Genomic DNA, 72,089 nt, shown 5'->3' on the forward strand with positions numbered 1-72,089 from the left:
CATATGTCAATGCAAAGACAGCACTAAAAAACGTTCATGCAACTTTAGTCATACTTTCCCGAAACTGGAAAAGAGTCATGTCCATCAACAGGTGAATGGATATGCAGACCGTGGTATATTCATACAACGGAATACTACTCAGCAACAGGAGAATGTACTACTGATACAAGACAACTTGCATGGGTATCGAACTCATCAGGCTGAGTGAAAGAAGCCAGACAAAAAATAGTGCTTACTGTGTGATCCCATTTATGCACAACTCTAGAAAATGCCAACTGGTCTACAGTGGGGAAGGCCAGATCAGCAGCGGACAGGACAGAAGGAAGACAGGCAGAGGGAAGGGTTACAAACGGTACCGGGGAACTTCTAAGGGTAAGAGCCAGATAAGTGTCAGATGAAGACAGGTTGGCGATCTGTGAGATGGAGCTAGGTGCTAACGGCCAAGTCCAGATGGATACGCGGGATACATCAAAGAGGGAGTGGACGTCACCAGCAGCAAGGAGCACAGTGAGGAAGTGTGATTCAGTACCTCAGTGTGGATATTAAAGTTGCTAATTATTCAGTGGGAGTTAAAGAGAAATCTGAGGCCTGGCCGGTGTGTCTCAGTGGTTGAGGGTTGACCCATGAACCTGGAGGTCACGGTTCAATTCCCAGTCAGGGCACATGCCCGAGTTGCAGGATCGATCCCCAGTAAGGGGTGTGCAGGAGGCAGCCAATCAATGACCTTCCCTCATCATTGATGTTTCTCTCTCTCTCTCCCTCTTCCTTTCTCCCTCTGAAATCGATAAAAACATATTTTAAAAAAGGAATCTGAGGAGAGTAATGTGAGCAGTAGCATGGACACACTATCCAAGCCAAGCAATGACAGGAAATCCTGTCTGAAATGATTGAAATGCACAAGGCGCTGAAATGCAGGGAATGGCCGAACCTTTCTGAGTTCTCAAGAATCCCAAAGAAGGCAACAGTCTGTCTGTCTACCTATCTATCCACATCTATAGATGACATAAGTATAGATATATAGATAGAGATAGAGAGATAGAGATAGATAGATAGAGAGTTGATAGAGATGATAGAGATAGAGACAGATACAGAGAGAGACAGAGACAGAGATAGAGATATATCTACAGTGTCATTTGTGGAAGCCACATTAACACTGAAGAAGCAAAGAAAATCTGAAGATGTAGGAAAGTTTCTAGCAGTGACCTAAAGGCTACATAAGAAACCACGACACAGGTTAGCTAAGGGGCAGGTGTGGGGAGGCGTGAGTGGAGTTAATGGGTAAGATGATCTGAAATGGGTTTTGAGGTGTGGAGGGAGCAGTAAAGAAGACAAACCAGAGACACATGAATGAAGTCAGGGTTTGGAAAGGACAGAAGAGAGGAGGTTTTTTTGTTTTGTTTTTTGGTAGTATTCTGTTCCAAGAGTAGAGTTGGGCAGCGACTCCCATAAAATTTCACGTAAGGTGTTTCTCGACTTTAGTAAGCTCTATCGGGTCACGTACTCCGTACTTTATAGCAAGACCAAGTGTTTCCCCGGCCTGTGTTGTTCTTAAATCTATCTCTAATTAGCAGCAAGGTGTGAGCTTAACAGAAACACGGGCTACATCAAACCCTGGTCCATGAATTTTTTATAGTCAGAGAAAAATTAAAAGATCTGATTAAATTCAGAGCAATACCTGAAGCCCTGCCCAGAATGAATGTGCCTCGTTACTTGAGTGACGGTTTCAGAGTAAACGCTGCTCATTTCACGGTCAAGAGTACTAAACAGGTGGCACGTTCCCAGTTTGCTCAAGCAATCCACTCATATTTTAATATTATCTTTCTTAATTATGACAAAGTATTCTAGGATGGAAATTATGTTTGGGCATTTATGCAAACTTTCATTTTGTGCAAATTAATACAATTCATGACCTGTGTCCCTTAGGGCTTAAATATTTAAATGATGTTTAATATAATCTTTCCCAGTGGGGAAAACCATTTTGGGGGAAAAGCAAGGTTTGGATAGAGCAACATAAGATAATTTTAAAATGTTAATTTAAATAGGTATTTGCTCGATGCTTAGAATAACTTCTTCAATTCATTTTATAATCTTCTATTGTGTTCCTCTGTGCTTTTTTAAAAAATTATTCTTAGGATCTCATTTGAAGTTCTCTGTGTTTTAAAAAGACACATAACAATTTTTACTATCTATGGTAGGTCATTTGCAAAGATGACCTCCATAATCCCACCCAATACTGTGTGCATCACCCTTGCAATATCGCTTTGCCTCTCCTACCATCAAGAGGTGAGGTTTTCTCTCCACCCACCGTTTGATTGTGGGCATGGCCACATGACTTGCTTTGGCCACTGAGATATTAGCAAGTGTGAGATGAGCAAAGACTTAAAAGTACATGCAGCCTGGCTGGCATGTCTCAGTGCTTGAGCATGGACCTACGAACCAAGAGGTCACTGGTTCAATTCCTGGTCAGGGCACATGCCCAGGTTGTGGGCTGAATCCCCAGTGGGGGCGTGCAGGAGGCAGCCGATCAATGACTCCCTCTCATCATTGAAGTTTCTCTCTCTGAAATCAATAAACATATTTTTTTTTAAAGAAAAAAGTACTTGCACATTGAGACTTGCTCTCTTTTGACCCCACCTAGAACCTTCAGGCCAATGTGAATGGGGCCTACTGGATAGAGCAATTGGAATGGAGCAGGACCCCAGCTTGACAGCCTGCAAACCACCTCACTTGTGGCAAAGCCATCTTAGACAATCCAGTCCAGGTAAGCCACCAGAAGATGACAGCCACGTGATTGACCCAGGAAAGACCATCAGAACAACTGCCCAGCTGAGCTCAAGAACTACCCAAATCAATGACTGACAGAATCACAAGCAAATAAAAGTGTTGTTGTTTTAAACCAATACATATTTTTAATAATTTGTTACATGGCATTAGATAACTGATACATAACACACTATTATTCTCTGAAATGAGTAGCATTCATTCATTTAAAGAGGTGTGGGAAAGAACAATGCTTTAATTGGGGAAGCAAAGGAGGTAAAAGTGTGCTGTTATCTTCTTAGTCTCATTAGACTGCAATTTATAGCACCCGGACCCCTGCCTAAAAAATCCTTAGGCTCCTAAATTGGCTCGATGTTCTAAACCTATAGGAACATTTGACTTCCACATGGTTTTCACTTGAGCTCCTCTGCTGTCCTAGAAATCCTTAGAGCAAACTCACATCCCGACGTGTTAACAGTGGGAAGCTGGGGCGCAGCCTTGGTGTTGGGTGAGCCGCGTGCCTGAACTGACCACAGACACCTGCCCCACTGCCCTTCACTTTGTGTCACGCATAGGAAATGTGCTGGGCATCTGGCTGCACCTTGAGTGAGACTGAGGTCAGGTCGAGGTTACCCCGAAGCCCTGTGCCACAGATGAGGAAAACATTACTTACCGGTCAGCATCTGTGCTAATGCATAATAGTCACCAGTGCACTTTTTTAACTACCAAGTTTCACCATCTACTGGAAACTTTATTCAGTCTGAGATGGGTGCCAGCGTCTGCTTTGTTTTAACATCACAGGCGACTGCAGAGCACACAGTTAATAAGAGTAACCAGTAAAGGCAAGGACATTGTGATGTGATTTGAGAGCTGTGGCAATAAGAGCATTCTTCAATAATACAGCCCTCCACTGGCCTGATATAGTTACTAAAATTACACTGTCTCGTCTTTGGCTGGAGGTATAGTCTCCATGACCAGGGCAATTATAGTACAGAGAAAGATCTAGAATAAAAATGAAGATTATCTCCTAATTACATGCCTAACTTTGGTGAAGTCATTTAACCTCTGTTTCTTCCCCTGCAATATAAGGAAAGGAACACCTGCTTGCATAAAAAAGTATTTTGCAAACTCTAAAATGCCATCTAAAATCATGAATTACTACCCTTCAGTAGGAAAAAGCCATTGACATCTCAGAACAAACTTACTTATTTGAATTGCTAGTCTATACCTACTAAAATGATATGGGTTAGATGAGAGCAGGCGCAGTAACTCTGGATGCGGAGGAGGGAGCTTCTGAGGTGGGATGAGGCGAGATTGAGTGTTTCACCCCAATGGGGGCTGCTCCCCAAGCGGCAGGAAGGCAGTACAGAAAAGGGGGGCTAGGCACCAGCCTCATCTACTTCCCAATTTAGCCTCAATCGCTCAGCAAATGGCCCCAAATCAAAGTGGTCAGTGAGTTCATTTTATTCTTAAATGGTGAGACAGGTTAAGGAGAGAAAGAATAAAATAAGATATGCCCTGGAATAATGCACTTGATTTTAGATATATTCAATTTTTGTCGGCAGCTCTTCTCTATCATTTTCCATTTGCAAGTTAGGTTATTTCCATTTTTCATATTTGGGAGCACAGAGCCACAATAGCGGAGTCAGAGCAGGAATTTTGCAGACAGTGAAAATAAAAGTGAGTTGCTCTTCTAATTGCCTTGCAGACCTAACCTATCTGAATAATTATTCACAATCCTTCTTGATTCTGTAGTGTAATAAGGGTTGTTGTTGTTGTTGTTTTGAGTTGGGTTTTTTTTTTTATGGCAATGAAATAGGTTCATTTATTGAGGTTATAATGATAAAATGAAAACTTGAAAATGATGGGCTCATGCACTGGAGGAAAAAGGGTTTAAATATTTAAAATACTCAACAGTGAAAGTAAAGTTTTTCTCACTTCAAGCTTTCAAAAATGTTATGTGAAGGTGAATCCTGTGCTCTTGGTTTATTTTTTTATTTAATAATATATTTTATTTAACCTATACATCCAAAATATTATCATTTCAATATGCAATCAATGAAAAAAAATAGTAATCAGATATTTTGCATTCTTTCCATACTGAGTCTTTGCAGTGCAGTGTATCTCAAGTTGGATCAGCACCCTCCAGGTGCTCAGAATCCCAGTGGCACCAGCAAATCAGAGGACAGCGCAGGTGTGGAAAGGGGAATATTCTTGACTTGGGGTGGTGAGCGCCCAGTGCCACATAGAGATGACGTATTATAGAATTGTCCATCCCAAACCTATATAACTGTGTTAACCAATGTTCCCCCAATAAATGCCATAAAAAAGAAGAATGTTCTTAGCAAGAGGCAACAACCTAGCAAAGAAAATAATTCAACCTACAGGTCTTGTTATTTTAAAATATTTACATTTGCATGGACTTCGTGTGTCGAGAGCACTGTTGTAGACTTGAACTTTAAAGAATAAAGCTTCGAAACATTAACGAATATTTTAAAGGAGTGGGGCTCTTAATTCAAAGGCTATGGGTGGGAGACCCATCCCCAACCCATGCTCTTCTTCATTCCATACAATGTGCCAGTGAACACTTCCTATCTCCCTGACAATTACTACCCCCCCCAATCAGAGGAGGGGAGGCTAATGGGCTGGGGTGGGGATCTGACACTCCCCGGGTCTCTGTCTCTGGGGAAGGGCCTTGAGCTCACCGTGTTCACAGTCCTGGCTGGAGCTTTGTTTCTCTCCCTGCTCCAGGTACAGCACAGGCCCTCCCTGGAGTTCATCCCACCCCTGGCCATCCTTGCTCAAGAAAACAAGTTTAACTATGAATCATATTAACAGGTTTGGTTGCTAAGTTACAAGATAAAAGGCAAATGAAGGTCATTTTTATACCAGGCTAGCAAACAGTTGGTCTTTCATTAAGTAGAACTTTAGTTCTTTAAAATAAAATTTGAAGAGCTTTTGATATTAGACATATAAATAGAGAAAAATTTCATGAGTTTAGACAGTATTCCTAAGCAAAGTCAATCCTGCTGGGGTGCTGGGCTAGGATAGTCCTCAGTTACCTAATCCCAGTCTTCTCTGTAGCTGTGAATGACCAGAGTCGCTTTTACTTGAAGGTGAAGCTAATAGAGATGATGTGTTGCAAAGAGATGCTGTTCTATCAAATGGTGAATGTGTTCCATCTGTTTATCAAGGGAATTGATGCAGTTTTATAAGAATGGCAAATTCAGTGAGGATAGCAATTGACCTGGCCATGCTGGTAAGGCTAATATTTTTTTTAAAAGGCAAACACCTAAGTATTTTATTTGTATTTGTGTATGCTTAAATGCATGCGTATAAAGTTATTTTCACTGGTAAACTAAGAAAGCTTATAAATCATAGTTCTTAAAAAGGTTGACTTTGAATATAATTTTCCTGTGTTTGTTATGCTCTCAAATAATTTTTAAATTTTTTATTTCTATTTTAAATTGTAATAAAATATATATAATTTAAATCATTTTTAATGGAAGTACTTTGTTTTTCAGTACTTGCTATTGTTTATTCTAAATATTTTGCCTTTTCTAAACCAAGTAATAATGTCTGAACTTTAGATATTTTGACTTAAGCTGACATGTTGCTAGAATGACCACTTTCCTCTAACGAATCTTTTCAATATTGTCTTTCCCAAGTATAGACCCCAAACTCAGAAGAATAAAACTCTTCATATCTTTTACACTCAAGTAATTCTTGGTACTCCTTGAGTGGGCCCCTGGGCTTACTGCTTTACTTATAAAGGATAAATGCTGGATATAATTAAAATATGATATTCTTGGTATAGTAGTTATTTTAACCTAAAATAAATGACCCAAAGACCCTCTCTTAGGACCTAGAATCAGAAAAGTCCTTTTCCTTCCTTAAGCAGACATTACAACTCCTGAAGTCAGGTAGCCAGATATACAAAACCCTTCTCGTTGGAGGTCAAAGAAAAAGCTATGCTTTATGGGTCCTCTCTCCCAAATTGGAACCTTGTCATAAGCCCAGGGCTCTCCTTGGCATTTTCCCTGATCCTGTAGCTAAGACTCAGCCATGGTGGTTACATGTGGGAGAGGCAGTGGCTTCTTAACTGAAGTCTCAACAGAGGGTTCTGGCTTCGCCTCTCCCACTAGGACCCCCTAAAAGGGGTGGGGGACATCTGGCCCAAGGAATCATTTGGTCTGGCCCTACCAAGGCAACCACAGGCCGGACTTGAAATTCAATAAATCTAGGAGCTTTTTTCATAGCTAATTTTTAAGTTGATAATTTTGTATGGCCCTGAATGATGTTATAAATATCCAAATGGCCCTCAGCAGAAAAAAGGTTCCCCACCACTGAATCTAATAGAACATGGGCCTCATGACCAAAATAGCTCCCAACACTTCTCAACCAGCCTTATTACCACCTATAAAATCCTATTTTGTCTGATTCCCATAAAATAACCAAATGCTACTGCAGTCTAAAGCCAGATACTTTACTTTCCCTTCCTGGTACAGATGAATTTCCTTACTATTCAACAGTGGTCCAATATTGCATTATATACCTGAAAGTTGTTAAGAGAGTAGATCTTAAATATTCCCACCACAAAAAAGAAATGGTGATTATGTGACATGATAAAGGTGTTAGCTAAAGCTATGGTGGTAATTTTTGAAGTACATAAATGAATCAAAGTTATACACCTTCAGCTTGTACAATGTGATTCATCAACTATATCGCAATAAAGCTGGGAAAAAAGAAATTAAAATTAACACTTGTCCATAACACTCTATCCAGACTTGACTGATGTTCTCCCCAAAAGCTCCATATATTATTTGTTGATGATGCAGATCTTAAGAACAACCAATGCGTATTTTGTACTGGGCATTTTCTTTACAAAAGATACCTCATTTAAAGTTTTAAGAACATCTTTGTTGATGGTAGCTACGCCTTGAAAGTTGTTCATGATGGCAGCTTTGTTGTTTACCCCAGAAGCAGCATCTAAGACGAAGATTTGTTTGTGTGGAGCATTTGTTAGGGTTCAGCCCCCTGAAAGGGAAGAGGGAGGATGCATCATTGGGCAGAGGGTCAGGCTGGGCTGTGACCAGTCCCCACCAGGACCTCGGGCAACCCTGTGGAGAGCTCTGGAGGGGTGCCTTCAGCATTGTTCCCACTGCAGAGAGAACTCGGGCATTTCCACTCTGCGTCTATCAGATTGGATAAGGCTCCCCTCAGAAGAGAGCATAACCTTGGCTGCAACAGCTACGAGAACAGTTTCCAGGAAGAGCCGACACTGAGACACCAGGTTCTTCAGGCCTGAAGGGGGACACAGGCGTCCTTTCCACTACAGGCACGGTATGAAAATTGAGAGGTTTTCTACCTTCCTGGGACATCCCAACATGAAGAAACAAATGGCTTTAGCAGCCACCAACATACAAAAGAAACCTTAGTTATGAATTAAAGCCCACACTTATGAAGTCACAGGGGTTACTCCAGCCATAAACCAAGCCCTTTATTATTTGTTTCTCTAGGTGTTTAAAGAAAGTTTCCCCTCTGATTTCATGAATCCATATTAGAATAACAAGTATTTATTCAACTCTAACAATCTGTCCCTACAGGAGAGAAAATCCCAGCACTGCCTCGTACACAGCATGGATCTGGACATTCCCAAAACACTCACTCAGTGGCACCCAAGCCAGTGTCGAGCATGTCAGCCACATGCTAGGGGAAGGTAGATTGCTCCAAGCTTTTTAAAAAATATTGATGGGGAAATGTCCCCTAAGAAACCTAACAGGAGATCAAATGGTTCCTTCCCTATAATTATCATAACCTAGGTAAAACAATAAAGGTAAGGCATGGCTCACAACCCACCCAAAGGATGGTCTGAGCATTTACAAGTGGCTGTCATTTAGTTGCCCAAATCACAAAGCTTTAAGTAGGTTTTCATATTAATTTTTAAATTGTCTGGTTAAATTTATGCTTTCCTTGCTGAAAGTCTAACATGATCACTTTTGGGGGGAAAAATGTTGTGCACTTTGTCTTATTACTCTCTTCCAAGTGAAATGCTTAAGAAGCTATACAAGATCTTCCTTTAAAACACAACTTCCATTGACCTGTCAGCCCCAAAGCCCTGGAGAAGTAAAATGAATTAATGATGGTTTAAATTTTTATTTCTTTAAATTCAAATTACAGGGAAGTCACAGACCAGTTAAATTAACTCCTTTATACTGTTCACCTACATTCACTAATTAACGTTTTGTGCATTTGCTCTGTATCACTCTTTTTCCCTCTCACTCTTTATGTATGTTAGTTCATATAAACAATAATATAATTATTATTACTGGCACTGAACCATTTGAAAGTTGTTCTTAAATATTTCCATGTTTATCTCCTAAAAACAGGAACATTCTGTTACATAACCACAGTACAGTCCTCAAATTCAGAAAACCAATATTAATATAATGCCATAATATATCCCCTATATGTCCTTTATATAATATTTCCCTTGATTCAGAGTTCAATCCAGGATCACTCACTACAATTAGTTTTCATGTCTCTTTAGTTTATCTGGAGCAGCTTCTCACCTGTCTTTGCCTTGAGGACATTGATATTTCTTAAGAATACCAGCTAGTTGTTTTATGGGCTCTCCATCCATATGGGCTTTTGGATGTTTTGTCACAATTAGTCTTTGAATGATAGAAATACCAAGTTGCTGATGTCTGTCCTCAGTGACCTACATCAAGAGGTTCACAATGATAGTTTATCATATTGCCAGTGATGTTAACTTCGATCAGTTGGCTCAGGTGGCTTCCACAAGATTCCTCCACGTAAAATCATCAATGATCCTTTTGTAATGAATAAGTAACCTGTGGGGAAACACTCTGAGGCAGTTTAATTATCTGTTCCCCATCAAACTTCCACCTAATAGTTTTGGCATTTATTAACAATTCTTGCCTAGGTCAATTACTACTATGGTAGTTGCAGAGTGGTGATTTCTTCCCAGCCTCCTCTCTCCTTCTGCACTTATTAAATAACATCCCTTGTGAAATAAGAGTTTTTCCTTTTCTCCTGTTTAGTTATTTAACGTTACTAGAGACTCATGGATTCTTATGTTATTTCAAGAGTTTTCATCCATTACTGCTGATGTGTGTTGATGGTTAAAGTGTCCCAGATTTGGCCATTGGGGTCCCTTCAATCTGGCTCCTGTGCCCTTTTTACAGTGTCCTTTGTTTTTTAGAACTTCCTTCATTTTTGACACAATGAAGTGCTTCAGACTCATCTTGACTTCTCTCTGTTCCAGCCCTGGAGTCAACCATGTCTCTAAGCTGTTCAAAAACACCTGCATGGTTTTTTTTTAATCTATCCAGAATGTTTGTTCTCTACAATTATATCAATAAATTTATGTCCCTTCCATGTGTAATCTCAGGGAAACTTTCTCCAAGTAATTAGATGGCCCTCCCTTGCTGACCACATACAAACGTGACCTATACTTTGACAAGATCATCCTGCTGCAGGACTTAATGGAAAATGGTATCTCAAAACCAAAATCTGGGTGCAGGCTGTGCTCACTACCAGGGTGTAATTGCTTCTATTCACTGGATAGAACTAAGAAATACACACTTTTATTATCAATATGGTATATTTTAAGTCATGAAATGGAAATGTGCATATATTTTTACACTGTGAATTCTTATAGTTCTAATTCCAATCTCATACATACGTTCTTTTCTACCTTCTCCAATTCATATTTGCAGCTTCCTTCTCCCACAGAGACAAGCCTAGCTCCCAACAATAGGATTATATGTCCTCAGCTTCTCAATCCTGCTGTATGTACAAAAATGGTTCCAGAATTTCCACACCCATACGCTATAAACAAGAAACAACCAAGAAGTGTTCAAGGCTCAAAGTTTTGTTTCCTGGGATTTTTTGTTTTTTGGGGTGTTTTTTTTTTTTGCAGTTTTGTTGTCTTTAAACTGAGGGTATACAATCAAAGCACTGTGTTTAAAAGGTATGTGCTAATGGTATTTAAAATCAGGACAGTTAATATTTACAGAAGAATTCAATCCTTCTTATCCTAAAATTCTTCCCCAGTCTTAATTATGATGTAATCTACATCACAGAATCCCCATAAACTCTCTCTTTTTTGCTAACCAGCATTACCCTTGTCACATTCTGATCTTGACAAGTGCTTTCAAAGCTGAGTATCATATACTGAGTCATGCCCAACAGGTACAAAGTACATTTGTGAAAGGGATACCAGTGAACACTCTCCTCTCCAACACACAATTGGTTACATAAGGACATCAATGAAGGTCAGTCTTAGAACTATATTGAAAAAGACCATTTCAAGTGTTCCTAACAACTAATGCTGCTCTTAAACTCCAGAACGTGGACTTATACATCTCAATGCAAATGTACTAAGCATTTTACAACCTGAATATCTATTCCCATTGGATATCCAGTCCTGGGCTCCCTAAAGGCCTCCAGAAGCAGGAAATCTACAGAAATAAGCAAGCAATTACAACAGAAAATTGCCGCAGCTGCCCACATTGCCGGTTGTGGAGTTTCTTACCTGGCCCAGACCCTTCTAAAAAGATTAACTGACTTACGTGGCTCAATTGAAGTCTAGGCCTCCCACAGTTACTGCTGTTAGTTACGCATCCAAAGCCTCAAGGTCCTCCCTGAGATGTCAAGGATAGAAAGGGACAGGTGACCAAAAAAGAAAGAAAAAGAAAAAAAGGGACAGGTGACTAGTAATAAAAGTTATCATTCAACTATTTTGTCATAAATCAGTTGAGAACCATTGCATGATTTGTTAAATCTACCGAGAATATCTGTTCTTCTCAATTAGAACAATTACAGCCAGGCAGCAATCCGTACCAACCGATTATCTTTATGTCCTGTCAGTGTACACCCAAGGGACTATTTGTCTTATGTAATTAGATGGGCTAATGGCCTGCTAATGACTTCAAAATATGGTCTTACACTTTGACAAGATCATGCCGCTTTCTAAGAACTTAAATCCCTCCGCATCTCAGATTTTTGGTGGGGAGCCTGACATGGTAACTTATCGGAAAAGATCCAAGACACCATATACCACAAGGCTTTCTTCCTCCGACTGAACTGTGTGATCCACAATTTATATCGACCGTAACCCAATGACAAATAAAAGAGTTTAAGCTTTAGAAAGAAGTCCACCCAAACCACAAAAATTTGTTGCCTACAATAGTCCCAGCTAATAAAATTGTCCCTCACTATTTACAGGCCAACCAAGCACTGAGTCAATACAATAACTCATGCTGTGCCAACACTTCAGGAAAGGTGGACTGATTAATTTGGGGACAGTTTATCGTTTTTAAGGTTGGCCAAACTGATCCATGGTAGTTGTACTTGCGTTGGTTCTAGATCAATTAAAAACTAAGGGCAAAGTGAGGTTCTAAATATCTCTTTTAATATTTATGGTTGTCCTCAGACCTCTTGTCTTTTCTACTGCAAGTGCTTAAAAAAATCACTGCACGGCCACTGTGCCAGGCTGACCCCCAGCTGATGTTCCTGCATCAAATAGATGAAGCCATCGGATCACTCAGCTGCCTTTGACCTAAACGAGGGCAAAGTTATTATAACAGAGAAATGGTGCAGTCTCAGCTTACCTAAGGAGGAGAGTTCAGCAATAGCCATACCCAGAAATAAAACACATCACTTGCAGGCGCAGAATTTCTCAGAAAACTCATAAATAACTAAAGTTGCCTTCCCTGATAATGGCCAGTCCCTGATAAATGCCTGTTTGCTTCAAGGAAATTGCTCCCCCAATACAGTTTAACCAATCAGCTTGCCCACGGACAGGAAATAGTATTTTGCTGTCCCTCAGGCTGCTGTGGCCTTTGCTCTTATAAACTCTTCCTTGCCTCGGTTTCCCGACTGATCTCCATCACATGGGAGTAAATGTCAGCTGTGCTTTTAATTAAACCGAGTGTATCTGGATTATTCTTTGAGGCAATGATCCTGAATCCAATCAAGAAAGTTAACTTCTCTGGGCAATTTCTCTTTACAGAAACACAGAAACTAGTGACCACATGGAAGCAAACAGTCACATTGGAATGTAAGAAAGGTCACAGGACAATTGGCCCAGTGTCTGCAGTAATTCAATAGCAGGAATTTATAAAAAAGGAAGGGGGATCTGCTCCAGATCAAAAGAGATTTGAGCAACATAAAACTGAATAGAATGTGTGAACCAGATTTGGGTCCTACTGCCAACAAAGAAACTGTAAAAAGCCAGTTTTGAGACAATCATAAAAATGTGATTATGGGCCAGGTATTAGGTGATACCAATAAACTGTTATTAAAATTAAGTGCAATAATAGAATTGTACTTATGTTGGAAAGCTTCATATTTTTAGAGATACTTAAGTATGTAAGAAAGGATTTAAATGATGTCTGAGATTTCCTCTTAAAGATTTCAGCAAAGATGGAAAAAAGAAAAAAGAAAGGAATAGAAGGAAATCTTGATAATTTTTTAACTCGAGTGATACAAGTTCACTATTTTCCCTCTTTCTTTGTGTCCATCTGAAATAGTTCATCACAAAGATTTTCTTATACAGTATTCTTATATTTTGATGTAAATATTTAATCTATATGTATGCACTAGTGTTTGGGATCCTCTTTCCAAAACAGAATATTTCCTGCCTGTTCTAAATAAACCCTAATAGCAACTCTCTGGGCAATTTCTCCCCCACAGTGGGCAGCACTGGCTCACTAATCTGCATATTGAACTGAATTACTGAGAAGTGAGGTGGAATTACTCAGCCTGGGATCCAGGAAGCAATTTTTTAAAGAAGGAAGAGTCCATCAGGATGAGAGAAAGTAGAATGAGATTCTATTGTCTATGGTTGAACTCAAGGCTAATGTTACTGTCAGACTGAATTTTTGATGAAATGGCTTTCTGGAGAGTATTAGGCTGAGCAAAACAAGCCAGTGAGAGAAAGACAAGTAACACAGGATCTCACTCATAGGTGGAACCTAATGAGCAAAATAAACTGATGAACCAAATAGATCCGAAGGTGTGGAAGTGAGAACCACACTGAGGAACCTCAGAGGGAGGGGATGGGGACGGTGAGAGATTAATCAAAGAATTTATATGCATATGCACAGCCCTGGGGCACCGGCCAGGTGGGGCAGGGGCTGGGTGGAGGGGGGAAAGGGGAAGGAAATGGGGGCATCTGTAATACTGTCAACACTAAAAAAAAAAATACTGCCTCCATGTATTAACTCAATTACATTTGATAATAAAGCAGGATGGGGTGGGGGAAATTCAGAGGGTCAGTGAATGTGTGAATTAATGATTAGGAAAATATCCTGGGAAGGGAGAACAATAAAAATGCTTTGGCTTTTCTCTTCCCTAATTCCCTCTCCTTCCAGCTGTGATTTAAAATAAACAAAGTCCTGGCAGGTTTGGCTCAATGGTTAAAACATTAGCCCGTGGACGGAATGGTCTCAGGTTCGATTCCAGGTCAAGGGTAGGTACCTGGGTTGCAAGTTCGATCCCTGACCCTGGTTGGGGAGCATGGGGGAGGCAATCAGTCAGTGTTTCTCTCTCTCCCCCTCCTCCCTCCCTTCCCCTGTCTCTAAAAATCAATGAAAAAAAATATATCCTGGGGTAAGGATTAAAAATAAAATAATAAAATAAAATAAAAAGTTCTTAGGTAATGAATGGTAACTGCAGTGTGATGGCAGGACTTCTGTGTGAAACATAAAGTGAAGTAGGGACCTTCAGATAGACAGAGTGAGTCATTCTTCCCCTAGGCTCCTCTTCCAGGCACCTCGGTGTTGTCTCGCTCCAGGGCTGTGAACTGAATTGCTGAGTGAAATCCCGAGGGCAGCAACTTCCCAGCCTTGCTGGTGTCCAACTAATGTTCTCCTTGGACTCAACTGGAAATCACCTTATGGATAGAAGGGAAGAGTTACAGTAGCTGCTTCCAAGATATCAAATACTTGGAAGCATTATCAGTTTAGTGTAAAGATTTGACTTATTAAACTTATATCAAGCCCTTCTTGTGATTAGAGGAAGTTCATTTCCAGAAAAGTTCAATTATGAAACCATCAATAAGGATCTACTCATTTCAAATAAGTCATTTTGCTTTGGGGTAAATGATACTAATTACCAAAATGTGCAAGTTCCATTTGGACATGAAAACTCTAGGTACAAATAAGGAGGAGATAATTAACTAGGCATTTTTCATTTTTAAATAACTGACCTAAAAGAAAAATAATCCGATATCTTCAGTCAGCAGCACAGAAACAACTCTAACACACTGGGAAATGCCTGCACCCACCCCACAGATCTCATTGTTGATAAGGAACACTAATCTCCCGTCCTGGAATGACTTTTCTTTTAAATAAACCATATTGATTCTATAAAGGATACCCAACCCTTTTTTATTTTTCATTAATCTATAGGGGGTTAAATGTGGCAAAATCATCAAACTGCCAGTCAGCTCACTATTTTTCACGTGTTGCTACTTTTGATGTATCTCTAGGTATCTTCAACTGTAACTGCATTTCCAACCACCTAAAAAAATTCTATGGCTTTTTATTTTCCCCAAACTTCCTTTGTTATCAACTGAGATCAGATGGAAATAATTAATTCACCCCTAACAGTAGTTTTCATATCTTACTAACTTTTAATAATTACTTTAGGGTTCTTTTCCAGGTACTTTATTATTATTAACAGAAAATGACAAGACTACATTAGATGACATCAGCTAATCCTCCAAAGCAACTGTTCCTCTCCAATTTGGAAAGAAATCAACACCTCGGGCCTCCTCGCAGAGAGAATGCATAACAGGCTGTAACCCACAGTAATTAAAATCGGTTAGCACGGCTCTGATTCCCACAGCCTCCTCTTACTGCTGGTAAAGTTTTAAACATTCTCAAGGACCTTCTAGAAGCTGTCGCGAGCCCTGTCCACCGCTGTGTGTTGTGAACAGGGCAGGATGTAAAGAAACAGCGGGGAACAGCCCGGGGCCCACTCCCAGGTGCTCCAAGCAGGGAAGGGCGGTGGCAGAGTCTCTGTGGCGTCACTGCCTTCGGTCATCTTGGATCTTTTCCATTGTGTTTTGCTGTTTCACAAGCATTTATCTACCATGTGGATTATGAAGCCAAGCACTAAAAAGGATATAAATATATACACTACTCTGTCCCTACCCTTACAAAGTTTAAATATATTGAAAACCATAAACATAATAGCCACAGTTTATGAAATATCTATGGCGCTTTAGGCAATTTATATTTGATAACCTAACCCTCTGTTCTACCCAGATCCTGCAAGACAGGTATGGTTGTCCTTGTTTTACAGTGTACAGATCTAGCACCTTTCCTTTATTTGGGACCCGCCTGTCCCCATGAAGACCGTTTCCTTCAGGGAAAGCGGACCCTCATCTCCAGGCCTCTGGCATCCACTCTACCTCTGTAGTTAGAGGAGTCGGTTTGGGCTGTTTTTTCTTTTTCTCTCTATTCTTTGCAACCAAAAGGACTCTAACTGATAAACAGAATCCAATTCATCCTCCAAAAGTAATAACATTTTCTTTGAAAGGTGTGGCTTCTATTGTCCTCCATTTTATATTTTTTAGACCTGAAGGAAAAACTTAGCTGATCTCATAATATTAAAGTCAGAAATTTTATTAAATAAGTATTTGTTAGATGAATGAGTTAGTTGAACAAATGGATGACTAATGAATAAGTGATTGAATATGAGATCATTTCTCTCTTCCTATTTGGCCCCCACTCTCTCAGGCTGGGAAACATGATTGACAATGAAAAAGAAAGAAAAGAAAAAATAATAATTTATTATAATTCAGATCTTCGAGTATATTTAATTTTTCTTAGCCCACTAATGTTTGCCTGCTCTTCTTTTTTTAACCCTCACCTGAGGATATGTTTATTGATTTTAGAGAGAGAAGAAGGGAGAGAGAGAGAGAAGGGGGAAAGAAAGAGAGAGAGGGAGAGAAACATCAATGGGTTGCCTACCGAACGCACCCCAGTTGGGATAGGACCTGAAACCTAGGTATGTGCCCTGACTGAGAATCAAACCTCCAACCTTTTGGTGTATGAGACAACTCTCCAGCCAACTGAGCCACCCAGCCAGGGCAGCCTGATATCTTTACGTACCTTTATAGTAAATCATACTAACCTGCCCTCTCCCCTGCTTGACATTTGAAAAATCATACATATCTTGAGTTCAGGTGCCTAGCGCCCAGAAAGTCAGAAACAGAAGAGTCCCACATCAGACGCCACCCTGTGTATACTGACCCTCTCACATCCTGTCCATCAGTAAGTAACGAATGAGAGATTGGGCAGCAGAATGTGTGTTTTGTTTTGTTTTACTCATAGTGATCAAAGTGCAATAGATCTTGTTCCACTGCCAATGACAGTAGTTGTTAAAGACATCAGTGCCATGACTTAAGGACCTTTCTCTCCGAGGAAGCTAAGGAATGTGTAGAGATGACACATAGCCTGAGGGGAAAGGGCGTGGTGGGGAAAAGAAGACAGTCGTCCCACAGGCCTGCTGAAGGTCCCTCGTCTCCTGACTGGCAACTTCTCCACCAAGGGGGAATCAGCCCTCACATTTAAGGTGGGAAATGACTATAGAGAGGGAGGAGAGGGTTATTTATTTCCAGACCCTGCCAGCTTCCATATTGTTCTCTTGCTGTGTCATGGTCACAGACCTATACAATGACAGGAAAAATAATTTCCAATCTTCCTGCTCAAGGAATAATGTTATTGATCTGTACGTTATCTTTTGTTCTCCCATGACTCAGCAGGTCAGAACAGCCTCAGTTCCAAGGTGTCCATGGGATTAAAATGTCTCACAAGTTAACAAGAGGGGAAGAAAATCATTTCAGCACCAAGGAGAGTACCCTGTTATTTTTCAACTGGTTTTAGGTATTCAAAGCTGCATATTATTCATGAGGCTAGAAAGAAATTTTGAAGTGGTGGTTTGATAGAAAGCTGCTAAGAACTCATTTCACTCATGAGAAAAATTCTCATCATTTCTATAAAATAAAAACTTGCCGGGGTTATGTACATGTTCCTGATTTTGACAATATGCTATGCTATTCTTTTAGCTTCCAATGCAATGGAATTAGGGAATCTTTGCCTATTGTCAGATGTTGAAGCCAGTTTCTGAATGGATCTAGACTAGAGGAGGTTCAGTGGTTCAAAGCTCCATGAGAACAAGTCCTAATGTCTTTCTCACTGCTTCCTTAGGCTTGGTATGTGGTAAATGCTCAGTGAATATTTATGTGAGTTGAGTGAAAATGAATGAATTAATGAATGGTATTAGTTAAGTGTCTGGGGTGAATTAATGAGTGCCTCACTTGTAATGAAAAGTCACTTTTTGCAAGTAGTCTTGGAGATCCTCACATGCCATGCTGCTCAACTTGAACACATTTGTCCTTGGCCCATAGCAATGGAGTCTCTAGATCCAGAAAAACCATGCCCCAGACCATGCCATTTATCTTCGCTAAGCCTTCGGTGGAAAGGGTTCTCCTTAGAGATCTGGAAGGGTCACTCAGGTTTCAACCCGTGTAATCTAACATTTCCAGGCCAGCATGGCCTCCACCCACCTGTGGCTCCTCCAATGCTCAGGGCCACCAGTCAACCTGTTTCTGCCCTGTTACCAGGTGGACAGGACACAGGCACGGGAAGCTAACTCTCATCCTCTTGCACAAGGTCCCCAGGTGGACCATAACTACTTGGCCCTATTCCCAAGCTGCCCAAGCAGCCCATTCCTTCTGTACCAAGAGTAGAAAACATCAGGCCTTGCTCTGCTGAGGGACCCTCAAGAGTCCAGAGACATCTGAGCCCAGCTGTGCTGGAGGCAAATGACAAGATTGCAGTTCTGCTCTGAGTTGCCACCATAGAAGACCCGGGGTCACCCTGGGAGACTAGAATCTACCAAAGACAGGGCCAAAGGCAAAGAGAAAAGACAAATAAGTAAAAACAGTGTTTAAACAGATGCTTCTGACAGTCAGAATGTTGCAAAGACTTCTCGAGGCTCTGAATCCCTTCCCCTTGTTTGTGACTATTTGTGCAAAGAAATCGGTATAAATGAAGTCAAGCCTCCTGGCTCCCAGGTAGGCACAGCCCAGTTCTCAGCTCCTAGGAGCCTTCTGGGCGAAGGCTCCACTCTACTTGGACTGTACTACCAGGCCCCCAAAACGGGGGGGAGCCGCCGGGGAAGGACTGATTTCCATTTCAAACTGCATTCGGGTGCTTTGTACTCCAGCACCACCGGCCAATCAATATTTAATGCTCAGAGATTCTGACTCTGCGCGAGTCATGTCAGGGGACCTGGGGAGCCAATCTGCTCGAGCTTCGGAGTGATAATTATTCATGGGCTCCTGCCTCTCGCTCCTTCTCTCGCTCGGTCCCACGCCGCAGACTCAGTGCCTTATTCAGTCTTCTCTCTCGCGCTCTCGCCGCCGTCGCTGGACCCCGCGCCTTCGCAGCCGCCCGGCACCTGCACCCCCTACCATGGCTAAGACCGCGATGGGTAAGGCAGCGCGCCTCGCGCTCCCCGAGTTTTCCGGGGCGCCCACCCTCCCTCCTCCTGAGAGCTTCGAAGGCAGTCGGGGATATTTTATAGACAAAAAGACCCGAAGGGTAACACAGAAACCGGGAAGGACCGTGCGCTCTGGGGGGTTGGGGGAGGGCCCGGACGGAGGGACGCTCCTTGGAAATTTAAAGCTAAGAATTTCTTTTTAAAAGTAGAAGCAGGTAAGTTATGTTGCAGTATTTAAAATTAAGGCTCGGTCGTGGGGGAGGGGCTACCTTTGCCATTTGCCTTAAATAGGGTTAAGAGAAATTTTGGAAAGTGCTTTGTAATGTCCTTTATCTATCATCTATTTTTTTTGTTTTTGTTTTTGTTTTTTGAAGAAAATGAAAAGAAAGGGGGTGGGAGAAAAGAAAATGACAAAGTCCAAGCGGTCCCATCGAGGCTGTTTGAAAGGTGGGTGGAGACGAAGGGTGGGTGCGGAGGAACCGGCAGATTGTATGGTATTGTCTCCGGGGCTGGAGAAACCGCGCGTCCTGGGGTGCGGTGCCCGGGGGAAGGGCGGGAGTGGGGGGCACGCTCCTTTGTTTTAGGGGAAGGGAGGGGAAGGGGGGAGTCGCACGGAGGGCGCGGGTGGGCAGCTGCAGGGGAGGGACACGAGGTGGCGAGGGGGAGGGACAGCGGTTTCCCGGTGGCTGGGGTGGGGTTTCTTTGTGTGAGGAGGCAGGGTCCCTGGGGGAGGCACCTGCTGGCCGGGCGCACAATGCGGGCGGCCCCACCCCGCGCGGAGCCTGCGGGCGCCCCACCCCCAGCCGGGTGCTGCTTTAGCCCAGAGGGGGCCGGTGGGGAGCGGCCGCTCGGCCTCCTGGAGCCCAGCTCGGGGCGCACGGAGCCACGCCCGCGCTGGGCACTGCTGGCTCCCGGCCTGGGCTGGAGGGAGTGACCTGACCATTGCCCCCCCCACGCCCCTTCCCCACCCTGTTCTGTGTTACGGAGAAAGGGAAAGTGGGTTAACATTTTTCTTTTCAAAACCACGTCGCAGAGGGTGATTAAGCACAGACTCAGATAAAGACTTGCTTAAACTCCTTGGATCGTTTTTGAGGATGTGTATATAAAATAATAGATATAGAAAAGGTCAAGGTTTTAAATTGAGCCACGTGAAATATCCGTTTTGTAGGTCAGACAGGCCAAATATTGGCAATTTTCATAGGCTCGACCCAGATCCAAGAGGCTGACAGCGAAGACGGCCTGAACGAGGTTCCGCATCCAGGGCCTCCATCTCCAGCTGGCCTTGTGCCTCCAGTGCCCCCCGGTTCCAGGGCTTGGTGGCCCGGGGTGGACAGCCAGGGAGGGGCCCCAGGTCCACGGCTGGAAGCTGCCCTCCCCGGGGACCTGGTGCGGCGAGGAGCCGCGAGGGGAGAGGAGCTGGAGGAGCGCGGGGCGAGCCCCGGACAGCGCCGCCCTTGCCCCACCCTCAGCCCCGGCTGGGGAGACCTCGCGCTGAGGCTCCTGGCTGGGAGCGGAGGGTGGATGGGGAGGGTGCGGTGGTTGAGACTCTGCAGTCCTAGATCCCTTTTCCAGCCCCGCAGTTTGGAATCTCCCGAGCCCCCTCCGTGTGCTCAGCCACCGCGCGTGGCTCTGCGGAAAGGCTGGCTGGAGCCCCGCCGGGCCACACAAAGGCGCGGCCCCACCCCAGTCGGTGGGCGACCACGGAGGTGACCCCTGCAGGGGCGCGGGGAGGGCTTTCTCATCTCGGCTCCCACGCCCACAGAGTTGGGGACTAGTCCGCAGCCCAAGCCCACGGGCCATGCTCCGTTTCGCGGACCTCCCTGGCAGGCTCGCTAGGAGGGACCCTCCCTCTTTGAGCGGGGCGCGGCCGGGCCGCACCCCTCCCAGCTGGGGCTGGACTCGACAACCCCCAGGAGGGGGCGCACATCCAGCAGGCGCCTGGAGCCCCGCAGCCCTGCAGAGCCCCCACTGGGCCTGCCCTCCCCGCCCCGAGCCGGGCGCTCGCCCCCGTGGGCGCAGCCGGGAGGCTGGTTTCTGCGCAGTGTCCTGAGCTACCCCCGCTTCCCTTCATCCGCGGTTCACCCGCAAGTCCTGGAAGGTTCTGAGGATGGGGGATGGGAGCAACCTGGCTCTGCGCTCTGCTGCAGGGCGGGTGGGGGATGAGTCTACAAACTCCTCATTCTCAGTGTTATTATTATTTCAATCATCATTATTAGTATTTTATGATTCGGTGGCCTTATTTGTCCAGGAGGTTTGAATGATTGCATCTGGTTAAGGATTACCCCTTGTTGAGCTCCCTCTTTCTTCTATTCCGCCCCCCCCCCCCCCGTTGCTCATTTTACGTTATAAAGCAAACGTATTTTCAGGTTTTCTCGAGATGTTGTGTGTGCATGTGGCTCAGATGTATTGCAGGTGCTTGTTAAGGGCAGGGCTGTGTCCTAACGATTGCTGGAAAATTCTCTGCAGAGAACTGTGGCTGCAACGGGTGAAAATACACACATATAACTGAGATCTTCGGATCTTCCGCACGCATTCCATAAGGTTGTATCTACAAATACATAAATATAGGTTTTGCACAAAATTATAACTTTTCTTCCCAAAACTGTTCTTTCCATGGCTGACTCGTGATGCGGTCTCAATTCTGCACAGAAATATGGTTGGTGAAATGGTAGCGAGCATGCCATTAATAAAAACCCCACCCAAACACGACAGATGCAAGGGTCCTTCTGCCATAAGCAAGCTGCATCTGCAAATCATGGAGAAGCACAACCTCTGCAATATTAAAATAGTGGACTTTGAAATCATTCCAGTTGCAAAGCATAATCAATTAATCACCAGGGCGGGTGCTTTTTCCTGATTCATTAAACAATTATTGCGTTCGGTGTGATTGCACTAAGTGCATAGAACATTGCCCACACCTTCTCTAATGAAGTGGGCACCTTCTAAATGGATAGATAAATAATAAAGTGAGAAGATCAGGGTTTGGTCAGGATTTTAGGATAAAAACGAGAGAAACAGCAGTAGCTTATCAATTAATCATATTAAATGTGGGCAAAAGTAGGCTTACAGTTGTGAGCATGCAAAACAATTTATTCTTTTATTATTTATTAATGTATTATTTTCCATAGGAACAACTGTAAGCCTACTTTTATCCATCTATATGTATGTATGTGTATATATGTGTGTGTGTGTGTGTATCAGGTGAATAAGCTGAGCCTGCAGTGAGCATTATGTGGTCCCTTTTAGCCCCATGCAGATCACTTGTGTGATGGTGTAAATTAATACACTGGTGGTGTTTGCCTATGTATGTATTAAAATGCATACATGTTAAAATTCTCTGAAAGAAGCTACAGTATATTTTAAAATAATAAATTGAAATTGTATGGTTTGTAATATTGAAATCCAGAATTTTGTTTAGTCAAAATCCACAATGGGTCTGTGATGTGTTTTACAGGTTTGTAGTGAATTGTTCCAGTCCAAGGGGGGAGGGGAGTATCTTTATTGTTAGAGGAATTGCTTCTGCCCTTACTCGTTAACATTTTTAGAAGGGTTTTATCTGTTGCATTAAGTACACTTTTACTTACTTTGGGGTTTTTCTTCCATTGTTAGTGGATAGATTGTGGAATAAGCATTTGGTCATTTGGCCCAATATGTTTTCCTTCTCAGGGATGGAAATGCTGCAGGCGGCATTTCACTCTGATTCCAGAATTGCCTTCTCAGAGTGCCAGAAAGCCGTGTCACACACAAAAATTTAGGATCTAAATAGTTACTTAATTCCATGAATATTTAGTAGTTGCTATCCGTCATAATTTTAAGTTAAATCTGTACAATTAAAAAGTAAATGGAAGATGAATCGATTATATATTTAATTGGGGCTATTTCTCATTGATAGATCCAGACAATCTTTAGCAAAAATTCCTGATTTATCAATCACCATTGTTTTTCACTCCAAGGGAAGGGGACCGACTCTGTGCCCCACTCCACCCCTGTAGCTGGTTCCACACCTAAGGCTGCATGCAGCTGGCCTCCCAGCAGGTGGCTGCCTGCTCTGGGCGTGGCCACCCCACGCTGCTAGCTAACTCCAGCTCACAGCAATTTCCTCTGTGGTTTTGGAAAAACACAAGTTATTCAGTGGTCACAGAATGTGTGATCTTATATGAAAATGGAAGAAATTTGCCAGACAAGGGGAAAATACCAAATTAGCCAGTGACCCAGATGTTCCCAGTACCAAGGCTGGTTTCCTTTCCTGGTTCTCTCAGTTGGAAACCTTGGAATCTGCATTAACTTTTCCCCCCACTAGAGGGCAATCGAGTTCTCTAAAGAGAGAGTAATTTAAACCCACTTTCAAATACTAGTTTTCCATTACATTTTTTTAATCAGCTTATTTGGTTACTTTAGTGCTATGCATTACCCTTCCGTGGAATAAAAGGGTTGTGAACCTAGTTAACTACATATTCTCTTATAATTTTACTTTCTAGTTTCATTACATTGTTACCATAATATCATTTATATTAATTTGGAGGGGAGAAGTGGACAAATAGTAGAAAATGGTCCATAGTAATAGCAAAATTACTTAGGAACAGAATATATTAATGTTTAAATAAAGGAATAAATTAAACAAAAACATTGTTTACTTATTCACTTATTTAAAACATGCTTGACGTTGGGGACCCACCTGAATGTCAGTTGTCACCTTCAGGGGCTTATGGGCCAGTAGGTAAAACAGATACAATGTGATACTGAGGAGAGATACCAAAAACAAACATCACTAATTTATAGGATCATCAAAAGTGAACTCGTTTCATGTTTGACTTGGTAGGGAATTTTTTTCCCTTATATTTCATATAAGTATAATCCACCTGTAAAGTATTTAATAGTTTCATGTGACTGTGTTCCTCACACTTTAATGTGCATATGAATCACCTGTGATTTTTATTAAAATGTGAATTCTGATAAGAGGTCTGGTTGAGGCCATTCTGCATTCCTACCAAGCTCCCTGAGGATGCTGATTCGAACTACCAAACTGGTCAGTTTTAGAAATATAAAATGTGTGCTATACATGTCCCTTTCATAATCAGCTCTAGTATGATGCCTTCACATTTTCAAATCCATGGTCAACTTTACAAAACATATCACTTCCAAACTCATACCCTTAAGAAGTTAATTCCTCTGAAGATACATGTCTTGGGCAATCACTCTCTCCTCATTGGATTTTTAAAAAGACATTCCTGTTGCAGGATGTAGGACACAGCAAAAGACTTTTAGGAGAAATGTCGAAAATGAGCATTTGACTCTGTGTGTGTGTGTGTGTGCGCACGTGTGCGCACATCTAAGGAAAAATAGATGTGGCTTGTGGCACAATTGAGAAGGATCGATAATTCAATATCCAATATCTCCAGCTTACTGTTATTTACAAAACAATGAGTTCAACTCGGAAGTTTTTAGTTGAGGATTAACATACAAAAGTCTGTAACCCCATTTGCCATACAGCTAATTTACTGTGAATCCTCCACGTACTAGAGCAATTAAAACAGAGGGGGAACTGCATTAAAACTGCCTCTCAGTGTGTCCCATGCTTACTGCCGACCAAATTTCTCTAGCGGAGTGTCTTCCTGGACACCACGTGGGGAAATGCATAATCGAGTAGGGCTGTAGATCTGAAAACAGATTGTGCGTTTTCTGCTTGCTTAAGCTGATAAAGGATCTCCTTTTTTTCCTTAATACTCTCTAAGAAAGTCAACCCAGAGGGGAAAGGGTCTTGGACTGTCAGCAAAGATGTCACATGTCAGTCCTCCCGGGCAGTGGGCGACTTGCCCCTGCAAATGTGACCACATTTCTGGAAATGTTATCCTGCAAAAACGATGCTACACACGAAATACCTCAAGTTAGAAATGCGTGTTTCTCAGATGAGTCCTAAAAACATCCCAAATAAAACTGCCACTGAGTGGGGAGGGTGTACCCTTTATTCAACATGAAGTTGGGTTAAGCCTCCCTGTCGATTCCTTTGTTATCGTTGTTAACTGTTCATTTCAAGGCCTCTCAAAAGCTAGGAAACTTTCAGTTTTGCAACTCCTGGTACATTAAAGAAAAAAGAAGACCTGCTAAGACAGCATTACAAAAGTAATGTGTGTTTCAGGCAATTAATCCAGGCAGTCTGTGGTGGCTGCATGAATGTCTCATTTGGAAATAAAAATCCAATCCTGACCACCTTGAAGACTGAGCCAAAAAATTTCTTGACTGTTCCTTTAATCAACACTTTTACTGTGACATTGCTTTCTTTCAAACATTTTTCTTCTGGCATAGACAAAGATTTCAAAATGTCTATAAGAAATGACTTTTATTTATTGATTTAACCTTTGCATAACTTGCTAGCACTAAGCACTTCACACAATTATCTACGTTAACCATCCAATAATCCTAAAAAGTAGGTACTATTACAGGTGGGTAAACTGAGGCATGGAGAGATTAAAGTGACTTGCCCAAGGTCATACAGTTCATCAGATCCAGAATTTGGGCCCTGGGCCATCTGGCTCCAGAATCTGCGCCTTTAACCAGTACCAGGTACTCTTGTACCTACTCCCTGTGGGGTGTTTCCACCTTGGGGTCAAACCTCTGATGCCACCATTTAGTTTAACAGACTGAGATGGTCTCACCCTTTCTGAGCAGACTCACCTTGAAAAGGAAATATCTTCAAATTGATGGCTAGTTTTAATAGCTAACCTCAGACTTATGAAAATAATTGCCATGATTTGGGCTTTTGGGGGAGAGAGCTAAGAATTTTGGGGCTGTAATGCATGGAGCACCCGGTGAGCTGGAGGGTCAGCTGGAGGCACATTGATTTCTGATGTGGACACACCGTGATGACTAGACTCGGGTGGGGGTCTCAACCTAATCGGTGGTGTCATGGTTAACGCATCTCAATATGGATCCTTAACCCCTTCCATAGACTCTAGATATTCAATTCTAATACTTTGTCTTATGGAATAAATCTAGGACTAAAAGAAATATACAGCCCAGGCATCCACATTTAATATAATCGTTGGATATTACTTCAAGATTCCCCTCACCTTACTGCTTCCAGAGCAGCGGGCAGCCGAGATCGTGGGTGGGAAGGCTTTGACACTCTTATGAGACATTTTTAATTGCCTTTTAATAAAGGAATGACGCCTGTCGTTTGTCAAGGAGACATTCGCAGCGGTGAAACCTGTGTTTATATAACCCATTTTTATTAGCCCTGATTGAAGATAACATTTTGTGTACACTCGTTCTCACAAAGCACCTTTATGTGGATGTAAAGGTTAATTAATGCATCCCAGCAATCACTTGCTGCTAGTCATCTGGAAACAGCATCCCTTGAAATTGTACTTACAGAAGAAGCCACACGTTATACCATCAAACCATAGCAAAAAAAAAAAGATTTTTCTCCCTAGTAGTTTTGCTGACCTCTAGGTGAAAATATTTAATACTCTGAAAAATTACAAGATTCCAAAAGTTTGTTTTGTGATCAGAATAGATAATCACAGTACATTAAGAAGAATGTCGCCTGGGAGTGATGTTTTTTAACCAAAATCATTGCAGAAGCACTACCGTAGGAGTGCAGCTCGCTGTGCCTTTGATGTCAGAGTTTATATGTCATCACTGCTACGAGGACTTAGTATAACAATGATCGTCGGTAACCTGAACCTGTCGGTCTTCTAGTCGTTTGTCTTTATGGCAGTTTCCAAAGAAATGGATGCAATGTATCTAAACCTAGGCCCGCAAATGCTTGTACAAGAGGGAATTTTTTGGAAGGTTTTTCCTCCTACCAACTGCAGCCATATAGTTTAATTTCACTCAACGAAACTGCTCTATTGTGTTATTTAAGTCCTAGCTTTGTCTGAGACGTGCTAGTTAGCATCCTCCTTACTATCATTGTTCAAAAACACAGAGAATTACCGGAGTCAACTCTAGTCTTTTGATGCACAAATGACATGATCCTGTCACTTTAAAAATCTTTTCATGCTACTTCAGGGCTACTTTTTCCCTTTATAATTAAAAAAACAAAAAGAGCTGGTACTTAGAAATAATGTCACTGCAATCGTTTTTTAAATAACGAGTAGTTCTAAGTCTTGACAATATTTATATGTTTGATTTTTTAAATACGTATTTGTTTATTCTGTTCTCCTTGACCCAAAGTGACTGTAAGACTTGTCACTTAAGTATGACTCACAAAGGTGACCGGAGACTTGTTTTCACTCATTGGAAAAATATTCCCTGACTGTTCAGTTTTTTTGTCCACACCAGTTACATAAGCATTAGCACACGGTTTTTGAATGGATGGCTGAAATAGACCTCTAATGAATGTGATTTGAAAATCCGATTTTTAGGACACTATTGAGTAAACTTTATGGACTGTGCATCTTACAAAGTTTCATTGAATGAGGCTAGAATTCTCCGTAGGTTTTGGGAAACAATCGAAACCCCCCGAGGCTTTTGTGTCCTATGTCTGAAATAGTTACTGTCCATGAATTACCTACACATCCTTCATTTCCTAAGGAAGCATTTGGGGACAATGCTGTAAGCCTCGGGTGACAGACTTACCCAGATAAGGATTCTATCCCATGAAATGGAACCGTAATGATTATTACTTGGCACAAACACCAAATTAAAATACTTTTATTCACAGTTGGTGCTGGTAATTATTGTAAGTCACACGAGTTTTGAAAGATACACTCAGAACTACAGCAACAATATGGGCCTCTTAGAATGCACAAACTTTCCACTATCAAGGAAATAGAGGTTTATGTGCAAATTGTTCAAGAAATGTGCTCTGAACTTGTAGCAAATTTTCAGATTGGCAGAGGAGTTAAATTAGGATGTAACTGATGGGTTTGTCACACAAATTGTTGCAGAGTGTCTGCTTAAACTGACTGTTTCTTCTCAATTCTCTATACAAAATCAGCATATTCCATTATCTGAAGACAGGCAGCCCCATCTCGTGATGATAAATGGGGCTCCTTTGAATTAACTGTCTGTATCCTCAGTATCTAAACCACTGGTCAATTCAACGGAAAAGTCAACAGGCTCATTAACTGAGATAAAGTCATCTGAATCTTCTACTATAATTTTTCATTTTTCACTTGTAATAAATGTCGTAGCTTTTCCATTCCTGAAAGCTCCTGCTTTCACTGAGAACATGGTAGGTAATTCACCATGTATGTAGCCTTCTACCACCTCACCCAACAAAGGCATAAGTCACAGTCAGACTTAATTCTAAAATCCATGAGAAAGAGAAGCTGGAGCTTATTTTCTGGGGAAAGTTCACACATTACAGCAAAGTGAACAAGGAAAACCAACATCGGTATCATTGATGAGCAAAACATTCCTGATTGCAGAAATTGACCCCACCCATGCAAGGATTAGGCCACATAGGAAGTATGACTTTTGTTGAATTAAGAATAGATGCAAAGCATTTTTCTACTCTTCAGCCAAAATATTAAAAAACAATGGTGAGAGCTCTGGCCTGTGTTTTCAGTGGTTAGAGCGTCAGCCTTGAAGGGTCTCGGGTTCGATTCCCAATCAAGGGCACGTACCTGGTTGCAGGTTCATTCCCCAGCCCCTGTTGGGGTGCATGTGGGTGGCAACCAATGGATGTGTCTCTCTCACATCGATGTTTCTCTCTCCCCCTCCCTCCTTCCCTTCCACTCTATCTAAAAGCAGTGGAAAAATATCCTCAGGTGAAGATTAACAACAACAACAAAAAGTAATGGTGAGAGATTTACATCACCCGGGGGCCACATTCAGCTGTTTTGGAGACACACCTCCAGGGGCAGCTACGCCCAGCTCAGGAGATGGCAGGGAAGGGAAGGGGGGAGCTGTTCTTATGCGAGAGCCCCACTCGCACAGGTGGACAGACTGCTTTTCACCTTGTTACCTCTACCTGGTAGTACTGGGGAATTAAGGAAAAACAATTCGCCCTCAGTACCCAGAATCAGTCTTGGTGATCAAATCTTGAAACTTAGACAGAATAAAGTGCTTCTGTGGCTCCTGTAAACCACCACCTGGTTTGGTCTCCATGGAGGACGGTAAGTTTCTTTCATCAAAACGGACAAGACCCTGCACAAGGTAGTGACATCCTCAGTACACTCAGCGGGAGCTTACCTGGTGCCATCAGTAAAGCGAGGTCACAGGCTGATACAACTCACTGTCCCTATTACAATTTTGACCACAAGGACCGATTCATATCTTCCAATTTATTTTCCTTGTCACAACTGCTTTGCTGAGAATCGATCTAATTGAAATTTAAGAGCCTCATGTGTTTCTGTAAAACCCAGTGATGGGTTATACAGCTTTGACCTTCTTAAAGGTCACTTTATTTGATTCAGTATCTGGTCCTACAGAAACAGCATGCTGCTTCAGCCCCTCAAATATTAATCTTCTGGAAGCTCCTGGTCATTACAGCTTAGGAGACCATAATTCTTGTGGGGAAAGTGAGTAAAATGAAGGCAAACTGGACCCATATTTACACTAAACCAAACAGCATGACATCATCGTAGCAGGAATATTTAGGGCATTACCTCATATCAGAGATCTGCTGGGATGTTAAAATAGATTTCTTTAAATCTGAGATTTATTTTTCATTTAAATGTTGAATCTTCAATCACATATTCATCAACCAAAGTTTTTTTAAGGCCCAAATTCAAGCCCATCTAGTATGCAAGCATCTTAAATGAAATTATTTTAGTATATTTCATCTTTCAAGAAGAAAGTCACAGTGAAGGAGGTCCCAAAAGTATAACTAAAAGAGATGATAGATTTGACTTTTAGAAGACAATCCGACCTCAGACTCTAGGACCTCAAAACAATCAAACTACCAAACACTGCATGCATGCACGCACACACACAAGCACACACATGCACACACACACGTGATATGGACAAAATCGAGTTAACATGAGCATTAGGAGCTTAACTTATAACATAAAAAGAAGGCATCACAAAGGAGCTGAGAAATGACTGGTTCCCATCTGTGCTAAGACTCAGACAATGGGAGGCAAAGAGAGCCGAGGGTACAGTGAGGAGAGCGGCGGAAAGTGGATTTGGTGTTAAACAGTCGTGGGTGGAAGTCTCAGGTCTTCAGAACCGATTAGCAGAGTCCCCCGTTGCCGCCACTGTCTGCTGTCCATTCAGTGGAGGCTGCCAGACAGGCCCACAGTCATCTCCCCACTGTGCCAGGTCCTAAGGACACCTCCACCTGGAAATGACAGGCTTTTTCCCTAAGAAAAGAGGTGCCTTTAGTCGATGTTTATAAAAATTGGTAAGCTTCAAATAAAGAAGTTTTTTCCGTGAAATCCCTCAGAAACATCGCAAATCCGAGCGCTGTAAAACCAAGTACAAGCACTGTCCCCTGCATTCTGCATATCACCTGATTCTATCCTGCACTTTCTGCCCAGAGGCTTTCCAAAGAAGAAATTTAGGTTGAACTCTAGTTGAGTATTAAAGCCAAGAAACCCCCAACTAGACTAATATGAAAACATGCGAAAGGAAAGGAGAAAGGAATGTGCTAGCTGACCCTGGGCGCTCTTCAGGGGAGCCACCCAGACAGGGACACAGTCCACTGTCATGGCCAGTCCTCTGAGTGGCTGTCCTTCCATCATACAGACGAGTGGTCCGCTTGGAGAGTATGACACATCTTCTCCCAAAATGCCACGTTAGTAACATTGCCAGAGCATGCCCTACCGTCTTTCACGTTAACAGGGAATCTAACACATATTAGATTTCACGTTCAGCATGAGCCAAAGCTGAGGAGTCAAATAAAATTTTGCCCAGAATGAATAAATAGAAGGTATTTTACGACACTCCTGGTTCCAAATCAAATGACAACAAAATCGTAAGAATGAGAGCTCCTTCTGGTGCGTTCTCACACAAGCCAAATGAAGTAGGAAATTAAAAATTGTTGCTTATTTGGCCTTTCGAAAATAATGGGGCATATTGTCATGAATAACATGCATTACCTTCTTGTTGAAACACAACATGTATAAAATTAGAGGTAGTTGAAAGCTGGAGCGAAGGGCTTAAGCGTATGATATGTACTTAGAAGAATGGGGGAAATGATTATAAATGTGTATGACTATTTCATATTTTCCCAAGTAAGCAAAATATCTCCTGTTTTAATCCACCCCAGTAGCTAATCTGCTTATTAAATCTCTAGAAAAAGTATATTGTTTTCCTTCACGACTCTTTGTTCCTCAAAAGGAAAAAAAACAACTCCCCAGGTTTATACACACGCAGGAAAAAGAAATAGAAAAAGCTCAGGTAACCGCCTGCCAAAATGTATCATTCTTAAAATACCCAAATGGCTTATACAAAAGTGTTTTTCCTAAAATACCTAGATGATTACCATGTTCTCTCTCTCACTGGCTGGGATATGAATGTGTAAGGCTATACTTACTCATATAATAAAAGTATACATACTCAGAGCTCCTGTTGAGAAACTGAGTTTTCCAGCCATCCGCACCAAGTAAAATCCTCAAGTCCAAAAAAAGTTTCTTTCTATAAAGCTCTATACTTGCTCGTAGCCACGCAGTCGGTAACTCACATACACAAACGCCAAAGAAAAACTGGAAGAGAGATAAGGCTTGGACTCTGCATTTTACAAATCAGTAATCCTAATATACTAATAAATAAAAAGTAATGCTATTCTTTTCTTGTTAGAAACCATATATAGACAGTGAAGGTGTGTGTTACGAATCTGAGCAGATTGTTGGAGGAGCTGAATAGTTACGTTCAAACCGGACTCCTGATCTGTCGCACGTTGGGCCCGTTACTCCGCCTCTCTGAGTCTTTATTTCACGTCTAAGTCTGTACTAATAATAGTACCTTTCTCCTAGCTTTGTAGAGCTGATTAAATGAGAAAATGCATGCAAAAAGCTTAGCACCATGCCTGCTACATTGTTTGTGCTCAGGAGATGGCAGCTGTTCCCATTAGTTCACTGTAGCCATTCAGCAGAGTGGGAAAACCATTACTGTTCCTGTGTCGTTAGGCTGAGTGGATATTGCTGTAGAATCATACATCATGTTGTGCTGAATTTTAAATAGATTCATTGGGGAAATACACTTACTTGCAAACATTCATAGTTAATAGCAAGTGCAAGCAACTATGAAAAAGATTATATGGAGTCACCGATCACCTCCCACATCCTTGCAAAAGTGCATACAACTCTGCCTGGTGTTGGGGAGGTTGAGAAAAGATGAATATATGCTGATTTCCAAAAATCAATGAAAAGCCATTGTCAATTCAAAGTATGAAATATCAACAGTGAGATATTATTAGCGTGTTTCTAATAGCCTTTGCATTTGCTTGGGATTTTTTTTGTTGTTGTTCATACAAAAGTTTATCCAGATTATATATATTTCCACACCTCAACCCATGCCATATTTTCTGCTAGAACAGCTCACCTTCTGGACTCAGTTGTAGCGACACGTTCTCTGGAAAGCTTCCCTTGACACGGTCCCACAAGGCTCTCCCTCCCCTTTCCCTGTGCCCTCGGTCCACATTCAGATAGTATTTCCCATCACTGCTTCTTTCACACACTCTCTTGCATTTCCCTTCCTCTTCCCCTTGCACTACCATTTCCGAAGCCATACCATGTTACCCACTAAACTTTATTCGGCCGTTTGTCAAGTGTGTCTCCCAGTGTCTTTCCAGCATAAAGTGGCCAAATAAATGTAAGAAGAGGCTTTTAACAGGTAACCTCACCCCTTTGGAAATGTTCATTGGCCCTCTATTGCTAAGATGAATGTCATGGCCAAACTTTGACAATGAAAGGGGACCTTATGGATGGGCTTAACCCAGAACTATGCCAGCAAACCAAGACTTACAGCGAACCAGCCCACCGCCACCTCTGAGCTTCTCAAAGTTTCTCACAAAACTATTCCTAAGGGTTGATGCACAACTAAACTCCCAAGCTTAAATCTCTTTCAACTTTACATTTTAAATTCATGATATTCTAACATTCTTGGATAAAACATACCCATGCTTGTTTTCATGTAAATATAATGTTGTAAGTCACAGTCCTTTTCCATGAGCAAAATTTCCAAACATCTTACTCAAACTCATGGAGCAGAACTGACTCCCAGGAAGACTTCCTGTCCTGGCACAGCCCAGCCTGTGGCAACGCTGTCTCCTCGGGCACAGAGAATGCCCTTCACGAAGACCGGGAAGCAAAGGATACTTTCTGGAGCTGTCAATCCTTCTGTGGACTCTCTGAGTCCGTAAAAGTCTTCCGTACGGACTCCTTAGTACCACAATTCAATGTCAACAATAGGCACACCTCCCTCTCCTTTGATTTCCTCAGTGCTATGCAGCCTTTACTACCCAGGTCCATTGGCCCCAGCTGCCATGTAAAACACAGGACACCCAGTTCAACCTGAATTTCAGGAAAGCAAAGAAAGGTTGTTAGTATGTCCCATGTAATATTTGGATTGAACTCAACTCGGTGTCCTATTTATTTATTTGCTAAATCTATCAATCCTGACCACCATCCCCAGCCTTATCTGACCAGGCAGGTCCAGCCCTCTGGGCACATTGAACTCATCCTGAAAGTCGAGCAACAGAATCTCAACAAAGGTGAGAGGGCCTCCCCTTCCTGTCCCCACCTGGCCATCGCTCGTCCTCGTGACCACCAACAGTGACAAAATGCCCTCCACGGTCACCTGGGCAGGACACCCCTTGAAGGAGAGAGGGCGAAATGAAATGGGGAGAGGGCGGTGAGGAGTAAGGAGGTGCCCACCTGAGCTCCTGCCGCCGACTGGCAAGGTGGGCACCCAAGCTGGGTTACTCAGAGAACAAAGGAGGCTCTTACCAGCTCTCAGGCCAGGTTTTTGGTGCGTGTTGAAAGAGGGAGATGTGAGAAAGTGAACTTGGAGGAAGAGAAAGCAGCAACGGGGGTCCCTGGAGAATGTACCTGCTTAGTAGGTATCCCGATGAGTTCTCTGCCTGCCTGCCTGCCGGCCAAGGACACCTCCTGAGTCTCACTTGTACACAACAGGCCTGCACACGGACTAGAATGTGCCTGTCTCTCTGATCATTTCTGTCCCTGCTTCCTCCAGGTCTCTCCTGTCTCTCCCTCCTGTCCCACCGGCTCTCATCCCCTCCACCTTCCTACCTCTAACCCCCTTTCTCCCACTTCTTGCCTAACCGGCTGTCATGTGTCACCTATGTCGTCTGGAAGGAGGAACGTGCGCTTTGGAGTTCTGTTTTAATCTTTCGTTCACTTCTATTTTGTGAAAGAGGGCGAAGCGGGCCCCTGGCCGTGCACATTCTGGAGAAGGCTGTTACTACTCAGGTTAAACGAAGCAGTAAGGGGAAACTGAGGAAATGAGAGGTTCTAACCTGAGTCCTCTGTTGCAGCCTACAAGGAAAAAATGAAGGAGCTGTCCATGCTCTCGCTGATTTGCTCCTGCTTTTACCCGGAACCTCGCAACATCAACATCTACACTTACGACGGTGAGTCTCACGGCAGAAATGCCTCTGCCAGCTAGACCTGGAAAAGCTGGGACCCCTTCGATTCTCACTCTCGGCTCCTGATAATTAGATCGGCATTGGCGGATCTCACTGTGGACCTGCCGTGTCTAGCTATTAGGACTTCTTTGATTGCCTATTGCTCAGAACGGTTTGAATTTGGTGCTAACAACAGAATTGTATATGGGAACTAGAGAACTTTGTTATTTCCCTCATCATTGAGCCCAAAAATGCCTCCAGCCACGGTCATTTCCACTCACAAAAATATCTAAATCTGTGCTACTTGGTTTTCATGGGAAGCTCATGTTTATTTGAAAAGAAAATAAAGTTTAGATTAAAATCAACTCAGGCTATTTCTTCCGAAGAATGCCTGCCATTACTCAGGTCCCTATGGACATGGTTGATTCCCTAACACCGTAAATATTTATTCTGTTAAAATATGTCCATAATTATACCGAAGAAAGAAGTCTTGTGTTTCCAAAACAAGGTTGAGCAAATGAGCCTGTGCAGCACTTTAGCCCCACCTGACGGGCAGTGATGCTGGTCCCAGCTGCCGGGGCGGAGATGCTGGTCCCCGCTGCCGGGGCGGAGATGCTGGTCCCCGCTGCCGGGGCAGAGATGCTGGTCCCCGCTGCCGGGGCGGAGATGCTGGTCTCAGCTGCCGGGGCGGCGATGCTGGTCCCCGCTGCCGGGGCAGAGATGCTGGTCCCCGCTGCCGGGGCGGAGATGCTGGTCTCAGCTGCCGGGGCGGCGATGCTGGTCCCCGCTGCCGGGGCGGAGATGCTGGTCCCCGCTGCCGGGGCGGAGATGCTGGTCTCAGCTGCCGGGGCGGCGATGCTGGTCCCCACTGCCGGGGCAGAGATGCTGGTCCCCGCTGCCGGGGCGGAGATGCTGGTCTCAGCTGCCGGGGCGGCGATGCTGGTCCTGAGACCGCGATGCTGGTCCCGGCTGCCGGGGTCCCGGCGCTCAGGCTGTGTGCTGACGCTCTCGCGCTCCCTCCCCAGACATGGAAGTGAAGCAGATCAACAAGCGGGCCTCTGGCCAGGCCTTCGAGCTCATCCTAAAGCCGCCGTCTCCCATCTCAGAAGCCCCGCGAACTCTGGCTTCTCCGAAGAAGAAGGACCTGTCCCTGGAGGAGATCCAGAAAAAACTGGAGGCTGCCGAGGAAAGGAGAAAGGTAACATTTTTAAAATTTATTTTTAATTATAGTTGACACACATTAGAATGGTTTCAGTTGTATACATTTATATACACACAGCCCCTCCATCTGTCTGTCTGTCTGTCTGTCTCTCTCTCTCTCACACACACACACACGCACACACACACAAGGACACTTGAATAAGCAGAGGGTCTTCAGTAGACTTAGAGCCAGCCCACTCCAAGTAAGGCTGCTGCTGTTAGACTAGCCGAGGCCAGAGGCCTCAGACACCAGGGCAGCTTCAGTGCCTGGTGCCTGGTGCCCGGCGCCCTGCCCCCATCCTGGATCCCTTGTTACAGAAGCCGCTTTCCCAGGATAAGCCAGGAGCTTGCCCTGCCCCCTCCAGGCCTCGCTGCCTGCCGGTGACGGTGACGTTGCTCCTCCTGAGATCAGGACCCCCTCTGGGATCATGTGTATCTTCCCGTACTCACTTCTAAGCCTTGATGGCATTTTCTCTATTTTTCCACTGGTCCCTGTTTGTATTAGAGACCTTTACTTTTGCCAAATTTTAATTTTCCACGATCAGATAACTAAGAAAAGCCAAGGGAATTAAAAATGGAGGGCCCCAGAAATCCCAGGGGCTTTATACACAGGGACAGAAGTTATGTCTGGATGTGTCTGTACCAACGATGTGATTATGGGAGTCCATCCCATCGAGATACCCTTAGTCAACCCAAGTGGTAATTCATACACACTTTATATTTCCCACTGGCTTCATCATCATATATTTTTACAGTTATTTAGTCACTAAGAATATGCTCCATGCCCAATCTTGTGATTTGAGTGGAAACTGCACTTATAATAATGTTTAATTTTATTAAGAGGGGATAGTTACAAAGAGAATGAAGATAGCACTTCTCTTAAAGACTGAATTCTCTAACAGAGGGTGCAGGACACACCTGTGTGTGTGTGTGTGTGCACGCACATGCGCACACGTGTACATACGTGTGTGTATACATACATATATTCATGCAGATATATACATACCTATGTAGTATCAAATAACAAGGCTTCAATTTTATGAACCAGAAAATACTTTTTGTTTTAACCTTGTGTTGAAACAATCTTCCTGTGCCCTGTAACACACTGATCAGTTTCAATTTTCACTGAAGAGGGAGGTTCACCAAGTGTCTGATGAGGATTTTCTTATTTCTTTACATATATATTTATTGTATTTGCCCAATTCCTGTAGTCCTAAGTCAGAATTTTAAAGTGAGGAAACTAGCTATTAACCTGAGTATATGTACAGAAAGTTGCATTAAAAATATTTATTAGCTTTTTCAGTTGTAGTTCATAGCTTCCCACGCATAGAGGAGCTAAGTTCATCAGTGACAGTCCGTCAAGACTTGGCTGTCGATCAATACACTGTAAATAAGGACCTGTAACAGCAGAGAGCACGTGCACTCAGGCGGTCCACGTCCTCGCCCAAGCACTGGCATCTTACAGGGCACAGGTATTGGTCGTGGGTTCACACACACAGACGCTGGGACTTGATTAGGATACAAACTTGGGCACTGAGCTCAAATGGAAACTTAGAGATGAAAAGTCAGCACCATGGTCAGGTTGTCGCTGGTGTTTCTAGGTTAGGCATTCAATGTGAAGGAAATTATTAAAGGGGAAAAACAACACAGAGAGGATCCAAATTAACCAGGAGTTTTCACAAAGCTCCCTGAGTTAGCTACTTACTGGTTCTGACTGAACTGAACTAGAAATTGGCCACAAGGCTAAAAGACATCTACACGTGTGATCTTCCAGCATTACGACTCCCAGGAAGAATGTTTGTGGGAACCCTTTAAAAGTAGTATTCCATCCTATTTTTAGTTTGACTTCTTGTTAAAATTTTCAAGGCAAAAATCATTATATAGATTATGTCCTGGCGATAGGGCTTTAATTAGAAGGAAATACAACTAATTAACAGAAAGATCAACCTAAAAAAAATCATTAATTGATTTTATTCTGTGGGGTTGTACTGACTTAATTAGTGCTCATTTGAAGAACTGTTAATTCTCTTTAAAAGCCTTCAGCAAGCACATATATCTCAGTAATTATCTAAGTAAGAACATGCGTACATCCAAAATCCATCTCAACTGGCAAACACAAGAACGGGGCACGTAACTAAAAAGTCTAAGAGGCGTTGCAGCTTCAAAGACAGCTGGATTCAGGAGATCAAGCAACACTGTTAGAAAACTTTCTTTTTATCTGCTTCTAATTGGTTTCATAATAAGAGTGTTTAGTTTCAAAAAGTCATCTCAAATCATTTCCCTCACAAATGAGCAGCTCCAGCAGAAGGAGAGCTCCTCTTTTCTGGTAGTTCCTACAAAAACCCTGGAATTGAGTCTGATGGCCTGTCCTGGACAACGTGCCCAACCCTGAGCCAATCACTGTGGCCAAGGGGACGCAGCGCTGTGATTGACTAGCCTGGGTCACACCATCACCACTGACCTGTGGAGAAGTTGAGTAAGATTTCTGACATTAGAAGTGACAGTGATGCCCCAAAAGAAAACTGAGGGGTTCTTACCTGAACAAAAGAAAATGAATCTTAGACAAGCAAAATTACAAGAATCCACAGTTTTTATCTGCAAATGTTTAGATGACCATTAGAATAATTATGTAGCTCATACATTATTCAGTTTGTAATTCTCTTCGTTAGCCCCACTAACATCCTGTGTATTTTCATATAAAAGAACAAAAAAGCCAGCTGTGCAGCTATATAGACCAGCACTGTCCAGCAGAAATATAATGTGAGCCACTAATGTATTTTATATTTTTCTAGCAGTCACATTTTAAAAAATAAAACAGAAACATGAAAATCACTACATGTGGCTACCGAGTTGGACAACACAGGTACAGACAATTAGACCTGAAAACTCGTGATGAGCAATGAGGGGACCTTCAGGCCTAACTTTTTCAAGTTGGCACCAGATAATTATTCAGGTTCAACTTTACTTTGTTTTTTCCCTTACATATTCTCTAGGAATAAATTGATATAAACTCATAAAGTCAAAAAGGAACTTCCACACCATGATTGCAATCTTTACATTATCAGAACCAACCTGGGGGGGAGTTTAGAACCTACTGTAAGTGACCAGATCTTCTAAATCCCACACTTTCTTCCTTGCCTACCTGGGTCTCTGTTTATATGCCAGTTTCTCACTGTGGGGAGGGGGTTCCTCCAAGCCCCGTTTTTTCTTGTTAGTCTCTTTAATGGTACTCAGGTCTGTTTTTCCTTTGTAGCTCTTAGCACAATTGGTGAGCATATATTTATCTGCATATTTATTTAACCCTACACCCCCCCATTAGATTATAAATTCCTTGAAGGTAGGGATTATATCTTCTATTTAATAGTGCTTGGCCATAGTTCGTACTACAAATATACAAATATTTTTAAATAACTTGCAGAGCCAAATGTTAAAGTGGCAATATGTAACTTGTTTTGGCTTTTTATTTCATCCTTCCATCCAAAAACAAAGTAATGTCAGTAAGTTTCCAAATGAAACCTTCTGAAATTGCACTAAATACATTCTACAATCCAAAGAATTCTTAGCCTGGGGAAAATCACTCAATCAACACATGTTTATTGAGCATTCTCTATTTGACAGGCACTGTTCTAGGTATTAGGGAGGCCTTCGTCAACCTTACATTTCAATGGGGGAGAAATAGCAAATATATAAATATACATATCAGATGACACTAAATAAAGCATTGTCCTGGTAGTATGGGGAGTGGAAGCCTCTATTCATATGAGGTGTTCAGAAAAGGCCTCTTGAATATGAGAACACTTGAAAAGAAGCATGAAAGGAAGGAATGAGCCATGCAACTCTTCTCCAGGGGAAGAACATTTGCAGTAACGAGAATGGCAAGTGCAAAGGCCCTGAGGTATGCGAGGACTGCCTGAGGTATGCAAGGACTGTCTGAGAAATATCACAGAAGACAGTGTGGCTCAAGCAGAAGGAACAAGGGGAGAGTGCTTGGAGTTGAGGTCAGAAGGGAGCATTTTAAGGATTTAACTTTCAGATGAAATGGAAGGTCACCGAGGAAAATAAAACCATTTCACTGCTTGATGTGAACTGCAGCTTCATTTCGGAGAAATATCTGCTTTAAAAAGCTGTCTAACCAGGAAACTAGATAGTGTTAGATAGAGAAGACATGAGAGTATTCTAGAGTAGGAGAATTGTTCCGGAACTAAGGACACCCAGAATGAAGATGCACAAAGTGTGATGACAGGACTGTGGGTAGACCAGCAGTTTGAACTAATGGACCTGTGTGGGGAGTGGGGGAGTGGTGAAGTGAGATTGCGAAGGGCCTTGAATGCCAAGCCAGGTGTTCAAATTCCATTACTTAAGAAACAAGGAGTCACTGAAGGCTTTCACAAATACCAACCTAGCCCAGTGCTCAGTTACATTTTCATTGCCCTGGACCCATTCTTTTTTCCATACATTACAAATTTTTAAAGGGCCAGCCTACCAAACATACTGCATTTAAATAAGAATTAATAAATTCCTTTTGTCATGGTTATAGTCAAAGGAATCTGTAACTGCCAATAATTATGATCATCATAAAATAAGCATTTTCTCTCTAAATTGATACAATTCTAACTCTAAGTAAATATAAAGATAGATGTAGCCATAGACAGATGTGAAATATGATTTCTGATAGGGCTTTTAAAACATAAAAAAGTGTATGAGTCTCCCTCCCCACCCCCATTAGTTCCTGCTTCTGAGAGTTCAGGGACCACATCTGGGAAAGGGTGACCTAGGCTGTGTCGTGGGCTCTCCTGGATTTGCAGCTGGGAGGCTGCCATGGGAGCTCCTCCCTGTGGGCCTGAATTCACTTTGCTCTAAGTGTCCGACAGTTTCCCCTGTTCCCCACCCCATCTGCTGGTCCTGTTGCTACTCTGACCATCTGGTTACTAGGCTGGACCATCCTCCCTCGGGCTCCTCTGAACTAGAAGTAATGCTCCATGGACTAGCTGGTGGCAGTTTATTATTAAAAAATAAGACTTTTTTCCTGCTCTTTCTCCTGTTTTTGATTATCTCTGGGAATCAGTGTTCACCTCTGTGAGACCATGTTATCTCCTGAGGTAAGCTTGAAGCTCATATTTTGAAATTAAAGTTTCCATACTGCAGCTGACCCCCATGGGTGAAATGGTAGGAATACTTTAGTCATCCATCCATCCATCTATCCCTCCTTCCATCCATCCTTCCATGTATGGTTAGCAGAAGAGCTAAGCTAACCATGCACCCCAGTTGGCCCAAGACGATGCCAGCTCACCCCTGCTGTTTGACATCATTGTTATTATTATTTCAATCTCTTAAGTGCCCCAGTTTGGGTAGTAAATTATATGGACATCCTAAGCCAAGCACAGTGTTTAAGAGTGTTTTTAAAAGCATAGGGTTAAGAGATATGGTTAAGACACTTGCTATGATTCGAAGTCTGGTTCCACCACTTAGTTGCTGTGTGACTTTGACCAACTCACTAAACTCTGTCTTATTTTACCCACCCAGAAAATGAGACCAATAATAGGATCTACATTATGGAGTCACTGTGAGAATTAGAAGAGTCACTTACTCTACATAAAGACATAACAAGCACCGTGAAAGCACTGTTAGCTATTATTTCATAAAAACACACCCAGTTCCTGATCTCGCAGACATCATGGTCTAGCAAACTCATAGTTTTATAAAGAAAAGAAGTTTCTCATTAACACAGATATGAAATGTTACCATGCAATATATTTCATAAATATTTTTAAATATTAAGAATATTATTTGTCAAATTATAAAGAAAGATAGGCAGTTTGATAGGTAACAGATGTAAGTGGCTTGAAAAAAATTATTATGATGAAAGCTTAAGGATTTAAATGACATTGATAAAAATATCACCCTAAAATAGATTAAATTAAAAAGAATGCCACTCAGCCCTGGACGGTGTTGCTCAATGGTTAGTGTCAGCCACGCTCCAAAGGGTTATAGGTTTGATTCCCCATCAAGGGCACATACCTTGGTTGCAAGTTTGTTCTGCAGCCCCAGTTGGGGTGTGTGTGCAGGAGGCAACCAATCGATGTGTCTCTCTCACATCAATGTTTCTCTCTTTCCCCCTTTTCCTCCCTCCCTCCCACTCTCTCTAAAAATAATAATAATAATAAAAAATTAATGAAAAAAGTATCCTCAGGTGAAGATTTAAAAAAACGCCATTCAAACCAGTCCAGTGACACATAATTGGCACACTGACAATATTGGCACAATCAATTCCCAAGTCACTGAATCACTGAAAGAAAGACGTGTTGCTTATTTTTAATAAAATGGCATAAAAGTGAGTCATTAGTCACCAGACTTGATAGACTTATCTTTTGCATCTGTTGGCATCTCACGTTGTAGATGGCAATTAAAGTCAAACCTAGGAAAAGAGGGGGTGGTATGTATAGCAATGGATCCTGAACTAAAGTGCTGGATTATTTTCAATTCAGCATTCAGGAAGCATCTGCTCCTCCGAGAATGTGACCTGGGCCACAGACTCTTCACAAGTGTCACTTCCTCCCCTGGGGATCCGTCCCCAGGAGTTGACCACAGCCAGTGGATTCCAGGCTTTAGCAGAAGGGCTCATTCTAAAGACCTTTGGGTTTTAATCATCTTAAGTTTCTTGTTATGCTTCTGATCCTTCAACACAAAGTGAAGATTGTGCCCTTTTGCTTCATACAATTATGTTCATATTTTAACGAGACATTATTTATAACTTCAATTGGGTTAATGTTTTCTTCATTGTGAACAGTAAATTGATCATTAGAGAGATCATCTAGCCTACTACCAGGACATTGAATGTCTGATAAATGGCCCTAGATGGAAAGTAATATATCCAAATGATATGAAGGGGCAAGAAAATAAAGGGATAGAAAATTTTTTTTATTTCAGAAGTGAATGAAAAACTAGCCTTATCTATGAGTAATCTTAAAGCTCCTATGTGTACGTAACATAAAGTGAGTTTTATATACCACTTAACCCAAATTTATCTTCCCTTTCATTTGCACAGTAATTAAACTCTTATACTCAGTAATATAAGGAGTGGTAATGACCCTCTCTGGAAAATGTTAGTGTTCCTACATGTGCAATAACTCTTCCCCCAGACTCATTACTTCTCCCTTCGCCTGCCTCTCGGGGACTTACTCCAGTGATACTGAGTCCAGTGTGAACGCTTAGAAAAGGTGTTTGACAATCACGGGCCTCTATTGTCACAGCGGCGGGAGGGAGAAGGTTCCTTAGTCTCCCAGGATGCCCTGCTGGGCGTCTTGATCCTATAAATACATGTTGCCTTGACATTTGCATTATATCAGCTGATCGCTCTCATGCCCTAATTTCCTATTTCAGTATCGCAGTGACCTTCTCCGTAGGCACCTTCCCTCCATGGCCATGTCCTTTACTCCTGAACAATTTCTTTTTAACAGCTTTCAGCAAATCCCACCCGTCCAGCCCCCCCTGTCAGTCAGTGCAACCATTTGCTCTCTGCTAATCTCCCAAGCAAGGGACAAAGTGAGAGGACCTATCAGACCAGGTAGTGAGAGCCTGACTTCTACAGAATGAAGGCAGATGCTCCCACTTGCTTAGATGATGTTTTTATCCCACATTCTCATGCTCACTTCATGTCATGTCGTGCACTTTTCTGCACTACATCCTGATTTGCTCACTGATGGAAATATTAGGATCAGAGCCAGCTTTCTTCCCTGAGGCTGTGACCGGGAAATTCAGCAAGATTCATGAGAGAATCGGTCTCTCCCAGGAAGGAAGTTAGCGAAGTCATATGCGGGGGCATCTGGACGCTACACTGTGAAAGGGGGAAGAAGAAATATGATTTTCTGCAGCGGGGGAGTTACAGAGACTTAGGACCCAAGGAAAGGCCCTCGGGACTATTAGCTCCATGAAGAAGCTGTTCAAGAGTTGAGTGCATATGAGGAAGACCCAAAATAGGGAGCCATAAATAATTTCTCAGTGAGGAATTCATTTCGTAATCAACTTATCTTGTTATTTTTTCATGGACTCGAACTCTGAATGTTAGAAAGAGAGAGAATTATCAGGTCCTAGCGATGCGTTAGTTGAGACAACGGTGACTGTCACAGTCCCTTCCATTGTGGGGAAAAGGCACCGCAGAGGTGAGCCGGCCTGAGTGCGGCAGGTCTCTGGGTGTAGCAGTGGTCGCCCGTGAGATTCTGCACTGCCTGCCTTCTGTTCTGTTTCACCCCATTAACTGTGCTAATGAAATGCACTTCACACCCAGGCTGGGTAATCTCATTTAGCCCCAGTGGCTGCAGAAATACTGAAGCCATGAATTGGGGCTTTTCAGCTGAGCCAAACGCCGCTCCAGTAAGTGCAACAGGTCTCTCTCCATCACTGCCAGTGAGGTCTGCGGGCGCTTGCTCCCACAGACCCAGTGTGTCCACCAAGGCAAGAAGCTTGCAAAGGTGTGTGTTTGCTATTTTAGCTTTGTAATTCCAAAGGTTTCCTTTTTCAGGCCTTTTCCCCTGCTGTCTCCTGATTGTCATCAGCTCTTTCCCAAAAGAAAACTGAGAATGCAAAGTGCCAAAGTTAATTTGAGCGTCTGAACATTAAAAATTATGCAGTTGACCCTTGCTAATTATCTATGGTAACACTCCCCACAAAAATAATGGCCATAAAAAGTCCAAGTGGCTCCTATCTATCTAGTCAGCTCCTATCTATCCAGGCAGCTCTTATCTAGCGCCACGCTGGATGCACCAAGGAGGAAGAGAAGGAAGGGCCTGCTGACATCCTGACCAGAGTGTCGCATATCTACCTGCCTCTGGCACAGAGGAAAACCGTCCAGAAGCTCTGCTCTACAGAGAGGATTCTGAAAAGTTACATTTTGTTAGGCTTTGTTTTGATCTATATGGCTTTCTTGCCTGAAACTGCCCCAGGGTTTCCTGTCCATTACAAGAGAAACCAAGGCTCCAATCTTACCTCTAGTTCTGGACATGGGGCACCCTCATTCCGTGGTAACCCAGACTTCTCTCCCCCTAAAAGTTTTCTGGACTAGAGGCTACAGAAATTGAGTTCAAGTTTCTGAGATGAAGGATCAGTTGTTTCCTCCTACTTCTTTGTGGTGTTCACTGCCTGTGAAATTTTCTCTCACCATGGCCCACTCAGTGAATGAGTGTGGGTGCCGAGGAGAGAGGTAGGCAAGGGTTGAGCGTCATCAACATAAGGACCCCTGAACCCACTAATGTCAATAACCCAAGAAGTCTGAACACATATCCTGCACACACAAGGCAGCCAAAATTTTACACTTAAATTTAGCTGCACCAGTAGGTTCAATTGCCATCATCTCGCAGTCACCAGTTTGGGGTTTTACTTTTAATGATAGTGGCTATCATTTACTCAGTACTTATTAGACACTGTGCTGAGTATCTTGCAAACATTATTTCATTTGGTGCTTACAAACAATCTATGAGATTGGCACTGTCTTATCCGTATGCCAAAAGGCAATACTGTATGAAAACTATTCTCAGAGAGAAACTTTACACACACACACACACACACACACACACACACACACACATACACTCACACACACACACACACACACACACACACACACACGGAGTCAGTCTCTCTTTTTTCTCTGAAACAATTCAGTAGCCCCGGTAGCAGAAAATAAAATCAGTGTTGGATGCTTTACCAACAGTCCCACCTAGAGGCAGAAGGATGAACCAGCTAGAAAATATTTTTCATGTTTCTTCCAGAAAGGCTCCATTTGATTTTGAACTTATTTTGTGTTAACAGTTCCTCCTTGTGTTTCGTATCGGTTTTATGTCGAGCTATAACAGAGCAGGAATGTGGCGGGTCCACTAAGATGTCAGGGAAACCATTATGGTGTTAAAGCTAGAAGTTGGGCCAGTTCCCAGGACTTCCTGTTTAATCTCCAATGAGTCACTGGACTTGTTCCTGATAAACATCAGAATAAACGCATGAGCATGGACTCTTTAAGGCTCTCTGTAGAATTTTACCATTCCTGTAGAATTTTATCTGAGAGACGTTTCTTCCCGTCAGACCTCATATTGTTTATACATCAAGATTTCTCCAGTAAGACCCCACGACCACTACCATCAACTAAAATGGTTTCCCATTAATGATTTTGATGGTATTAATACTTAGCAGCCCATGGAATATATTTCTGATCTACCATTGTGTAAATACTTGCATTTAATCCCATGAAGGTCATCTCAGAGGACCAGCCTATCCCAAGGAATTCCCCAGAAACAGTGAGTGGGTAATAATTGAGTCTTAAACATGGGTAGTTCAGTTTTAATTAGCTATGTAATTGCAGAGTAGAGAATGAATGTGGAGAGAAGTTAACATCTCCAGGGTCGCCAACACAGCTAAAACTTGAACACAGGCCTGACACTGAAGCCCATGCTGGTGTACTTTTCAAACAGTAGACTGAGAATTGCCTGCATTGTAATCACTAGGGATGCTGATGAAAAATATAGATTCCTGGGTCTCAGCAAACTGCCACAGAATCAGAATCTGTGGACATCAGGCCTCTGAATGTTACCGAGCTCCCTGGTGGCTGTTAACCTTCACTGTACAGAACTATACTGCCCCCTGCTGCTGCAGGCCAGTGACTGTCTACAAAATGCAGGGAAAATGCAGGGAGGGAGGGGCGCCTGCTTTGGCTATTTTTCTCTGATCACTGAGCAACCACAGGGCTTCGAAGATGACCCAGGTGACCTCAGAATGTTGCAGAGAGGTCAGAACAGGGACTTCCTGTTGTTTGGGGCCACGTGGACATTAAGCTTGCACTATAAGCAAGTCTCCAAAGATAACTTGGCACACACAAAAAAAGGTGGGGTTGGGGAGGGTTAGGTGGGCATGGAATAAAATAAGAAAGTGAATGGCGATTAGATTAGTGAAAGCTGAAAAGTTCATTGAGGGACCCAGCCTACAGCCAATCCAAAAACAATGAGGCAGAAAAAAGACTGGAACTTGCCCCAATCCTACCTGTTGTCCTCAGGCTTCAGTGGATGTTACTATCCAGTGATTAACTACAGCATCCCCTGCAGCATAAATGCTAAGCAGCAACTTATAAAAAACGGAAAAGAAAACCTCAGTGAGGGTTCAATGTTTCTTCTTCTAAGACAGACTGTCCAAAAAACTCACATCTGTAAACCCAGCTAACCACATTTCCCAGCTCACTGCACTGCAGAAAACCTGGGGGTGTGAGGGTGAGGGCGGAATGGCCAGCCGGGCTCCAGGCCAGACCTACTGCTCCTTTCCAAGGCGCTCTGGGGTCAGGGCCGCGGTCCTCCAGGCTGGGTTGGGTGCCTAAGGCGACCTGTTGCTCTACCCCAGTCCCAGGAGGCCCAGGTGCTGAAACAGCTGGCGGAGAAGCGGGAGCACGAGCGGGAGGTCCTGCAGAAGGCGCTGGAGGAAAACAACAACTTCAGCAAAATGGCAGAGGAAAAGCTGATCCTGAAAATGGAGCAGATTAAGGAGAACCGCGAGGCTAATCTAGCCGCTATTATTGAACGTCTGCAGGAAAAGGTAATCACCACGGGGCCCGAGCAGGCGCATTCTCTCAGGCCTGCAAGTCGGGCTCAGGCCTCCCAGGGCCGGGGGACCTATGGGGCTGCAACCTGGGCCGGGAGTGGGAACCCCACAGGGAGGCTGGAATTGTCGAACTTCCAGTGGGGAAGGATGCAGGAGGGCTGATTCGTGCTTTTCCAATGTACAAACACTGCTGAACAAACCCTCAGAGCCAATCCTTGGAATATTAAATTAGAATTACTCAATACTCCATACATATAGGGTGTCCCCCCAAAAATGTATATACACCTTTTTCTGATAACACAATTGATGTTCTTTCTTTTCAGATTTAACCCAATGGAATTAATAATTATTCAAAGTGTGTATACATTTTGGGGGACACCCTGTATATAATATATAATGTTTAATTTTAGTTTAACCTTTAATTAATCTGTAATATTAAATACATCAATATTAAGTTGGAAAAGCATATTTGTCAGAAAAGGAAAGTATTTATGAACCGCAGGAAACCCATTCTCTCCACATAGGAACATCTGCATGGAAAACTCGGCCCTAATAACATTGCAAGGAGCCAAAGTGAAGGGAAGCTAATGGGGGATGTTCACTTCCTCACGTCCTGGCACCCTGGTGCCTTTCTCTCCACCACCAAACATAAACTCGGTCCCACCAGGCAGCATGAACAGCGCTGCAGATCCTCCCAAAAATGTTTTCTTGCCCTTCTGTAGGCTCTATGCTATCTGTCCACAGCCACCACCACCGCCTCCACCACCACCACCACCACCCCTCAAAAAACCTGCCTTTGAAAATGGATGGTGTAGCTATGAGTAGTCTACTTCTGTCCATTTCCAAAAATCATATGAAGCATTGAGAAAGTGGATCTTTGAGAAAGCTGCCTCAACCCTTTTCTGAGCAGTCACCCTTGACACCTGTCTTGGGAGCTATCACATGTTAGGCACTGGAGATACAGAGAGATATGGGCCTGTGCCTGTCAACAGATACTGAGAGTTTAGACAAGATCTGCCCATTTTCTGAGTAGTCCTTAGGAAGCTTCATACCCTCTGTTAGAGTTGGCCCATCTGACCTAAGAATCAACAGCCTCATCCTGACCTCGCAGTGATTCTTTGTTTTCACTCCCAGTCTCTGACTCCAAACATCAGGCCAGAACCAATGGAAATCAGACATAAAACCTAAAAATGTATATACTGAATTTCATGGATATTTTCACGGGCAGCTGGGCCCTTATGGGATGTTTGGAAGCTTTGCTGGGAAGGATGTGTGAGGCTCTTGGGGTGTGTGAAGTTCAGGGAGAGCTGGGCAGGAGCCAGAACAGCCACTGGATGCCTTAGTTGGAATCCTAAAGTTGGGATTTAACTTACTTATATAAGCCAGTCCTTTCATACTCCCAGAACTATGTTGTTAGCTTTCACCTACATGAGTCAGGTCAGGATTTGGAGGAGGCACCTGAAACCAGCTCGCTGCAGGTTACATGTGGCGGCACCATCGCGAGTGCTTGGCTGAGGTGCAGGAGAGCAAAGTTCCACTGGCTCAAATGTACTCCTCTGACCCTCAGCTGGTCAGTCTTCCTCCATGTGCCCTCAGTCCCCACTTTCCCACATAACTGGGGCGATGCCTGCTGCCAGGGGCTGGTACCATGGACAGCAGAGAACCACTGTGTTCTATTCAGGGTAATTGTGACTCCACCTTTATCCCACATCCTAGGCCCTTAAAAAAACCACATGGCGTTGCTAGGAACTGGGCACGCTCATCTCATTGCAGCAGGATTCTCAGTTCCCCCTGGAGAGAATCCCGACCTGACGCATTAGAAACCCTGAGCAGTAGCCGCTCTTATCAGACCCAACTGGGAACTGTAACAAACAGTTAATTTTGAAAAAGAAGTTAAAGCAGATATAATCATTTTAACATGAATGCATACATTCATTAAACATATAATTTTCATGTTAAATATTTAAATGTACATTCAATTACTATCTTTTGACGTAGGCCAGGACCTTTTTGTAACTAATTCTCCCAAAGTGTCCATCAGCAGTGACAAAGCCCTTAAAATACTAGGGAAAATGAAAAACACCATTAAAAATGAGATAGAAAATGATACTGCTTTTTATGGCTGTTCTTTGGATTTATACAGTGACCATAATAGTTCAAATTCTCTTTTGCTCATAGTTTTCATTGAATACAGTGGTTGTTGTTTTTTAAAGATGCTGTAAGTCTTGCCCGGCCAGTGTGGCTCAGTAGTTGGGTGTCAACCCAGGAACCAAGAGGGCACCGATTCGATTCCCGATCAGGATGAATATCCTGGTTGCAGGCTCGATCCCCAGTAGGAGGCGTGCAGGAGGCAGCCAATTGATGATGTTTCTCTCTCATTGATGTTTCTACCCCTTTCTCTTTCTCTCTCTCTAAAAATTAATTTATCCTGCCTGGTATGGCTCAGTGGTTGAGCATCAACCTATGATCCAGGAGATAGCAGTTCGATTCTTGGTCAGGGCACATGCCCAGGCTGCAGGCTCGATCCCCAGCAGGGGTCGTGCAGGAGGCAGCTGATCAATGAATCTCATCATTGATGTTTCTCTCTCTCCCGCTCCCTTCAATAAATAAAATATTTTTAAGTCAATTTAAAAACATATTAAAATCATGATAAATTTTATTTTAAAAAATAAATAAAAGATGTCGTAAGTCTTGTAAGAGCTTCTGCAATGTGACACGTACTGAGTCCCATGTTTTCCTTTCTTGGGAAATGAGAAGATTTCCTAGGGGTAGATGTCAAACTGGTTTACTTCAGGCCAAGCACACAGCATTCGAAGGGGGGGGGGGTCCTGGTTCTGCGTGGAGCAGACAGCGGGCTCGGTGACATCGCTTGTCCCTGGCGTTTTTCAGGAGAGGCACGCCGCGGAGGTGCGCAGGAACAAGGAGCTGCAGGTGGAACTGTCCGGCTGAGGCGACGGAGGGTATGGCACGCCCTGCCGCTAGGAAGACCCCCTGCGTATATCTTAACGGATCGTGCGATATCAGTATGAGAAATGTATGACATGGTTTAAAAGGAACTCACTATTAAAAAACACACACAAAAAAACAGAATCAATAATAAAAAAAATCAACGCGGTCTCTTTGCAGAATGTTTTGCTTGATGTTTAAAAAATACCTTGGATCTTATTTTGTAAATACTTACATTTTTGTTAAAAAATACAAGTATTGCATTATGCAAGTTATTTCATAATCTTACATGTCCTGTAACAGGCTTCTGATGTTGTGTCTTTCCACGCAAATGAATTTGCCAGGTCTGTTCTTTTCGAAGCTCCCCACGTCTGACTACCTTCCCTGCCCTTTTCATTCCAACAGAAAAATCAGGTCAGTAGACAGTCTATGGTGCTAGAAATCCACCATTGCCTAATGACCTAGACAGCTCAAGTTCATCCCTGAACTTGACCAAGCCCATCCCTAGACCACAGCCATCATGACTCCACATCAAACTCTACCTTCGTTCGCTCATAATCTACTTACTGCCTAGAAACAACAAAGCCAAGCTGAGAAAAACCACCAGTCATTGCACTGACATTCGCTTCCACTGGATTATGTGCTGTCAATGTGCTTTGGTTTTAGAAAGGGATGGGTGAGAAGACAGACCTGAGATCAATCTGGGTAGAAGCAAAAAAAGTGACCCTTTAAAAGTGCTGCGTTTTAAATGGTTCCTGCAGCCGTGAAATCGCTCTTCATGAAGTGGGCTTAATTCTCTCGTTTAAGTTCTTTTGATGGAATGAATTAATTAATGTGTCAGGTGGCTTATTTGTGGATGCCATGATTGACAATGTTCATTTTAAGCTCTTACCTATAGTACAAGTACATGATGCTACTGAATAGTTTTCACTTGGAGACTGTGAGCTGGTTGTTGCATTGAAACACACACACACACACACACACACACAAACACACAAGTCAGAAACACTGCGGACTTTCACTCAAGCTGGTCTTTCTTCCCCAGTGTGAGGCAATCCTGCCGATTAAAAAATTTTTTAAAAAAATCACTCCATCTGCGAGGGCTGACGCAGTGAAGGGGGGTAGGCAGGGCACTGTGCCGACTAAGAATCAGCAGACACCCACCGTAAGTACCTATCGCAGTTTTGAAGTCGTTTCTCCCCCAACTCCCGACTCCCGAAGGTTGCTGCCTGCGTATTTACTCTTCATTAGTGCTATTTTCCTGTATGTCATTGTGAGCAAGCTGTGATAAATAAAGAATTGGAGTTCTGTGAACTAATAAAGGGTTGGTCTGTTCTCTCGCCCCTTCATGGGTCTGGGCCCGGAGTTCAGATTTCAAAATGGCCAGTGGGTAAGCAAAGAGACACTGGGCATTTGAGACCTGGCTCCCTGGCATATGTCGTCAGTTTGGCTCAAATAAGCTCTTATAAAAACTATCTCAAATAAACAAACAAATAAGCAGAGAGGCAACAATTAGAGCTTAAGGAAGCCAGTGCCCTGCTGGCTCACTTCCCTGCGGGAGCAGCAGGCGGCCTCTCTCTTTCCTCTGTCCCTCTGTCAGGCCAGCACGGCGGGAGGCGTCTTCAATCTGTTCCCCTTAAATATCTTCAGGACTGACGGAGGTACCACAGGTTCAGACTAGTCGTTCTGGAGATGAGAACCCCTTTCACAGCACCTGGAAGGTTTCTGGCACCCCTCACCATCCCCCCTGTGGCCCCAGCCACCTTCCCCGGCCTGTGGAAGTGCGAACTCCCTGCCACCTTGCTGAATTTCACACTGCCAATCAGCACGGTGCACACATGGGCACAGCAGGTCCTGCCCACGGTCCAGATGGTCCTACAGGACCAATGGAACCACATCCAGTTTTAGCAGGAAATCATAAGTAATGGAAGCCGCGCGGATTTAGGGCTAAGTAAACCGGGCTGCGGTCCACCGCGGCGCCAACAAGCCAAGCTGAAGGTTGCGGCCATCTGGTCTCCACTTTGAACATCTTTGCTTGTGGGGAAAACCTAACATTGCAACACCGGACACACACACATGCTTAAAAACATGAGCTCCGGGATCTTTTTTTTTTTTTTTTAGAAAATCAATCAGCTTCTGACTGGCATACAGTAAGCTGTATTTTCACACTGGTTTTTATAGAACCTAGTTCAGAAAACCTTACTTGAAGGGCTTCCATTGGGCCACACCCTGTGATTAAGCCCTGGAAACAAGAAAATAAGTGACTACGAGAAGCTCCGTCTAGTTGCTTGTTTTGACCCAGATCTAGCAAACAGGATATTTTGGCCAGTCCTTACAGCATCATGAGGGGAAATAAAATTTCCATGAAGCTTTCTGAAATATTGGAAATAGCTGACAACTATTTCTCACTGCACCGTGGGAGTATTTCTCCTGCTGCTTTGTGGGCCCCTGCATTGGAACTGCCGCCTCCTCTCAAAGGTGAAGCCACTGAGGCCCAGAGGGGGACGAGCGATTTTGCTCCAGGTCACAATGCCCACTTCTCACCATCTCTGTCCTTGTTGGCTCATCAGTGGACCATCCCCAAATCTCACCACCCTGGGGTGATGGGCTGTGTCTAAGAAGCTTCCCTAGACCACAGGTCTTCACATGTCCTTGTGTTTCAGTGTCACCTAGAGGGCTCATTACAAACAGATCGCCGAGTCCCACCCTGGAGTGTCTGATTGCTGAGGTCTGTGTGGAACGTGAGAGTGTGCGTTTCTTGTCCACAGCCCCACTGAAGAGTACCGGGTACAAGCAATGAAATCGAGGTGGGTGGGTGGACTCTTGGTGACGGTCACACTGAAGGTCAGTCGGGGCATGTTCCATGGGTGGTGGGTGTGAAAAGAAACTAATTCCTCCCTGGAGGTGTGTCTAAGTGGTTAGAGCATCGACCTGAGCACCAAAGGGTTGCAGGTTCAATTCCCGGTCAAGGGCATATACAGGGGTTGCAGGTTTGATCCCTGGCCCAGGTCGGGTGCGTGCAGGAGGCAACCAATCGATGTGTCTCTCTCACATCAACGTTTCTCTCTCTCTTTCTCTCTCCCTCCCATCCACTCTCTCTAAAAATCAATGGAAAAACATCTTTGGGTAAGGGTTAGCAACAACAACAACAAAGAAAGGAAACTCATTACACTGTATTCAAAAAAGTGGGAGTGGAGTGCAAAAGAATCCAAAAAGAAAAAAGCGGGCAGGTACGCCTTGCAGAATAATCTAAGAGAGCACCGAGGCGTGGGGTAGGGCTGAGGCAGGTGAGCGCAGGGAACCGGCGACATCGCTTCTCTGGGGAAACAGGTCATCTCAGTGGGGCTTCGGTCATCTGAAGACACTCCTGACCCTGTAAGAGATGGCGCCACCCTGTGACTTCCCCAGTTTGTTAGCCTAGCTCCGCTTGCAGCTATTTCTAGAGTGTCTTGGTATCCTCAAGACTGTGTTTAAATGTGTCCCTGACTATGACATGGTCTGTGAAGAAAATTCACAGAACCCAGCTGGCTTGAAGACCCACCTGCCTTTCCTCTCTCTTCCACACTCGAAACTGTATGGAACGACCGGTGCTGGCAGACACGTTCTCCTCTCTGGAGGTGGGCACCAGCCGTGACCACCCTCAGAGGAGGCGACAAAGGTAAACATGTACTGATGGCCACCCTCCCACCCCTCCCGCTCAGGGAGAGAAGGAGGGGCTCACATGACACCCCTGGCTTTGGCAACCAAATAATCGATCATCAGTTGTGTTCCCAGCTGGAGACAAGACAATCATCCTTGACTTCTAATAGGGCAGTTTGCTGAAAAATTGCCAAGGCAAACACAGAGCCCAGAGCCAAACTAAGATTCCCAAGGTCCTCCCCAAATAACCTCAGTCATCCTGGAGCGCTCCAGTGGATCAAGTAGCATCCTTTTGTCCCCCAGCCCCCCTCATCCCCTGCTGCTTCTCTGCTCCCATAACCCCTGCCCTAGCCTGGGTCCTGTTCAGCTCTTAACGACAACCACTAAGAAGTCCCCTCACTCAAATCTGCAGCCTCCTCTCCCCTGCGACCAAGACTCTTCTGTCCTTCAGCAGCAGGATAAGATCCCCACTCCTCTACATGACATCAAAGAGCCCCATCATTCCTCTCTTCCCACAAAACCATTGCTCTCCTTGGGCACCACACTCTTCACTCCCACAGGAACTTTCTGGCCTCCACGTGCGCTGTGCTCTGTCTGGGAGGGTCCTCGCTACCATAGCAGCCAGGAGAGCCCGGGTCGGGCTGTGTTGAAACCCACAAAACCTCGGTGGAAAAAATCACAAAGGTTTATTTTCTGCTTCTGCTGTCCACACCCAGCATGAGTCACAGCGGGCTCTGGGCTTTGCTCAGGGAAATGTGACATGGGTGTATGGCTCCCGGTGGCAGCTGAAGGGGGAACCCGCCACTCACCAGGCCTGTGTTCCCTCTATGCCCCGAAACAGAGAGGAAACAGAGCACAGCCTGAGTGAGAGCAGCTCTTTTCAGATAAGCCCTTGAATTCTGGAGTTGTTTGTCATTAATAAACATTAACAAACTGAAACTCTTTCTACCATCACACTGGTCTCCCACCAGCCGCCTCACCCTCAGTCTGAAATGGAAGGTTTCAGGCTTTCAAGTGGTTACAAATTTCCAATTCATTTGAGTCCCGAATGCCAAAGAAACCAATGAAACCATGATATTGGGAGGAAGGCCTGATCTTTCCAACTGAACTATTTACCTCAGGTACTAAAAGGCAATGCCTTTCTTCATTGGCTTACTTTGGTGGTAACTAGAGTCACAGGCATTATTTTTACGGGTAAGAGACCAGAAAGGTAAAAAGGAAAACTCTAGCACACAAAAGCTTCCCATGTACAACAAGCACCTCAATTTAACAGCAGAACTCCCAATATCCCCTCCCTGTCCAGCTCCCTCCTCCTGCATTTTCATCCTATTTGCTCAGCCAAAAACCATATAGTCATCTTTTTGGACCACCAGGGGGCAGTGTCTGATCACATGAGAGGACATCTCTTTGATCATGGTCTATCGGCAGTGGTTTTGCCCTGGAGGCACCACTGTCCGCTCATCTGTTATCTTACCCTTTGAGAGGGCATGGATGGAACTGGAAACTATTATGCTCAGTGAAATAAGCCAGTCAGAGAAAGACAAGTACCACATGATCTCCCTCATATGTGGAATATAATAAACAATGTAGACTGAGGAACAAAATAGATCCAGAGACACAGAAGCATGGAACAGACTGAGGGATCTCAGAGGGAAGGCGGGGTGGGGGAGGAGGTGGGGAGAGTTTAAGCAAAGAACTAATATGCATATATGCATAAGTTATGGACACAGACATTGGTATGGGGAAGGCCTGGGGGTGGGGGGGATGCGAGGTGGAGGGGATCAATGAGGGGAAAAGGGGAACATCTGTAATACTTCCAAAAATAAAGATAAATTTTTAAAAAAAGAAATAAAAGACTTGGACATGAAATGCCATCCATTCCTTTGACATTACTAATTAACTACACAACCCTCGATGATGACAAATTCTGTAATTGGATAAAAATGTATTAAAACAAAAGAAAAAAAGGAATAAGTGGTTCGTAGCCACAGTTCTGTTATTATCTTCATCTAATGAAACCAATCTCCACTTCCTAATCATTTCTCACTTTCACCCTCAGCCACAGGTTACAGCAGGTGCTAGCGTCAGGTGAGGAGTTGCCCTGCTGTTCCAGCACTGTCAACTGCTGCGGCCTTCAGAGTGAATGGCCCGTCCTCACAGTTCATCAGTATAGGCCAGAGGCAAGGATCATTTTGCTTGGTGAGTAAGGAAGCGTGGAGGAGCTGGTGCTCTGCAGGTTGGGGCAGAACTGAAAGCGGCCTCCCAAGTTTGACAGGCTGCCCAGGACTCACTCGACGCACTGTCAGCCGAGGGAACAGGCCCTGGAGCACTGCCGTGTCCTGGCAAACGCCAGCGGCCAGGTGCTTTCAAGAGTGTGTCATCTGAGACACCTAGAGATGTTATTCCTGGCAGAGCACGTCGGGGCCATAGAAAGAAGGTGGTTCCCAGAGGCCTCAGCAACATCTTCACCAGGAACCATTAATGGGCGAGCCCAGAGACTGTTCCAGGAAATAAAAAGCCGTAAAATCTGGAAGGAAATCACCCAGGCTTGGCTGCCTGGTCATTCGATCAGCGGGCACTCATTAAACTGCACTGTGGGAGTCGCTGTGCGGATGGCGATGTGTAAAATAGCAGCCTTACCCTAAAGGAACGCGAATCTAATTATGAGAGCATGGCATAAAGTCATAAAACATTTGTTAACAATAACATAAAACAGACTCTACTTCTGTGTGGCGGAGCTCAGCAGAGATGGTGGGTATTCGCCGACCGCTTCCTAAGCTCCAGCCATGAATGAGATGCTGGAGTGTGTAGAAGGCCTGTGCCCGCCCTTGAAGGCTTCACACTCTCGCGGTAAAGACTGTGACTGATTCGATCAATGTACTCAATGAAGATCGATGGACCACCCATAACATACAGAGTATCACGAGAAACCCACAATGCCCCCCATGAGGGACATATATATACATTTTTGTTATTACTTTGAAGATTGAACACCTTATAGATAGATGAAGGTGTTTTCCAAGTAGACTCATGAGTGAACAGTCTTCCAGGTAGAAGGAACTGAGCGTGCAAAGGCACAGAGTCAGGAAATGGGACGGCTGCTCATTCGTGGCTGAAGCTCAGAGTAGACGCTGAGCAGTGGGGGAGATGAGAATAGTAGATAGGCAGAGACTGGATGGCAAATGGAAAGGGACTTCAGCTTTACACAACAGAAAGTCATTAAAATATGAAGAGGAGACCAGGGCAATTTCATCTGTGTATTAGTAAGATTATTTTAATGGCTGTGGGGAGGGGGGAATAGAATGATATTAGAAGCAAAGAAATAGGACTCTATTTCAATAATCAAGACAAAAGCTAATGAGAGAGATGGAATATGGAATTATTTCGGATGTAGAACCAAGACAACATGATAGCCAATCGGTACTGGAGATAAGGGATGAGACGTGTCCATGACAATGTATTTCTATTGAGTATTCCTAATTTCTCCTGGGTCATGACTGGGTGTCCTCAACTCACCCCTGCCCAGCAGCAACAGGAGAGGAAAAACAAGAAAATGAATGAGAGGAGCGGAGGAAAAGAGCTCAGATGTAACTATGTTGAGTTCAAGGAATAGGTGAAACACCTAATGGAGATGACCCATAAATGGTTGAAAGTGGAGGCACTTCCTGGAAATATTTGTATTAATCTAGAAGAATGGGTAACACCTGTGGAGTGGAGGTGGTGTGAAGGTGAATAGTTGGAAACGGAGGACAGTTCGGGTAAAGGTATATTTTTAATGCAGTCAAAGAGATAGGACCAGGGTAGTAGATGAGACCCACCTGAGCAAAGCGGAGGTAAGAGGAAAAGGTGGCATTCCACAGGCAATAAATCCAAGGTCATGGTGAAGGTGGGCTCTGGGGAAGAGTAGTAGTCTGGTGATAAGATGCAATGTATGGTTTAGAGACTAGAAAATCTTGATCGGAGAAGCAAAAGGAGGTTAGTAAATTTTTCAGGGCATGAAGAATATAAGACTGTCATTTATCTTCACAAAATAAAAGGCAGAGCCTCCAAATTTTAGTACCAAAAGTGGAGTTTCCTGGTGAAAAGGAGAGGGAGATATAATATTTGTTATGTACTTGGCACTGTTTTTAGCACTTGACATATATTAATATACAGGGTGTGGCAAAAGTAGGTTTACAGCTGTGAGTATGCGAAACACAGTTATTCTTGTATTATTATGGATTAATTCTGGCATTATTTTCCATGTGAACAACTGTAAACCTACTTTTGCTTTACCCTGTATTTAATCTTCCCAGCATATTGAGTGGATGCCATCCTTATTATTATTTTACAGATGACAAACCTGAGACCCAGAGGTGTCCAGCAACTTGACGTGGGTCATGCAGCCAGCAAGTGGTGGACAGGCACTGGGCCACGCAGCCCCACCTTCTGTCGCTTGACCGCACTGCCCCCAAGCTCTGTGGCTGCTCTGACTCAGTACCTTCCCTTTGAGCCCATCCACCGCCACCACCATGCTGGTTCCAGGGAGGTCTGCTCTGTCCCCTTGCACTGCGGACACAAGCCAAGGCCTGTAAAAGTCTTTACTAAGTCATAAAAGAGAATAAAGTGGAAACACAGGAAGAGCGCTCAGAAAACTAATCTGTCTAATAAAACCCAAGTCTCTGATGCTTTTATAGTGTGCCCTGTTCCTTATGCTCTCCTGTGAACACTACTCACCCCAGCAGTTGCCCTCCCTACATACCTCTGGCCTGACACCCTCACCTTCTAGTCTGTTCCAGGTGTTAAAACCATCTTTAAAACGGGTGCTATGGAGCAACTACCTGGACATCTAAGTTCAAGAACATCTTTGTCTGTGGAACTCCTTCCTCATTTCCACAGTTTTACCAGTGTGCCCACCTGTTCCCAGGTGGCTGACATCACACCTGGCTTCATTCTACCAATGAGACTTCCTGCCCAGGACCCCCATGCCCACACCCTTCACCTTGAAGTGTGCCTTCACTCTTCCAAGCATTACCTAGGACACCACACCAAACACTGTGTCTGCCTGGGAAGAATTACACAGCTGTAAAATGGGAGTATTTCCTCATAAAGTTACAAGTGTTAGGCCGGGGAGGAAGTTTTGGGCATAGAGAAGAAAGGACCGGGCTTCACAGATTGAATAAGCCTCTTGCTATAAGAGTTGAAGATGAACTTAAAATTTCAAGTCTGGGGAGTACAAGACGGTGGCAACAATGGAGGATGCTGAACTAGCCCCTCCCTTGAACAAAGTTAAAAATACACACATATAGGTAGCAATTGCTCCTGCAAGACAGCTGAGCGCTGAATGACCAGCTTCTGACAACAAACAAGGGGAAGGGACTGAGCAGAGAGGGCTATGGAGAGGAGGGAGCTCCCTGGGCCAATGTTCACGGTCCCTTCCACCTCCACGGGGCTCTGCTGGGGCTCTGTGGGGCTTGGGCCCACCTGCAGGATCACAGTGCTGCGTGCTGCGTGCTGCGTGCTACGTTTACAGCAATGTGGCCTGGAGCCTTGGCCTCTGGACCAAGAGAGCAGCAGGAGCAACAGGAACCTGCACACCCACCTGGCTTCCCCTCTGACAGCTGCTCCCCCCGCAGGCCCTACCCCAGCCCTGAACACATGCTCGACCCCAGCACCTTCCCGCAACCACTTGGCACTTAGAGCCAGCACAGGGCTCGCTTCCACAGGGATGACTGGAGAGAGAAGGGGAGAGACGGGAGAGAAGGGTGGGGACTGCGGGGACTGTCCTCTCCGTGGAGCTGGTGAGCACCATTGCTAGGGCCCCTCCACCTCCACAGGGCGGGCTGGCTCTGTCCAGGTGCTTGGGCCTGCCTGCGGGGTCACTGCAGTGTGTTCCCAGACACGTTGCCTGAGCCCACTCTGGCCCCAGCAAGTGGGCCAATCCCCCCGCGGCCTACATCCCCGCCTGGCTTCTACCGGCCGCCAACACCACCGGGCACGCGGTCTCCACGGAGCCTGCTTCTATACAAGACCGCTTTCCTGGGACTGGAAGGACAGCTGTTTTGTCTGATTCAAATAAACAGAATGTCAAACAAAGTGAAAAGACAGAAGAATATCTCTCAAATGAGGGAACTAGAAGAATCCCCAGGAAAAGACAAACAAGAACCCTAAGGAAAAGGCAATAATAACTTGCCTACTAAAGAATTCAAAGGGGGCTCCCCAAACCCGAGGGTGGAATAGAGAAACTTTGGGAAAACTTCAGCAAGGAGTCAGAAAGTATGAGAAAGAACCAAGCAGACCTGAAGAACACAATAAGCGAAATAAGGAACACATTAGAAGGAATCAACAGCAGATCAGCTAACACCAAATGGAGCAAAGACCCGGAGACAGACGGGTGGAAATCAACCCATCAGAGCAGCAGAAAGGAAAAGGGATTACAAAAATACAGGGTCATTTAAGGGACCGCTGGGATAACATCCAGCACGCTAGCATTTGGATTACAGGGATCCCAGGAGAAGAGAGTGGAAAAGAAACAAAAACTTTATTTAAAGAAATAATGGCTGAAAACGTTCCCAACCTGGGAAAGGAAACAGACATTCGGGTCCAGGAAGCACAGAGTCCAAACAAGATGAACCCAAAGAACACCCACCGCAGGACATATTGTGGTTAAAATGGCAAAAGATAAAGAGACGGTCTTGAAGGAGGCAAGAGAAAAACAAGTTACATTCAAAGGAAACCCCGTAAGGCTCCCTGCTGATTCCTCAGCAGCAGCTTTATGGGCCAGAAGGGGGTGGCAGGACCCCTTTAAAATGCTGAGAGAAAGGACCCTGCAGCCTAGAATAATTTCTCCAGCAAGGAATTCAAGAAGAGATAAAGCGCTCCCCAGACCAGCAAAAACGAAAGGACTCCTCTCCCTTAAACCAGCATGGCCAGAAATGGTGGCGGGTCTTTAAGTGGAAAGGGAAGGCTGTAACCAGGAATAAGAAAATGTGAGAAAGAGAAAAACCTTGCAGGTAAAGCCAAATGTTCAATAAATAGAGGGGAAGGAAACAAGGAAGGAGGAAAAAAAAAGAAATAAACAAACAAAAAGAAACCTGTCTGTTGTTTGGAAAGCTGGGTCCATTGTTTAAAAGAACAATTCCATTGGCTGCCGGCAGAAATAAAGCCTCTGCGCAGCTCCCAGGCCCACAGCCCTTTCCCACCTGAGAGGAGCCCCAGGTGTCAGACCTGTTATTGCTCTTCAGTCCATGAATATTTTGGCTGACGACTCTGCTCCCCACTCCTGACCTCTGCCTCTCAGGTACTATGTCAGAATCCGTGTCAGGGTCCAACCTGGAGACTGGCTCACTTCAGAGGACATGTGGGACATGCATGCAGTTAAAACTCACCCAGTTCACAACTAAAACTGGGATAAGGAACTAGATCCTTCTTAGGGGGGACTAGGGAGAGGTTGGTGAAAGGGAACCAGCCTGGAGCTGTAAGACGAATGAGGCCTGCAGATCTAATATATAATAGACTATAGGAGAGAGAGAGAGAGAGAGAGAGAGAGAGAGAGGGAGAGGGAGAGAGAGAGGAGAAACCAAATTCCTGATTGAAGGGGGAGCTGTAGGGTGTCATCCAGAGACAAAAGAGAGGATCTGGAACTTGCCTGGATTGCCACTGTCAGGTTGGAGAGGCAGGATGTACCCTAGTGTTCAGACGTTGAAGAGCCACAGCTGAGCCTAAGAACAATCTGGAAGTGAGCACAGGAGGCTCTTCTAACAGTTTCTGTTCCAGTGCGGTTGTCAAGAGCCGGGCCCAGGCTGAGGCAGCAGACAGCCATCAGTCAGCTCTGAGCTCTGCCTCGGGGCCCTGACGCCTTAAACGCCCACCCCATTTAAACAGGCTCAGTGTTCCTGCACTTAAAATGCCCGCGTCATTTGCATCTGCAGGTAAAGGAGAGGCAGAAGAAAGAATGAACAAGCAGGACTGGGGCACAGGACTGATCGGGGCATATGTGGAAATACTAATTAAGACACATCGATCACTGGGCAGTGGGTTGATCGCACACTGAGTGCAGAACACTGTGTTTGGAAAACACGACTGACACAAAAAATGGAATCCATGCCTACCACAGGCAAGTCACCACAGCAGGTTTCTTATATGGAAAAAATGTCATTTTATGGGAAGAAATTTTTTTATTGAAATGTAAATATGCATGAAATGCATAAGCTTGAAACAGATCCTTGCTATGAAGAATCATCTGAGCCATTTCTTCATGGATCACTAGCCATGCAGACAGCCTGGGTCCCTGCCCTGAGCTCACAACACAGATCAGTCACTGATCGTGGCTCAGCCAAGAAGCAGCACTGGAATCCTCTTCGACAAAACTCCTCAGGCAATCCACATGCATCTAGAACTCATCTAGTCATTCATTTATTCGATATTCGCTGAGCCAGGCATTGTGACCGGTGCCGGGTGATAACAGCACACGCACACAATACAGAATATAGGTGCTGCCTCCCCGAAGGGTTAGTGTGATGAGAGGTTGGCATTTAATGCAAAAGGTATTTCCACCCCTGACTTAGACTATCCACGTGCTATTACATCATCTCATAATACAAGAAAGGGGAAACAGACACAATTGCTCTTACTGTCTGTTAATTCAAGGTCTCCAGGACTTCAATTTCTGGGTAAACAGACTAGAGAAGAAGAACATTACTTATTCTACACTAGAAAGGGGGTCCATCAGTCATGACCTCTTTGGCTATAAGTTAACAGAAAACTCAGTATAAACACACTTTAAATGGTAAAGAAGTTTACTGCCTCACTGTGTCAGAGACTGAACTGTCCCTTAATATCCCATAGTAACACCACCCTTATTATGACCTGGTGGCATCTGGCCACCCTGAATACAAACTACTGTGCAGCCTCCCTCACACTAAGCTTTAGCCAACATGTATTTGGAAGCTTCTAGGCTCTTCCCGAAGAGACAGGTGGTACATACACCTTGCCTTCCTCAGGCATTCCCCCTCCAGCTGCCTAGCACACAGGTGCCATTATCAGGGACCTTAGATGAGGGCCACATCCTAGAGACAGTGGAATGGTGATCAGGGAGAATCCTGGGTCTCTGTGGACGTCACCAAATGTGGTCAGCACACCAGCCCTGACCTGAATTCTTACAGACTTTTACATGAAGAAGAATCAAGCATTTTTTATTTTAATTCTATTTAAGTCATTGTTATTTTAGGTCTGCATGACTCACAGCAAAAGCTAACCCTGATGATGCATCCATATGATGAGAAGTCCTGTTGTGGGTGGGTTTCAGGAATCGTGTGATCTAGTGGCTCTGGCTCCATTCTTCTGCCATCGTCTTGGCCCCCATCTACTCCATGAGGGAGACTTATCTCAGGCTGGTAATGATGTAGGTGCGGTGGTTCTGGAACTCATGTCTACATGTGACAAAAATTTAAAGAGAGAAGGGAAAAGTGGCTTCCAGAAGTTTTCCCAGAAGAGAGAAGAACATACAAAGACGTCCCCAACAAACCTTTCCCCTTGTATCTGGGCCTGAATTGAATCCTGAAACAATCACTGGCAAGTGGACAGGAATACCCTTAGACCAAATAGAGCCACCCCTGGAACAGGGGTGGGGCAGCTTCCTCTAGGCCAGGCTTTCGTGCTGGTGGGAAAGGGCAGGAGAGCTGAACAAAAGTGAAATTGTGTTAGGAAGGAGGAAAAGTAACTTTCTGGTTACTTATGAGCGCGGCACACCGCCCAAATCTCAGTGGCCTGGCTTACAAACCAGGGGGTAGAGTGAGACTCAGCAGGGGCAACTCCCCTCTAATCCAGGTACCATCAGCTGGGGGAGGGGCTGCTTGAAGGTCATTGGGGTCGCCTCTGTGTCTCCGTCTCTGTGTGGTCTTCACATGACCTCTCCATCACAGAAGGTGGCTTCCAACTTCCTGCATTTCTTACAGGTTGTCTCAGGGCTCTGAAGGCTAGATCCCAAGAGAAGAATCAGAGGGGTGCTGCATAGCCTTTTCTAACTCGGGCTCCCTTCTGTGACATTCTCTTTGCACAGCAAGTCACAAAGGCCCACCCAGGTTGAAGGGAGGGAACATAAATTCCCATCTTGATGGCTCCATGGCAAGGTTCTGGGAGAATATATGGGAGTGGGATTGTTGTTGCGACTTATGTTGGAAAATGCAATCTGCCACAGGGTGAACGGGAGGCTGATAGGCCACCAGCAATGTCTGCCACCTGGAGATAAGACATATCTACAGACATCCACTTGCAAGGTGACAGCCCCCATAAGATGTCGGGAACAAGTGCTACAGCAGTATTCTTGCTGTATCATCATGATTATTGTCCAAGCTCTCCTCTGTTTCAAATATGTTATGTCTGGGTCACATGAGCTACAGATACTTGGGCACATTTCACCCTCTGAAGCGCCCACACCCTGGGTAGAAACTGCCCCCAAACCCACTTGTCCCAGGGAGGCGACCGTGGGCCCTCTGTGGCAGCGAGACACTGAGACCCTGGGTTACAGGACAGGCTCACTGAAGCACAGCAGGCACACGGTGAACAGACAGACATGGGGCTGTGTCAGGTAAATAGGTTTAAAATGAAAAGCTCCCTGGGTGGGAAAAGCGAACTAACCTCTGAATCACACCCCCTGCTGACCGCACACCCCAGGGTCGTAAGGCCTCTTTCATCACTTGAACCCACAGTGAACACTGGGCTGTAGTCGCACCTGCCTCCCACCACACCTGCCTCCAGCTCCTCCGCTTTGCTGCAGAACATTCGCTTCAACCTGACGCGATGGCCGGATCACAGGTGAGGGCTGGCAGAGCAGGTGTCTACTCACAGCTAGCTAGTGAGGCCATGACTGCTTGTTGTTTTAAATAAAATAAAACTTACAAAACAACAAATTTAAAAATCAATCCATTTGGACTCTGATGTGAAGCCGGCCTGAAGAGCAGCACACCACAGGGCAGAGAGTAGGGCCTGCAGGCCTAAGACTAGGAACTGCAGTCTGGCCTCAAGTATGAGCTCCTCACTGACCCTCTGAGCCCCTGCTCCCTGCTCCATAAAGGGAAGGGCTCAGAAATGCCTAGTTTGGAAGTTGGTGGTAACTTGGGTGCTGGGATACGAACAAAATGACCTGGGCTCTGGATTTGAAAGCTGGAACTCCCACTAACTCCAGCCTGGGAACCTTTCTCTACGCACACAATCCCCTGAAAACCAGCCTCACCCAACCTTCAATGCATCACACAGGCATCTCTTAAAATAGTCCCGAAGCCCTGGCCCAGCAGCCCACTGGTCAGTAAGAGGCACAGTGAGTGGTGAGCTGAGGCTCCCGCAGGGACATGGCCTGGCTGGCTGAGCAGCTGTGGGAGCTACACCTGTCACAGCATGTATCAGCCTCTCATGAGCTGAAGAGCACCTGAGAGCAAGTGTCAGTGAATCAGCCTCCGGCCAGAATCCACGAGCACAGACAATATGTGGCTTCCCCTCTGTGGGTGCCAAAGAGCTCGGCCACACACAACTCAGATCTGCACCCACCAGAAGGTTCTGGTTGTCCCGATGAGCCCCAGCCAGCTGGCGCTGTTGGCCTTCTAGCCAGATGAACAGCAGCATGTCTCAGCTTTTAGCACCTTCAGTGGCCCTGTAGTGAGGCTCCGGGCAATGGGAGCCTCTGCAGTCATAAGCTGTTGATGATGCGCCTGAAGTCAGAGTTTCTGGGTTCAAGTCCCTGCTCAGCCATTGTCTAGATATATGCTGGGCAAGTAGCTGAAACTCTCTGGCTCCAGACTCCACACTTACGAGAGGTGGTTTTATCATTAAGTTTTACCACAAACTCATAGTTAAAAAAAAAAATCAAAAACAAAAACCATCAACTAGAGGATTTTGGTTCCAATATTAAGCTAATCTAAGGGCCAAGACGCCATAGAGCAAAAGCAGATGAGCTCTTGCGTCACGCAGTAAGGATTATGCTCTCCACCACTCTGACCTTCTGTGTCCTCTATAAAATGGGTTATTGCAAGTCAAGCGGTGGTGAGTTGGGCCATCCTGGAGTCACTTAGTGGTGGGGCCTTAAGCAAGTCACTCAGCCTCATTGAGCCTCAGTTTTCCTCACTGTTCAGTGGAACTAATAGTATCTATTTTTTCATGTAATTGTGATTTTTAAATGGAAAAATGAATGCATATAAAAAAATCTCCTGGAGAGACGCCTTGCATATAAGAGGAACTGAATTAAAAGAATAAAATGGCCTGGCAGTGTGGCTCAGTTGGTTGAACAGTCATCCCGTGCACCAGAAGGTTTCAGAGTTAATTCCTGGGCAGGGCACATTCTCAGGTTGTGGGCTCTATCCCCAGAAGGGGGCATGCAGGAGGCACCTAATTGATGTTTCTCTCTCTCTCTCCCCCTCCCTCCCTTCCACTCTCTCTAGAAATCAATGAAAAAAAAATGTCCTTTTTCAACAACAAAAAACATAATTTTTAAAAACTTAGCTTTAAAAAATAATAATTAAAAAATAAAAAGAACAAATAGAACTAAATTTTTATCATTAAAATGAATCAATAAAATTAATCAATTAATACAAATTAAAAAGAATAAAGTGGAAACTAAATTTGTATTATAAAATGGAAACTAATTTTTTAATGAAAACTATTATTATCAATATATGTAAATATGCCTTGTAATTGTGTGAAAGGTTACACACATATCTGTTACTAGCTTATCTTTTTTCCCCACAATGCCTAAGGATACAAACACAATGTAGTTCCTAAAATTATTACCTTAGAAAAGTAAATAAATTAAGCCATATCAGAACACAGTAATTTAAATTAACAACTTGGAAAGTCAAGAGCTTAAGCTAAGAGTTAGGCTTCCTGGGCCCAATCCCAGCTGTGTGATCTCAGACAAGTCACCTAACCTCCCTGTGCGTCAGTCTTGTCACCTCTAAATGGAATGATAATTGCTGCCATCTCCTCCCGTCATTGTGAGAGTTAAACAGCCTCAACAAATTGAAACAGAGGAGTCCTAGAAAGTATCTAACTCATAGCAAGTGTTCAGTCGATGCTGGTTGAGTGACGATGGCTGTGCTAATAGTTTGGTGAATCACAGATCCTTGTGCCAGGCTAATGCTTCCCCTAAACGACTCAAAATCTATGGAGAAAATAGATCCTATATAACCAACTGGTGCATTGTGCCATTTTGAAAAAGCTACCATTTTCTCAAGACCCTTTCCTGTTATCTGCCAGAAATTTTTCAACATAAGTATGCAATAACTATCTATGTGAATGCTAACCCCCGCCCCGCTTATGCGGTACTGAGCCTTGAATACCAGCCATATGGGGGACCCTGTATAACTGGACATAAAAATGTGTGTGTGCGCATGTGCACAGGCACACATTTTATCAGTAATAGAATAAAGGACCAAGTGGCGGGGAAGGGCTGGGAGAGAGTGAAGGAAGACTCTAGAGAAAGTGAGGTTTCCACTGGGCCTTGAGCAATGGGTAGAAATTTGCCAGGTGTAATTGGGGGCTAGCAGGGGAAAAGGGAAAGGGAATCCAACAGAGGAAATAAAATAAGCAAAGTTCAGAAGCATAAGTGTGTTTACGAACCAGAGAGAGGAGTGTGACCTGTGAACAGAGGAGGGTGATAAGTTGGACCTGGCTAGGCAGGGTGGAAAAGTGCTAAGAAATTTGTAATCAGGTCATTATCTCTCAAGATGTAGTTGCCTCTCACAACAGAATCACCCAACATATGTGTTGAAATGCAGGTTCCGCCCTGGCAGGTAGCTCAGTTGGTTAGAGCGTCATCCCGATATGCCAAAGATTCAGGTTCAATCCCCGATCAGGGCACATCCAAGAACTAACCAATAAATCCATAAATAAGTGGAATAAGAAACTGACTTTTCTCTCTCTCTTTCTCCCTCTCTTTCTCCCTTCCTCTCTCTCTCTCTCTAAAATCAATAAATAAAAAAAGAAATGCAGGTTTCTGAGCCTCACCTAGAACTCTTGCAGCAGGCTGTCTGGAACTAAGTCCTGGGCACCTGCATTTTTAATAAGTGCCTCAGGTAATTTTTATGTTTAATAAATTCTGAGAACCACTGTGGCAGGTAACAGGGGACCGTCCCATGCTCAGAGATGGGGGAAGACCCCAGAATAAGTTGGTTTAACCCAGTGGGTGGAAGGAAAATTTTACATGACAGCAGGTGACCCAGTGAGTGGGCTCAGTGAGTCCTTCTCACATCACAGGGACAATGCGTGGACCTCAGGATCCCAAGAGTTAGAAGGAACTGGCCAACTCCAGGAGGTGTGACAGTAAAAGGGACTGGCAAACAACATCCTTGCTCATCAAAGGCAGAAGGGCAATGTCAACTAGTATGTGTTCACCACACCAAGGCATATACACAGCAGCTAAAAAGGATGGTACATGGTAAAAGATCTCCAGGATATACAGTTCATTGAAAAGAACAAATGACTGAACAAAACACAGTAGGAGATACCTTTTTGTACAGCAAACGCCCGTGTCCCTTAACCCCTACGCATGCGTATACATGTTTGTAAATGCACAGAAAATGTTCTAGAAGGATCCTCAGTGTGACTTCGGGGAACGGGTTATGCTTGGGAAGAGTGGTCAAGGGAAACTCAGACTCATATCATTCCATTTTTAGAAAGAGAATGTATTAGTGTTTTGCTGTGTAATTAAAATTTAATTTTGGGAAGAGGTCAGATTAAAACAGAACTGGCTTTCAAAGCAAATTTGTCCCTCTTCCCAGTTTTGCTCCCAAGGTGTCATTAACCAAGCACCCCCACATGTGTCTCCACTCAACCAGATCTGACATACAGGACAGACAGGACTAAGCCAAGATCTTCTTCCTGATAATCTGGGGCAACAGGCTACTAAGGTGAACAAACACTTGGCCCAAAGTATCTTAAGGGTACCATCTCCTTCCACGCAGGGTTGACTTTGTAGCTGCTAAGGTTTGGCTGTTCCCGGGCAGCCTGGCAGGAAGGATTTCACTGCTGCAAAAGCTTTATGGCTTTGAGAAAAGAAGTGTGTAACCACTCCACAGAGGTAATAAAGAACAGAAAGCCCTGTGTGCTTTTCTCTCCTCATATGTTTTAAGTTCTAGCTCTGGTATCACAGAATGGAAGGGTATTCTGCTAGGAATTGTTCGTGGAGAAGGAGGTCTTCCGCTGGGATTTGCACCAAGAGGATATAGCAGCAAAAATAGCAAGGTAACACTTAATTTTCTCTGCACAACCATCATTAACTCATGCGATACTTTTTACAAATGCCCATGGTTGACCCAAGAAAACCTGTTGAAGTCACACACGAGAAAGCTGCCTAGAAGCCAAACCTTGTTGTTAAATTGAATTAAGTGTTTTATGTGTCACTTTTTGAAAAATAAACTGCACAACACATTTACCAGACCAGAAACTGCAGAAATACTTAAGGGTTTGCCCTTCCGCAACTGAGACTAGTATATGTCTTGATTCCATGGAGGTAGGTTTTCCATTGAGGGATTACAAAATGGAATATTGAAGGGAACTGTGTGTTTTTATAAAGTGGGTCAACAAATGCTGTCTGGCCCATTTTCTGTGGACATCTAGCGCGCAATGTCCAAACAGCTCCGAGGGGTGACTCGGCACTCCCAAGCTCTGTTCTCCGTGCTGTGAGCATGCCTCTCGTTGCTCTTAGAGCTGCCGTCATTGGCGGTTCTTTCTTCTTTCTCTTTTGCACATCACTTAGAACAGAACAGGAGAAAATAAAACCTTTAAACAAGAAGGCATCCTGTGTTTTCCACTTTAAGCACCCTTCGTCCATCATTAGTATGGGTTTTATAAATAAATACCAAGCTTCCCAATGCCCATGAAATAGAATATAATACATGCAACCCCGCAAATACATTTTGCCAGAAGGTACGCTAGTAATCATAAAAGGCAACAATGGAAATTTAAATATTCAGGGTTTGGATTCAGATGCTGTTAAGTTCAAAGCATCTGGAGAAGGTTGGGGGATCTCTTTTGGTTTATCCATGCCCAAATCACAACACAAGACACTACTGTGATCCCTAATATGCTGTGGCTATTTAACAAATCGTATATAAAGTGGCCAACCATAAAATATTTAGTAGGTGTTTTCTATGTCCAAGACACATGGGGAATACAAAAAAGAATGAATCTATTACTCTTTAAGCATGTTCAAGTCGACTGGGTAATTCTTACAGATGCTTTCAATCCAACGTCTTCGGCCATGATGGTCACCCCTTGGAGTTCTGCCTCGATCTTCTTCAGAGAGTTTTCTAACACATAGGTTGCCGTGCTTTTTGCCAGGTGACCTCACCTGACCACACCCTGGTGAACCAGGTCTGAGAACCCGTGGCCTGGTGGAGAGCTCTGCCCCAAAGAAGCGCGTCTGCAGAACGAGGTCTGACCATCCCAGTGACCTATTCTGTACTGGGAATTTTAGCATGACTCAAACGAAGGGCATATGCAGGCCACAGAGGGGTGAGTTTCTAGGAGGAAAAGCGAGGATGTAAAACTTTTGCCTGATATGGAAGAAACTGCTCGTATACCTTTTTCTTAAATGGGTCATGATTCTGTGGGATTATGCTCCATCAAAATCACTCATTTGTTAAAATGAGTGTTATTTTTGTGTCAATACTTATAAAATACCAGAATCTCAATCCTTGAAAACTATTTAAAATTATGATAAAAAAATTAGACTTTTATTTTTAAATGTTCAAAATCCAGTGAGGAGATATGCAAGCAGAGTCTTGAAGACTGGAGCTCTGGTTAAAAAACTAAGACCAGAGAGACACAAAGAGGATTTGCTGCACTATAGAGAAGCTGATCATCAGAACACCCATCAACCGTCAGCAACAACAAAATCGAAGTGACCTTTATTCCGGGCAAGAAGGTGGCATTTGGCAACGTTTCAGAAGGTGAAGAGGGGCAGAAAGGCATCAGGACCTTCCAGTACATGACAGACTCCATCACTACAAGGTTTCTGGGTGTCCAGCAGCAGATCGCCCACCCGTTTCCCCATGAATGACTGTCCTCACCTTGAATTTTTCCTGTGTGCGGCCACCAGGATAATTATTTCCTTATCATTGTCTCAGATGTCAATTCATATTTAAAACTTTAGATTTACACTAAGGAATTACATCCCTAAAATAACAGGCTTGATGTGTTCATTACATTTTTCCTACTACATAATAAAATAATACAACTTGGAAAGTCTCCCATTCGGTGCACCCGCTGGTGAAACTACCTGGAGGCATCATTCTGACGGAAGCTGCCAGTGAGCTGAGCCTCTGATATTCCAAAAATGGGTGCACAAAACTACCTTATCGCCCAGGAATGCGTTGGGTTATTTCATCAACTTGAAGGATCTAAGTTGGCCTCAGGCTCAGAGAATGTGTCTGGTTAAAGGAAATGCCCAACAGTGACCCAAAATGGTCACTTTGCTCTCTCTCAACAAAGAAAGAAAACTATTTTGTCCCCCAGCTTAGCATCATGGGTTTCATTTGCTACTTTGCCCGGGCAAATGATCTGTTAGGAACAGCTGGACCGCTTGTAACCAAAGTCAGCTGAACTGCAATGACACCAGAATAAAGAATGGAAAAAGCTCCCAAACATTTCTTTAGCAATATTTGAGTTTGAGTCAATCAATTAAAAAGGAAAGATAATTTGCATTCAATAGCTTTAGGCCTTCACAACTCAAAAGGGGGTGGGGTAGGGAGAGAGAAAGACAGACAGACAGACAGACGGAGGGCAGGATAGAAATGGAAAATAGGAGATATGCTAGATTTTATGACTGTGGAAAGCCATTAGCAATTATTGGGTTTAGATAGTTATTATTTGCACAGGTTTTCCCTACTATAACCCCTAAATATCTTTCAAAAATATTTTAGCCCTGGCCGGTGTGCTCAGTGGTTAGAACACTGGCCCGGGCACCAAAAGGGTTCAA

General features: G+C 44.0%; 1 protein-coding gene across 3 annotated transcripts; it reads left to right on the forward strand.

Moving 5' to 3' along the window:
- The first annotated feature begins 19,186 nt into the window (after positions 1-19,186).
- STMN2 (stathmin 2) lies at positions 19,187-51,819 on the forward strand. Of its 3 annotated transcripts, none has more exons than XM_081116592.1 (5): positions 19,187-19,296; positions 34,697-34,792; positions 35,812-35,984; positions 47,360-47,551; positions 50,447-51,819. In XM_081116592.1, the coding sequence occupies exons 1-5, from the start codon at positions 19,278-19,280 to the stop codon at positions 50,504-50,506; spliced, it is 540 nt and encodes a 179-aa protein (XP_080972718.1). In that variant the 5' UTR covers positions 19,187-19,277; the 3' UTR covers positions 50,507-51,819. The 3 variants fall into 3 exon arrangements, with proteins under 3 accessions (XP_080972718.1, XP_080972717.1, XP_080972716.1); XM_081116591.1 differs by lacking the exon at positions 19,187-19,296 and adding an exon at positions 19,377-19,520; XM_081116590.1 differs by lacking the exon at positions 19,187-19,296 and adding an exon at positions 19,533-19,752.
- The last annotated feature ends 20,270 nt before the right edge of the window (positions 51,820-72,089 follow it).

This window comes from Miniopterus schreibersii (assembly GCF_964146895.1).
Source record: "Miniopterus schreibersii genome assembly, chromosome: 17".
Taxonomy (NCBI): domain Eukaryota; kingdom Metazoa; phylum Chordata; class Mammalia; order Chiroptera; family Miniopteridae; genus Miniopterus; species Miniopterus schreibersii.

What these genes read in the sequence shown, in the direction of transcription:
- STMN2 (XM_081116590.1), top strand. Translation starts at nt 19,683, where the DNA reads ATGAAAAGAAAGGGGGTGGGAGAAAAGAAAATGACAAAGTCCAAGCGG. An exon ending in CAACATCTACACTTACGACG is followed by an intron (nt 34,793 to 35,811) that starts GTGAGTCTCACG and finishes CTCCCTCCCCAG; the next exon opens with ACATGGAAGTGAAGCAGATC. An exon ending in CTGCCGAGGAAAGGAGAAAG is followed by an intron (nt 35,985 to 47,359) that starts GTAACATTTTTA and finishes GCTCTACCCCAG; the next exon opens with TCCCAGGAGGCCCAGGTGCT.